Here is a 72089-nt window from a genome sequence, read left to right as displayed (position 1 = left end):
TCTCAGGTGGACAGCAAGCAAATCAGTGTGATGAGTTGTGCAAGGCAATGGAGAAATTTGTGTTGCAACTTAACCTCGAAAAGGTAAGAGAAAGTAAAATATGGCTTAAACTGGGATGAAGAGGAGAAGGAAGGCTTACGGGTGTTTACACTGATGAGGTTAGTGGCTCGGACCATGGATAAGATGGGTTCCTCTAATGGCGCTCTCTCTATCTCGTGTAGGAATGACAATGAGCAATGGGGCTTTAATTGGCAGATGCCTCGTCACCTGTACTGTATAATAGCTCTCGCTTGTGTCTGCTGGAGTTATGGATCCCCAAAAGGGGAAAGACAAGCTGGAATTAACAAAAAAAAAAGACAGAGTAAGTGAAAAATGCATTTTTACTGCTGGTATGGATCAGGAGTAATGCCAACAATCAATGGAGTGACACCTCTGATCAGAACAAGATCCCTTCTCATTATGTGAATGAGTTCCTTCTGAATCAGAACAGAAACAGAATATTGCCTTAAAGTAAGCTGCTTGAGAAATAAGTTTTGCAGTCCAGTTTGCACAGGATTGGTTTTGCTCACAGAATAATTTTTCATTATTTCTGTTGCAGTAATGACTGTGAGTTCAGCGTTGTATTGGGTTGTGCACGCTCCTGAAATAACATTCAAAAAGATAGAAATCATAGAAAGAATGGTACAAGCAATGACAACATAATGGGGAATTTTGGCAATCAGGCCGTACACTTCATAGACTAACGCTCTTCTTGCATTTTGGTTTTTTATAAGATGAAGTTGTTTCATCCTTCCATTCTGTACCATTATAATGGTTGGTTTGGAACATTTTCTCTACTGGAGGGGAGCTCAGGGGACAGAAGGGGAAGGGCTCTTTCAAAGAGGTTAAAAATGAAGAGGAGTGTGGAAAGAGTAAAACAGGAGCAGCGCAAGAGTGGATGACAAGTGAGTGCCGGCCAGGACACAGCCTGAGGTCTGTCCTCAGGATGCCCATGGCACAGGTCCAGGGCTCACCAGTCGGTGAGACAGATCCATTGGAGATGGAGCAGAGCGCAACCACACCGGTGCCATATCCCAAACATGGCCTGGGTGCCTAGGGCTGAGCTTAAACACAGCTCTTGGGTCCTTAGGAAGAAGGTGTGTGAGTGGAGGTCCTGGTGGGCCCGCTCAGGGCAATTAGAAATCTATTAGTACCCTTGGGAGACAGGGTGAAAGAGGATGCACAGCGAAAGGATAACAGATGAAAATTAACTGACTGATAGAGCCAAAAGGCATTAGTCTCTTGTGTGATGGTGTGGATCTGCATCACGGAGCTGAGTTTCTCATTTCAATTCAGACGATGACAGAATTTGGGTTTCCCTGATGGGAGCTGGGGGGGTTGGTTTTTGTCTTCGAGTCCTTCAGAGGAGATGGGGAAGAAGAAAAGTCTCGGGGGCAAACTGTGGGTTTCAGGAGGCCTGATGGACCTCCAGAGACCACACTGACCAGCCTTGCATGAAGATAGACTACTTCTCAGGTTTTTTTTTTTCTTCTGTTGTTATGGAAACAGCCTGTTGAAGGGCTGCTGAGTTTCTGAATCCTGGATACGCTATGAGGGCACGTAGATAGGGGATCACTATGTGTAGTTTCAAAGCTGAATAGAGATATGCGTATTATTTTACATATATATTAGATAAACACAGATCGTCAAAGCCCTAACACAGAGGCATTTCTAGGATGGCAATGTTCACAAGAAAGCAGGTTAATGTGAATTTCTGTAACCACCTGTAGGCATGCACAGCATCACTGTGCTGAATGCCAAAGATTTTGTCTAAGGAAACACCTGATTATACCCAGAGTGCAAATTTAATGAAGAGATACCTCAAGTTTCTGCAATTAATTTCAAATCTGTAACCAACCTGAAGATGCAGGAGCAAAGATCTGAAGATATAAAATCGTGCCAGGATAACAGTGGTGGTTTGGAGATAGAAGGAGGTCTGACACCTGAGATAATTCAGCAACTCTCGATGCTCTAAGGCTGGAGATAATAATTCCAAGTGCATTATTTCATCTGGGACAACATGCATCATCCAAGCCACTGCCTCTAATTCCTTGCTTGGCAAACCAGACTGGTTTTTTGGACCTACAGTCCTTTGTGTAGTCGATCTGATCCTCTCAGTCCATGAGCCAAGACGGTTTTCTCCAAGAGACTCAATTACTTCCATCAAGAATGAACCTGCAAGATGCAGCCCTTAGACGCATGTGCCCATGTGAACATGCCAGGGAAATGTGTCTGATAGGAAGAAGGTCAAAAGAGATGACTAGTCCCTCCGTGGGCTTTCTATCACACTTTCTCCACAGGCCATCAGCGAAAGAAAGCTCCTTTCTGCTTCTCTCCCAAGCACGCTTGGTTCACTCGCTGCTCCTTCTCTATTTATTCAGCTGTGCAATCTGCTGAGGACTGTTCAAAGTCTGTAAACCAGACAGCAATATTTAAGCACGGAACAAAACCATCACAAGCCAATTCACACAGTCTCCACAGGATGGATGCGGAAAGACAAATTCTCCAACACTGTTTCACTAATGAACCTCACACCTTTGTAGTAAAAGTGAGACTGTCTGCGGTTCACTCTCCCAATTACATCCTCGGCTTTTTGCTAAAGCTGCTAATCAATGTACCAGTTAATGCCAGCTCTGAATGTCATTCTCTATATGAATATTTGCCCATTCAGTGTTGCCTGTAGAAAAATTTCACTCATATGGAGCGCTGCAAGCTCTCGTAGGTAAAAAACCCAAATCTTTCCAAGTCAGACCGTGAGGTATGTCTGAACCTGAGAACAAGGGAATATGTCCAGAAGAGTTGCATTGTAGGAAACTTCCTCCCATGCACTTCCAGTCCTGGGGCACACTAGAACAGAGTCAGGGCTTCTGGTGCCCTCTCCTGGTGCCATAGCATCACGATCTCCTCTAGCAGTGGAGCAACCAGTATGGTCTACTAGTGGTAGGAGAACACTAGATACTGGTATTTATTTACTGGTGTTTATGGTAATCTCCAAATTCAAATCAGCAAAACTCAGGCTCTGCGAGAGAAGGAACTTGAGCAAAGACACAAGATGCTTCACCATGCCAAGGCTATTCAGTCAAACTGCAGTGACACAGTTTGCTGTTGGAAGTACCATAACCACGTGTTCAGGCCCATGAAATGACCCCAGGTTTTTAGCTAACACAAACTCTTTTGATCCAAAGCTGGTTTCTTCAATGCCAACCTTGCGCTGCTCTGCGCTGCCTGACGTAGATAAAACCAAAACCCTTTCCTACTCGTAGGTCTTGTGGAATGGACTGCTTGTGTAAGCACTTTCACAAACAGGAGACATAGGCTTGCAGTCTGGGCTACTGGCGTTGAGAGGGCTTCCCAAATAAATACACCCACATGCATTAGACCTTTAGTGTTGACTGGAGTGGCAGAGAGATCTTGTAGGCGCAAGAGAAAACATAGAGAAGACCTTCCCTTCACAAAAAGATGCTGCCAGCTTCTTCTGTCCTTACCTACAGGATAGACAAGCTCTTTCCTCCAGCAGTGTTCTCATTGCTGAGAAGATACAAAGATTTGGTGTGATCAGCTAAGAACATTACTGTAACAAACTGCTGAATTCACAAGAAAAGCATTATGATACTACAATACAAATGACAGAATAAAAGCCTCTGATGAACAGACACCTCTTCATTACCTAATAGTATATCAGACCTTGAATTTCAGTACAGAAAAGGTGAAATATGGTATTTTGCAGTCTCTCCTACCTTATTGCCTCCGTCTGAAAAGGAAATCACACAGTATTTTTCCACCAGTGTTTGCTCCTAAAAGTGACACTGCCTTCAGTTGGTCTGCACTAAACTGAAGGATCAGTTATTTTGAAAGCACACTTTGCAACGACTCGGCAGCTCAGCGTCCCCTCCCCACCGCTCTTGCTTATTCTCTTCCACACGGCCCTACACGGCCATGAGTAGCAGGTAGCATCTTCTAACAAATAGATATTTTTGCCTTTATTAATCAGACTTTAACCGAAACAGATACACAGACTAGAGCAAATTCAGTGTGAGCACCTTCCAGAAAATATTGATAAAATAAAAATATCCTCAGGGAAGCATATACCATTTCTTCAGCTGCTCATTACGTAGCTCTCTCTAACAGTTCATCACACTGAATTTCATATCCCAGGTGCTGATGAGGACAGAAATATTTTACCAAAAAAATAATGACTGTTTTGAAAAAATTTCTGGGCACTGATTTTATCAGTGTGCAACATTTGGGAGATTTAATGAGGTAAAGGCAGAACTAAATCCAAGCAGGTTGAAAGGTATTACATGAAAATATTTGGAGGAAAAAATTATTAATTGAGTAGGGGAGAGGTGCTGTTCTTGGGCATTTTTTGCTTATAATCTTTCATTTACATAGAGGAATCATCTTCAAAATAGGGATTATCATAATGTCTGAATGCCTAATTGACAGAAGGTGCTGCAGTTAACTCGGGAACCGCTTAATTTCAAACCCTTTTATCATCCCTAAATGCGAATCCACATTTAAACATGGAGAAAAAAATACATGGGGTATTCAGGAACAAACAAAGGTATTGTCTGACATAAGGAGCTTATGTAAATGTGGGACAGCAGAGCTCTTTTTACAATAAACCTTTCAAATACCTCTATAAATCATGAAGAAAAAAAAATATATATTTTTTTTTTAAAGGAGGTTGACAGCGGGATTTCACCTGTCCAGGACTGATGAGGGACAGCATTGTGCAGCGAAAAGGTGGAGCTTTGCTAGCATCTTCCTAAGCAGTAAATTGCAAATAAATATCAATTTTTGTGTGCATGTGCTTGTGTGAGGCGGCTTCCATTATGTAGCCACTGACAATTTGCTAATTTTCAAATAGAGGTGACACTGTGCAGGGCTGGATGCACCTGCAGCAGTGTTTTACATCCTTTCAGCCCCTCTTTACAAGCCGGAAGATTTATTTTTGCTTTTAAAGGCATAGTGTATATATTTTAAAAATGAAATTAAATTAAAAGGTGCCTGTACTACAGCAGCTTGAAAAGACATTGGATGTGACACAGTGGATAAAATGCAGGATCATAGACCGTGGATATTTCTGTTCTACCCAGTATTCTACCTACTGTCCTGCCATATAATCTCAGCAAACTACTTCACCTTGTTCTTTCTTGCTATTGTTACCTTTTAATTTTCCATTTAGACTGGAAGTACTTTGGAGAAGAAACTATCTCCTACCACACATCTATAGAGTCCTTCAGTTCACAGTGTTCTGCTCTCAGTTGTTCTTGGAAGACCAACAATTATAATTACACCAAGGCAGGGTACATGTGGATGCAGCATTACTTTGTTCAGGCTAATCAGCTCAATTCTATCAGCAAAATCTCTCTCAATTATAGGGGAATCTATGTGTGCCACCCAGACAGCAGAAATCAATCCTCATTACTCCCTTCTGCCTGCATGATTCCCCTGTGCAAACAGAGGAGAAGGGCCATGAGGTGCTTCCAACGTGGGTCGAGTGGTGGCTGTTGTAAATTCCTTCTTGTAGCAACCTGTTACTGTCCTATTAGGAAATGCTTATGCTGTGCCGAGCAAGAATACTAGAAGTATTTGTCAGCAATATTAACAATATGGCTGCTTCAAGGAGACAAACAGTCATAAAAATCACAGCAGGCCTTCCACCGGGACATTCTAAGCAATTAATTCACTAGCTTGTCTAAGAAAAAAATACAGAGATCCCAGTGTTGTATGCCAGGTGAGAACGTCACAAAATAATTTCCTTGTCCTAACAAAATGCTACATTTTCCCTTCTTGGTGGATCCTCTTTGTCTTGCCTTCAGCTCACAAATCTGCCTTAAAGCAGAGTTCATCCATGGATGGCCATTGGGTTTACCTCCCACTGCTCCCAGGGTGTGCAGCAGGAGAGAGCTGGGGAACCTCTGTGGTTGGAGGTGGCAGGGACAGAAGCAGGCACCAAAATTTGCCCACGCCTCTCAGGATCAACTGCCTGAGGTGCTGGCTCCTTCTGCAGCCACCGTCAGCCTGCTCGGAGAAGAACAGGGAGCTGGTTTGATCCCAGTAGCACCAATGATGCTTAGGCAGTTGTACAGCTGCTCCAAGTACCTCCTGTGAGCATCCCTGACAATCACGCTTCACGTCTATGTGTACTGTCACAAAATGAAACAGTGAGTGGGCTGCAGTGCTTCATTTAATCATCCTTATTTTTATATTAGACTCCTGAATGTGCTCCTTCATACGCACAAGTCAATTTGAGTTACAAAAGACATAGAGCAGTGTCTACCCAAAACAGTTATAAAATGGGAGGGAGTCCCAACGGCCTGCGCTCGCGCCTGCAGTGCCATCTCGTTCAGGTTGCTCACTTCAGCACACAAACCGTCTCTTATTTTTATCCACCGAGATCCGAGTGTCTGTACGTTGAAACGTCTGCTATAAAACTACGCAGCAGCCATACAGGAATTAGAAAGCTGCTGTGTCTCAGAAAATAATTTGTGTCCACAGTGTTTACACAAATCAGGAATGAATGAAATTATTCAGCAGAGTTGAAAAGTCAGGACAAAACTGTGGTGAACCAAAACAGAGCAATATCCAAAACTCTCCTGCAGCACAACATCCTCCCTTTATTGGATGCAAAGACAGAATGTTGCTGCTTCTTGGCATGAATTTCACCTCCAGAGGTTACACCCATACATCAGAGAATACAGAAAGAAATATAAAACAAAATTGGAGGAGACACTCAGCAAGATTTTATTTTAAACTTACGGTCTGCAGATCAGAAGGTCAACTTCAAGTTTCCAGCTCTTCTTGTAATAATGACAGGCTGAATTACGCTGGTCTTCTCCAGGGTTGGATCTGGAAGTTATAGATGTTCTTTGTTATAATTTGACCTTGCAATGATCTGCCACAATGGGGATTATTGTGTTGTCAGAAGATTATTCTGCACCTGTTTCCATGACATTTGTCACGGAAATACTGACGACACCTATCCTCCGCGATGCCTTGTCGCTCCTGTGGAGACATAGGTGGGAAGCAAAGGGAAAAAAGAAGGAAAAAGGTAATGAAGAAATAAAAATAGAAACAGAAATTGGAAAGCAGTCTAACTTTTCCCCATCTTCTACCAACAAAGCAAAACAAAAGAGATGCACAGGTAAAATCAGTACAAGTCAGTAAAGAGGAAAATATGTTGGAAACACACACAGAGAGATGCAGGAACGCCCAGGCATTTATACTAAAGTAATAGTAAAAACTGTATCTCTCTCTAAAATATTGGGAAACTCTGGATTGGACATGTCTGATATAAATGATTGCTCAGATGGAACTGACTGACAATATCCATGGGGAAAAAAGACAGATGAAAATTTCAGCCAGATCCTCCAACTTTGGAAAGAAAATTGAATAAAGTTAGAAAATGTCCTCTACAGAATGAGTAAAGACTGGTATCACAAGCACTGGGAAAAAAAAAAAAAAAAAAAGCTTGAAGCAAGCCTGGAACGCAGTTTTCAAGGGGTACAAATCTGGTCCCTGCTAACTTTCCACTAATCACAAAAGGGATAAAAAAGCCCAGTAAAGTTATTACCTTTTACTATTTTTATAACCCTCATTTTCATACAGACAAGCTATTCCTGGCTCACAGTCCCATGATAGTAGGATAGAGTGCACCCTCAGCAAGTTCGACAACAACACCAAGCTGTGTGGTGCCGTCGACATGCTGGAAGGGAGGGATGCCATCCAGAGGGACCTTGACAGGCTGGAGAGGTGGGCCCGTGCCAACCTCATGAAGTTCAACCAGACCAAGTGCAAGGTCCTGCACCTGGGTCATGGCAATCCCAGGCACAAATACAGGCTGCGCGGGGAGTGGATTGAGAGCAGCCCTGAGGAGAAGGACTTGGGAGTGCTGGTGGATGAGAAGCTCAACATGAGCCGGCAATGCGCCCTTGCGGCCCAGAAGGCCAACCGCATCCTGGGCTGCATCAAGAGAAGGGTGGCCAGCAGGTAGAGGGAGGTGATTCTCCCCCTCTACTCTGCCCTGGTGAGACCCCACCTAGAGTACTGTGTCCAGTTCTGGAGCCCCCAACACAAGAAGGACATGGACCAGTTGGAGAAGGTCCAGAGGAGAGCCACAAAGATGATAAAAGGGCTGGAGAACCTCTCTTACGAGGACAGGCTGAGAGAGTTGGGGCTGTTCAGCCTGGAGAAGAGAGGCTCCGGGGAGACCTGATAGCGGTCTTCCAGTACCTCAAGGGGGCCTACAAGAAAGATGGGGAAAGGCTGTTTAGTAGGGCCTGTTGCAATAGGACGAGGGGTAATGGTTTTAAAATAGACGGGGGTAGATTTGGATTAGAAATTAGGAAAAAATTTTTTACGATGCGAGTTATAGAACACTGGCCCAGGTTGCCCAGAAAGGTGGTGGAGGCCCCATCCCTGGAAACGTTCAAGGCCAGGCTGGATGAGGCTCTGAGCAACCTGATCTAGTCGGGGATGTCCCTGCTCCTTGCAGGGGGGTTGGACTAGATGACCTTTGAAGGTCCCTTCCAACCCTAACCATTCTATGATTCTATGATTCTATATTAAGTTCTTTCACCCCTTGCCTGTTGATGGGAAATGGGAAACTAACTTTGCAAGGTTGATGTAAAAATTTCATTCTGTCTCATGTCGCTGACAGGTACTGCCCTTTAGTATGGATCACATCTGGAACTCTCAGAAAAGGAGCTTTCCTATGTAAAAAAAAAAGTTATTTTATTGACTGAACAACATAGTCTGCCACAGACAAATCCCTAGCTTAAAAATCTAAGATGGACAGCTTTCTTTTAAACAACCTTGAATGTTTTAATTTCATCTTAACAGTAATACGAAAATAAATAAATCTGAGGTTTGTAGTTATGTGGCACCAAAATCTCACTGATTTCAGCTAGACCACAAACACATCAGTGCCCCAAACTCCTGTTTCTATAAAGACAGGTTGAGATTTAATTTACAAAAACACATGCTATTTTTAAAATATTCACCAGTTTTTCAACTCCATTCATTCTGATGCATGTATTTAAACAGTTTCCAGTATTTCAGTTTTCTTGGCCAAGCAGAAATATTTATTATACTTGTTAAAGTTCATATTACCCTGTAGCAATGCAATTTATCATTACTATACATGGGTGACTTTCCTGATTATTAAAATACTGTTAAAGTGAAAACTGCTCAGCTCAAGCCACGCTTCTCTCTAATTTATTCTTGTTGTTTGGCTTCAAGTGGAATATAACTGCAAAATAATGTGTCTGATCTACAAACTGAAACACAGGATGGATGGCCAGAAAGGTGAGAAATATCCTGTTGACAAGGCTGAGTGTATCCTTATATTTTGTACAGAAACGGTCTGTGGTTACAAGTTGGTTGCATCCTTGGGAAGCTACACTGGTCTGATAGAGAAAATACACGCATAACTATTTAAGTGCTAAAATTATTGCAGGAAGAACTTGCTACCCTTGACTGAAGCCATTGTTCTGTGAATCCTTACGAACAAGTGTACATATTCCCATCTATACTGGCGTTCACCCTATTCCTGTGTCTGTATCTTAGGAAGGGCATAAATATATTGAGCAACAGGGTTTAGCGCTGTTTGTAGCAAGTCACGGTGCTAAGAGGACTACCTTGATTAAGCAGCAGCACCTGAAACACTCTGGACGCCCATCAGGGATGCAGAAATATAAGCTTTTAAAAGTAGTTCCAACAAAGTAAGGACTAGGTAAGACACACAATAGAAAGGCCAGACAGCAAGCAAAGGGATGAGTCTGGAAGACCTCACTGGAGCCATGGGAGTTCAACTGGCGTTGGACTACCCGAGGATCTGCTGCACTGCACCAGGCTCAAGGGACAGAAACTATCTCACAAGATTAGATCTTGACTATCAGTTTGTATCACCTCCTCGCAGACATCACAGAGAAGATAAACATCACCCATCTTGAGCTGGGTGCAGCTAATGGAAAAAGATAAGAAAGCATCTTTCTTAACTACCATCACCTCACTTGATCTGACAGGTAGTCACAGCCTCAAAATATTAGTTCTGAGTTCTTTCAGACCAGAATGGAATGAGAACTGGGAGCTGAGTGGACTTCTTCCCGTGGTCCCGAGGACAAGAATGATGGACTTTCTGTCCCAGTCGAACCAGCTAGTATTTCATACTGTCCACTCCTGAGCTATAGAAAACCTTCCATAACAAGTGTGCATATATGGTTTGCAATTAGAACCACGGGCAGCTTTTGTTTTGAGAGCTGGTTCCTATCCACATGCCTAATATCTACAAACCCTGGCTTTTGTACATTGTTCCTCATCTGAGGCACTAGAGCACTTTCTAAAGTGAAATAAATATTAATCAACTTTTCACAAATGTTTACTTTGCGGTACAGGGGGTAACAATTTGCTCAGCTACACTGCTTACGATGCAGGTGGGAGAACTAGTATTAGTGAAACAGAAAAATAGTGACAGAGCTGGGACAAAGACCAAATTACCCCAGATCCCGCCTCCCATCCAGTTGCATGAGACCTTCACTGAAATAACGCTGACATAAGGTACAGCCACAGCACATGACTAAGACGCATGAACTGACTAAGACTATCTGCGTAGCCAGGTTTATGTCCAGGAGCATCATAGTCCAAAAAGCCCTGACCCCTCTTCATGAGTACGTTGAGAATTTATGGTGACAGTAAGTTGTTCTAACAGCATTTGGGGCATAGGAAACATTAACTACGGAGCAGGGAGCAAGCCAGGGCTGCCGCACTTCTTGCGGCTCCACTGCCAACACATCGCAATCATGAAGGGTGCTCAGGGACGTTGTACCTGACGTGCCTTGATGTTTTCCCCACTGAATCTGGAGAAGGCTTTGGAGGAAGCAGAGTAATTTTTAACAATCCCGTGGGAGAGACTTTAAGTTCCAACTGTAAAAAGAGGAAAAGTAGTTAAATGTTCTACATCTTTTTTTTTCAAATTCAATAAAAAATGTTTTGTTAGGTTCAGATATTCCCACTGAATGTAATAAAAGCGACAAACTTTCGTTGTCATTTAAAATACCTCCTTCACATATCTATTTACAGACTCTGTGATTGTATTCTAGCTAGAATTTTGCATACCAGATTTCCAACTAGCAGTAATTATTTACAGCTAAATCGTCAACTTCTGTACGCAAGGAACAGCAATGGCAATGCTGACAGAGAACAGCCCATAAAAGCTGCAATGGGTTCTGCTGTAAGTATTTTTTAAATTTTTTTTTTAAGCATAATGCCTCCTTCAGTCTTTCTGAAAATCTTGTAAAATTAAAACATAACAAAATTCAAATGCTTGTAAGCAGATAAGAGCCCTGAGCTCGTTATGTCTGTGCCTTTCATTCACTAACAGTTACATTTTTCTCTATCGCTTGGCGTCTTTGTAGTAATAACTCACATCATTTTAGAGCTGTCATGAAATGAGATTTTTCAACAAAACATTTATTTTTCAATCTGAATTCATCATGGTTTAGGTAATATTTCTGCATCCTTTCTTTCTGAAACCAAAACTCAGGTCAAGATATAGACCGTTCTTCATTGGCAACCAAAAACTGCACCAATGAGAGTATATGCTTTAGTTCTTAGGGAACTGATTTTTTTTCTATTTCTTCTTCTGCATTATCTTAAAATGCAGAAGATGGTAATTCAGTTTGCTATAGAGAAAATCCCCTCCAGTAAAAAAATACATTCTTCTGAAGCTGTAGTGACCAATAGCAAATAAAGTTCAGTTTTTTGGGAAACGTCAAAACAATGCCCGACAGTAACAAAGCCAGCTGCTTTGATTTATATTGCCTTCCTCTAGCAATACAAGCCAGCGTTCTCCTTGCCCTTTTCACTGCAGTTGCACATTAAGCTGAATGCTTTAGAGATTTCCTACAACAACTCCCAGATCTCTTTCCTAATCAGTATTCGACACATCTTTCCTTTTAGCAGATGCGCTATTTTTTCCCTTTGTTCCAAGATTCATTGTTCTCCATTAACTGCACTTGCCATTTATTAGTCCAGATGCAGAAATGATCCAACGACCCCTTATAAGTCGGTGTGTTCGCACCCACCCACACGTCTGTGCGCCAGCACGCAATGGGCCCTTGGATCATCATATATTTAAATATATGCATGGAAACTATAGGCTGTTTACGTGAGATTTATGATGTTCCTCAAACACATGTATGATAATGAACTGCCATTTTGAGCTGTTAAAAGTCAGCCAGCTTCAAAGGTGGTTTCTGAAGATGTGCTCTTCTGGGCTTTGAGAATAACGTAAAAACACAGATCCTCAGCTGGTGAAAAATCTTGTGAGAATTAATGTTGCTCTGTTGATTTACACCAGGTAAGAGTGTGATCAATTAAATCTGTGCTGTGAACTATATAATTTTTTAATGAAAATTTAAATGTAATCACGCAAAGCCACAATATTCATTTTGGAGAGAAAAAAAAATAAGTACGGAAAAACTGTGAGAAACCATTCTTGAATACAGACGAATTGGTAGGAAATGGAGTGTGTAATGCTTGAATATTCAAACTACTGATAATATAAACAGGTGGCAACCATGTAATATAAAGTACATTAACTTGGAATTCTGTAGACACTTGGAAGATAGGAAAATAGGATTTCACATCGTATTAGTTCACTGGTCCGTGAAATCCTATATCCTTCTTTCAACATTGGCTAGTAGGTAATTCTTCAGTGGAAGACAATCCTGCCCCTCATAATGCGTCTCGGATACACAAAATGCTGTAAGGCAGAAGAAGCAGGAAAATAAAGGGCAAGGCAGTCATCGAAAAGTTTGCGAAAAGACAGAAATAAGAGCCTGTAGCTTTAATAAAGAGAAAAGATTCATTGCCTTAAACCGAGCTCCATCGGGTATTGGATAGCTAGAAGTACGCAATGTTTCCTACCCCCCGGTTACTAACTCAGCTCATCTACCCCATCAACACCGCATAAAATTTACGATCACTGTGCCCTTTGTGAATAAAGATGTTTCCACTTCATAAAATTGGCGGTATTATTAGCACTCACCCTTCCCCTTCTCATACTGGGGGCAGCAAGGACAGCAACTGGGTGAACCTCCCTTTGTGACAGTCCCTCCAACACAGCGCTGAGCATCGTGATTAGGGAAAGGTTGGGACACTAATATCAAACCCAGTGAAATATTGTCTTAGCTACCGTGTAAATAAGCCTGGGTTTAATTTAAATTAAGTGTCGTGGCATGTTCTGAAGGCTAAGACTTGCAGTTGCCAGTGGGTTGTGAAAAAAAATTAATTCTGCAGCCTTGTTTTCACACCAGAAACTCTACTGTTCAAAGCAAGCTGTTAGGATAGCCACAGCCATCCACTGCGGCATCATCTTTATTCTGGTGACAGCAATATCCAGCTCAGAAGCCCTGCCCTCGGGTGTCAGTGATGTCCAAGCACAGACTGGATATTGTACGGTGAATGACTCGCAGCAACGTGTCTCAGCTAAGTGTTACCAGAGGTGATTCTGGAATTGAGCAGGAGCTAATGCAACCTGGCCTCAAATCAGCCCATAAATTAAATGACACCCAGTGCAGTAATATTCCCTCTCCATATCTGGTCCCAGACTGTTTTATACTTCACTTTAAAAAAAAAAAAAACAAAAAACAAACAAACAAAAAAAAACCAAACAAAAAAACAACTAAGGTGTCCTTGAAGTTTAATACAGACACTTCATTTTCCCTGATCCTGGCTTGAGCTGTGCAGAGGAAGAAAATGAAGAACTCCATTTTGTGTGCTTTGAAAAGGTCTGGAGCAACCTGCTTGCTCTGTTTCAGCCCAGGAAGGAAAAAATATGGATAAACACCTTCATATGTTCCAAAGGCTTAAAGTTACCTTTTACTGCCATGGGACGATGTGGAAGGAGAACGTATCGCCGTGCAGATCACATTAATCTCCACAGAGCTGCTATGAGGGACACAATCAGAAACATTCAAATAATGCCATTTGTTCTCCTCAGTCTGGGACAACCCACATCTACCACCCTGAGCAGCAGGGGTATGGATGGGACTGTGTTAGGCTGTCCCAAGGAACTGAGTATAAGGAGAGTATCATGCCCCTGTCTTCATCGCTTTTTAAAATGCATTTATGCTGAGAAGTGAGCATGGAGCATTGTCAAAGGACAAGAACAAGGTCTGCCTGTCCTCCAGCTGTGGCAGCTCCTGGCACGGGGCAGACACCACAGTGCAGTGCTGGCATGCCGTGTGCCACCGCCCTGCCCCACACAAAGAGGGGAGGAAACCAAAACGGCAAGAGGTGACAGAGAGAAAACCCTGACAAAAGTCGGGGGAAATATCTCGATAACCAACGCATAATTCTATCTTTGTATGTAAACTGAAAGGACACAATTTTCCTGCTAGATTTGGGTACAGATCCTATTAAACAGGATGGTCACTTATTTCCTTTGTTCTCAAATAATTATTTCACTAGTACCAATAAAACGACAATTTACAATGAAATTATTTCAGAACTATAAACCATTCTAAAACCTGAATTCGGGCAGAAGATAACGATGCAGTAGATTTACTGAGCCAGGTCTAAGCTTACGAGGCTGATTGGAAAAAATATACTGTCTGATACTTTTTTTTTTAATATGCTTCAGACAACAACAGTACACAGAACAGCATCACGTAATATATTAAATTATCTATCTTGTCATCTTATGGCTTCATCTGATATGATCTATTACTTTACAGCACACTATTATGCATATATAAAAAATAGCTCGTAATAAATTATCACAGCATCTATTTACTTTGCAGTATCAATTTACTTTCACATTTAACCCATGCCAATGTATGTCCATTTACAAAAACATGGGTCCATTTCCTAATCTTTGTGACCTCTCTATAAGCATGGACCACAAGATCTTGTGATATCTCTCCTGGATAGCAAATGGTCGGTATATGACCACTAGACCTGAAGTCTTAATGATGCACACTGGCATTAATAAGAATCTTCATCCACCTTTGAAGATGATGAGCAGGTCAAATGCTACAGCTACCAGGAAGGGAACAAAATCCCTGGGAGATGCAGTCCTAATTCCCTCTTGTGTTTTGGAAAGTTTCTTCCATAAGACTTGCTCTGCCCTTGAAACATCTACTTGATAAAGAGCTCAAACCTAAATCCTACCTGTGGTCTTTGTGCCACTCCTATAGCGCAGTGTTGCCGACAGCAGGTGGGTCTTCCAAGGTATTACTCTTTGAAGTTGTGTAGCAAAGGGATTGATGCTGGGAATCACAGCTGAGCAGGCATAGTTTAAAGAAGGTCTGGAGATGTTCGAAAAATGATAGATCCCACAGAAATGAAATAATAAGGCAGACACCAAACACTTCTTAATTTATGTAGCAACAAGCTGTTCTCCAATTCAGGTGCAGATACGAGCATAGCTTCAGATCAAGACTAAAATCTCCCGCATTTATCAGACTAAAATCCTGAAGCAGCTCTCCCCCTCCCATTGTAAATTCTATCTTTTGATATGTGTTATCTCATTTTTTCATACAAATTCCATTGAAACAGGAGAACAGCATAGCAGTACGCCAAATTATTCCTGCTAGATGCAGCAACTAAAATTAAAGAGTTTTTTTTCTACTTGATCATAATTGTAATATTTCAGATTCCTTCTACAAAGAGCGGAATTTAATGGCTGTTATGGATTTTTTACCCTCTTAGAGAATTTCTGCAAAATTCAATTATTTTTGGAGACTGCTTGAGTTTGTATCTCCCAGTGATGATGAATTACCTATTGTACTGGCTGACTTAAAAAGAATACACAAAAATCAATTTTTTTGACAAAAGGAAAGACACAGAGAATCCAGGATTGGCACGCGCTGCCTTTGCCCTGAGTACAAAAATGAGCTAATTTCAACCACTTTGCCTTTTCAAACCACTTTTTGTAGCAGCATCTGATTACAGTTCAGCTGTTTGGGTTTCCTATAGAGACTGACTTTGCCAACAAGACGATTTGCCATCAAGAAATTGTAATTAACTTAATGAACTCTGTCTTTTAAACAGTTGGAGATTTTAGAGCCAACAGTAATGATTATCACAAGTATCAGAGAGTTTTGTCTTAAACATACATATTCAGTGCCAGATATAAGCAATGTGCGTGTTAACATTTTTGTGCTCAGACATGACTGTGGTATTTAGGATTGCTGACTGTCTAAAGTAAGAATGATGCCATACATCAAATAATAGCATTAGAAACAACAATAAGTAACACTGAAAATGGAATTTAAGTATTGCCTTTTGTAACTAAGGGTTTTACAGCTCAAATCTACTAATAAAAGAAAAACATTGCACCAGACCAGAGTGAGCATCCTTCTGTGAAGCCCTGAGATACAGTTCAAAGCTGACTTTTCATTCTGTCCATGAATCTAGAAACAGATTATTATATGCGTTGGGTTGAGTAGCATATAAATTGTCAAGAAAAATTATAGGTAGCCTGAAGCTACCAATAAAAATTGTTGTACTGCCAAATGCTCGGGCTTTGTGAACCAGCTGATCTTCTCCCTCTAAGAGTATTTTCGTATTAATCTCATGCTAAAAAATTTTAAAATATTGCACTGGTAAAATCTAACTTTGTGTAGTGCTGTCGGTTTACATAGCAACCACTCAACCTATTCTCATCCCTGGACGATTAGATGTTATGGTTTGGGTTTTTTTTTGCCACAAACTTCTCATCATCCTTGGACAAAAATTGGACAACCATGGAAATACTGCTGTAAGAAAGATGCATGGTGTGCTCTCCATCCAGGAAAGGCTGATAATATTCTCCACAAGAGACCCAGATCTTTGTCTCTAAACTTCATTACGAGGGACACTGGCTCTGAACACAATTTCTTACGCTATATCACCAGTGCAAAAGGAACAGCATAAATATTTAACATCCATCTTCTTGAGAAAGTGGCCACTGTACCTTTTCCCCATCAGTGAGTAGATGGAACCCTATCAACTAGATATGTAATTATCCTGCCTTAGAAAAGTAGCGTACAACACCATCCCAGCAGCATAGCCCACGTACCTCCACAGCACCTGCCAGGGGGTCACCTATCTACTGAGAAAAAAAAAAATACTGAGGAAGAGTAAATGGTACATCTCTGAGAAGTAAGGTGTGCATGGCTTGCATTGAAATTACGGTGCCAGCTTGCCAATTTGAATGGGTGACCTCATCTCATGCACTCTGAAAAGACTGTTTTCAAAAGGCAATCAACGCTTTCTGAGAAAAAAAAAATCAGTTTCCTGACAAGGGGTTCATGCTGAGTATCTCTCAAGAAAGATCGACCTTGCATGGCTTAGGTGAAGAGATTTGTCAAAAAAAAAATGTTTTTTTTTTTTAACCTGAGGATGTCATTTATTACTTTTCAGATTTTATTTTTTAATTATTATTATTGTCAAGATACAGATATTTTCAGCCTAGGAAAAACATTCCTGTTTTGAATGTCACTCTATGGATCTCCTGTCAGAACACACACGCATACTCACATTGTCACTGAAAAGCAAGAAAGTTAAATCCTGAAGCTCTTACTCACTTGAGTAACCTCACTGAATCAAAGCAGTGGGATCAAGCTCCTAACTAGGCAATCCTGAAAGGCATTTTGTTATAACGCTCCTGAATATCTCCACTGAGGACCCTCCACGACTCTCTCATGTTACAAGAGCTTTGCAATAACTCCTGCAAACACTGCAGCTCTGCAGACGAGCTGTACGGAGCGTGAGGTCTCGGTTTTCTCCCTTCCTGCAGAGGTGAAGGAAGAGGCACCGCTGAGCGTCACCATGCAGCCCCCACGTTGCTCCCCAGCTATTTACAGACGGAACCTTCCCCAAGGCTTTTCACACTGGTGAGTCACAAAAGGGAAGCACTGAGCAATTCCTAAACTCACCAAAGGTAGAAAGAAAAGTTTTCTCACTGGCTGTCGCTGCTGCAAGATTTGGATCAGAGGATAAATTGTAGATTAAGTCATGTGCATGAACGCATGAAATTCTGGTGATTGTGTTAACTCATAATTTCTACGTAAGGGCTATCTTAACTACAAAACCATCTGAAAACATCTACCTAGCTCATGGCTCATCACAGCAAATAACTTCTGTTCGGGTAGCTTTAGCTGCCCAAATTAAGTTCTCCTAAAGAATAACTACATCCACGTGAAAGCTTTTGCCAGTACAAACACCCAGATTTGCAAGTGTCTGCCTGTGCGTATGACATACCCAATCTCAAAGTCCCTTAGGACTTCAGTGCTACGAAAAATTAAAGCTTATGTAAACTCCTGTAAGACTATGACTGCAATAAGTCTGTTCCCCACCTTTGGAACGGTTTGGACTGTCCATAAAACCACAAATTCTCCACACACAAAAATACACAGCCTAACGATAAGGGAAGCCTGAATCAATCCCTGCGTAATCAGCTGTGGCAGCCAAACCCACCTCCGTAACGCAACAGGGGAAGCCACTACCACGGGTAGGAAAGGCAAAGAAAAAGAAATAGGATTAACGAGTCATCTGGCAGAGACCAGAGAAAGAGAAAAGGAGGTAGAAAACAGCAAATATTCTCAACAAAAAGCCACCTGTGAATAAAAGCATCACCGCACATGAACAAGTTTGCCTCAGTGGTGGAGCCGGATGAATAGCTGATGGTACCGCAGGACATCAAGAGACCACCCGGTGTCAGCAGGTTCATTCAAACCTCAACTCGACTGCCACATGGTCACGGCTCAGGTCTGAAACACTCGACATCTGGAGGCTTAGCCTGAGCTTAGGCAAGATCGTTTTTGTTGCAATCTTCTTCCAAAAAAAAAATAAAGCAGTGAACCAAACTGTCGTTTGTGGGACAAAATAAAATAGTCTCCCATCCTGTTTGAAGACACATGTGCATATGCCCACACACAGGCACGTTATTTGGGAGAATGAAGACAAATCCTGTCATTGCAAAGTGCAACCAGCTGCCGATATTCTCTGACAAGTACCTTGAGGGCAGAAATCAGTTAACAGCAGCTGGGCAAGCTTCCCCTGTGATCATTCACCTATGCTGATCAGCTGTCCTGCCAGGAGCACTACACAGCTAGTCCTGGACATATTCATACCACAGATTTCAGCTGCTTTCATTTCTGTGAAATTCTAACTGCAAATTCCACAGCTCAGTTACATTATGTAAGGCTTTCTGAAAATCAGGACACCTTTGACCATCATCGTGCTTCTGGTCTAGAGCCATTATTAAGCGCATGTACTTCTTCATCTTTTCCAAAAATACAATTACGGAGAAAATGATTGGTACAGATCTAATTCATGTGGGCAAGCAAATGCATTGTGATGTAGCTCCATTACGAGACATGCTCAGCACCTCTGTGTGCTGAAACAGGAAAGATCAAGAGTTATTATGCTCAAGGGGAGAAGGACCACATTGTCTCCATTCAGCATCATTCCTCTACATTGCCAGGGGCAGACACATTTCCATACAGCTGGTAACATTAATTAAGGTTGCCTTTTAGGGAATTCCTTCAGGGATCCGTACTATCCCCCAAGTTGAGCACTGCATAAGCAGAAATACGCAAACACAGCAGTTTTTAAACCAGTGAGGCAAAACACCATCCCACCTACGCCACAATGAGAGATAATTGGGATGAAAGAGAAAAAAAAACAAAGCCACAGACAGAAGAAATATTAAAATCTTGGTTTAGTACCATATTTACAGTGCATACCACATTTATAGTGCATAGAAATGCTCCAGCATCTACTACCTACCTGTTTCAGTCCAATCCTTCATTTCCCTGTTAAGTAAGCCAGAGCATAATTCTGAAAATAACAGTAAGACAGACATCAGTGAGGTCAGGGATTGCCCTACAAACAGCATCCGCCCAAGACAGATGATGGCGCGGGACACTGCCACATTTCAGCCTGCAGTCCTCCACATTTCTTGCTTCTTTCCGTTTCTCATGGAGGTTTTGATGCTTCCTTATTTTTCAGTTTCTCATCGTTCTCATCAAACTCATTTTTGGCAAAAATTGCAGTCCAAACCTGTAGCTAAGGAACCGCTCTCCTGAGCTATCATTTTCTACTTCCATAATAATAGGCGGGAGGAAAGGATACATGGAAGAGCAGGACTGATAAAATCAAATGCCTCTGTTAGGAGTGTTCCTCTAGTTTCCTAAAGCCTTCACCAAGTTTTAGTAAAAAAAAAGTACTGCAGATGGGTCATGGGGAGGTGACGGAGCTGGTGGGGTGCAAACATCTGTATCACCTCAGGGCTACCTTGTGTGCACCAGGGCGGAAGAGCATGCTCCGAACTTTAAGACAGAGCCATGGTCTACTGGGCTTTGCTCTAGTACATCCCAATTTCTTCCCATTGTTAGGAGCTTGACTTTTCCACCAGTTTTGTACACACAAGTAAACTAGCTCACCAACTTCAGGAAGTGCCTGCAGAGACTCATAAACAGTTAGCTGCAGCTGTCATTTTACACAAATGTTTCTCGCTGTGATGAACTGGAAACGCAACGTGTTCCTCATCAAAATCATACTTAATTGCAGCTAATTCCAGTGCTATCAGAGGAAGTGTTTGCACATTTGCTTATCGCAGCCCCACTGGCAGGCACTTACACTGGTTTCCCATTTATTTTATACCCAGTTCAAAGCTGCCTGCCTTAAAATTCTCCACGGACCATTTCCAGTCATCTTCACAGATCCTGTGCCCATGCTAGGTTTCATTGAAGTCACTGGGAAAATTTCCATTGATTTTAATTGAACGGGCTGTTTAGCTTTTCCGCCCCCCCCTCCTCTGGCAAGTAAACATTCCAACCAAAAAATTCAAGACCATGTGACTGTGGGTCTCTTATTCTACAGCAAAACTGAAAATCAGCCCACATCCACTGCAGATTTTACTAAGATTTACAAATAGGAACCATTTTGCGTGTTTTCCTCTTGAAATGCACACCAGTTCTGTCATTGGTCTGAATGTGACATTGTTCTGAATTATGCATTGTGATTTGCTTGAACAGGACTTTTGAAAACAAAAAAAAATATTTTGCATTATATGTTATACTGTTAGTTTTCTTAATTAGTTTGTGTGTTGTTTTCTTTTTCCCCAGGAAAAATGTCAGAATTTCCACATAATTACACCATGGTAGCCCATATCATGTTTTGAAATAAGATTTCAGGCAGGGCAAATTTATTCCTATCTATTGCATTACTGTTTTCCAAAGTACCAGAATATCTGAGCCCCTAGATTTCCTTCCCCTGCAAAGGAGAACTACAGGAAGATGAGAGGATGACATTTTCTATGGTTGTCATCCTTTTCCAACTGATTGGAAAAAAAAAAAAAAAAAAAAACCAGGATAGGGAAATAGCTGGAGAAGACCTGTTGGGTGGCAGTGGAGAAGGAGGCGTGCTAACTCCCTAAATAAATTGAGCCTGAATGCTAAGCATCTCCCAGGGCTGGCACTCTCCTCCTGCGTTTTCTCACTCTTGGGATGGAAGATTCTTTATCCTTGTCAAATTCTATGAATATTTTCCTTCCAGTGTTAACAAAGGTCTGATTCCACTCAAGTGCTGTGACGGAGCCTATTCAGGGTGGTTATTATGACTGCATGAGCATATGCCAACGGTAAGATGCCTTCCGTGGTAATGAAAAGAAATCCACAACAAAGGAAGTCCAGAAAGTTCAAGTCTACCTCAGGTTCACTGGTTTCTGTGCTATTCTTTCATGCTATTCATTTACTCACAATGAAGTACCACAGAATTCAAACACATTTTCTCTATGCTTTTTTTTCACTATACAAAACAAGGATGATTCAATGAAAAAAAAAAAAAAAAGCCAAAAAACCAAAACCAAACCCAAACCAAAAAAAAAACCCCAAAAACCAACCAACCAAGAACCAAAAACACCCACGAAACAACAACAACAAAAAAAACTTCATGAGAACAAAACCCAACATCTCCCCCTCAAAAAAAAGCCTAATCCAGGCTATCTCTTTTGGACTCAAGCATCCTAATACAGAGACTACCCACACCAACAACTAAGTGAAGTTAATTAACTACCTGGATTGCTCACAAAATTAATTCCTAACAACGTCAACTTCCAAAATTTTTTGTCTCTGACAGAGAAAAAAGCAACCCCACTCCGTGTTTGGCCAGGGCAAATAGGCACTACTTAGTAATTGATATTCCCTTCTACCCAACATCATGTTTATTGCATGGATTCCACTGTGACATGAAGAGGAAGGACTAGATTAAAAAAACAAGTGATCTGTAAACTAAACCAATAATTTTAATGAGAAGAAAATAAAGGCTAGCAACTGCATGGTGAAGTGCATCAAAATGTATATTGATTATAATCACATCCTTTTGAACTAGTGGAGAGGATGATGAAGATAAGGTCTAATAAAACATCTTTTCAGGCAGCAGAAGTTCCAGTCCTTGGTTATTCTGCAATGGAAATAAATAAGCAAAATGAAACTGCATGGACTTAGTGTTTAGGATGAGTTCCAAAATAGCGAGTTTGTTTTGCCTTTCGTTTTTGTCATCATTCACATCTATGTAAAGTGAGGGCAGAGCAGATATAAACATTTCTATTCCAACTTGGAAGCTGTTATTTAGGCAAGATACTTCAGTTCAGCCAAGCATGGCCAACATAACTGTCAAAGTCAGCCTGACACCACCTTACTGTTCTCATAACTGGTTTCTGCATAAAACAGTTTCTAGCCGTCTCAGGTATAGTATACCCCTCAAAATAGGTGAACAGCAGAATGACAGTGTAATTCTCCTCCTTGTATGCTGCATTTCATGACACGCTCAGGATTCCTCAGAAAACCAGTTATGCAAATTTATGACCTCTACCTTAGCGTGAGGCCAAGGAACCAACACATAGCCAAGGTCCTTGCCTACCTACCAGCTGTAGAATGTGGGAGGTTGATATTAACGATCCAAAAGGATTATTTTTTTGCATCCGACTAAAGACATTTCAAGAGGTAATTTTGAAGGAATTAATTTTTAGAAAGGCTCTGTCCACATCAAACTTTTACAAAACTCATGCTTTCTGTGATACATAGGGAAAAGCACAGTAGCCAACAGTCACCTTAAGGCAGAAGAAACCGTGGAAAAATCTGGTCTCAAATACAAGTCCCAAGTTCTTATGAAAACTCTCACCCCATGGCCTCTAGACAACGCTCTCTGGGTGTTTTATAACCATCTGACATAGCTATGGTCTGATCCTGACTTGTCTTCAACTCCAGACCTCATCTGTCACCTAGTCAAAGGCATGAAGGTGTGCCCACTTTGACTCCTCAGCTCCCTGATGCCCTCTCCAGAAGAGCGGGATGTACTTTTTTTCTCTTTTGTGTGTCGATGGTAGGACTGGCAATTAAATTCCAATGGTAAAATATTGACCGCAAGGGATGATATCCAAACCTAAAAGAACCTTGTTTGTCTCTCTGGATTTAGGAGTTGGCTGCAGAAGAATTGTCCTTTTCACTGGTGACATGAATCAGGACATAGAAAGAGAACTATTAAAGAAAATGCTATCGCATTCCTGATGGAATAACAGTTCATATAGGCTCTCTTAATATTAAGGGAAGAAGCATTAATTTTAATGTGATGAATCCTGAAATTACATGAGGTTCTCAAAGTCACACAGAGCAGCCCTGGTGAGATCCTCCTAGCTTTCATTTCTTACTCGTAACTGCCAAATGTCCTCACAAGTGCTGTAATGGGAAGGTGGAGGAATGAGAGCCTGGGGAATTTTAAAATGTAAGAAACATTCAAATATTGTGGATTAGTATTCCACACAGAGCCATAATTTTCAGTGTTTGCACTCGTTTTAGCATTCCTTTTAAATTAAAGGCACAATAGGTAAGCTGGCAGCTCGCAGATGGTTTAAAGAGTTTAAAACATCCTTATTCACAGTTCTATTTTTTTAATAACAAGTTATTTAGAACCCAATTTTTGTGCTCTTTGAAAGGCAACAGGATTTGTTCTGAAAACTAAATTCAGCAGGAAACCAGCAGGTAATTTGGATTCATGGGTTTGCATATTTTAAACACAAATAATATGAGTTAATAATATCCCTTCAGATATTTAGACGTACCCTGAGATACAGACATCTAGCTGCGCAGGAAGGATTACAGTGGAACAAAACTGTAATCACTGGAGAAGAGGTACAGGAGAAATGTGCCACTTAGGAGAGCCCTGAAGTAGATCTGGAGAGCACTGCTACACTCAAATAAATGCAGCTGGGGGTAGATGAAGGATGGAGACTCTCTCACTGCGGTGCCAGCCACTAGAAGTAGTCTCTGGAAGTTAAAATGCATCAGGGTAATCAAGCATTTGGCAAAATACATGAACACCCACAGGCTCATCAAGGGATGGGTTTAGAGTCAGCCATCAGCAAACACTAAGCAAAGACTGAACTCATGCTACTCAGTGATTAAGAAACGTGTCCCTTTCCTTTGTAATTCTGGGTCCAATTTAATCTTCAGAGGTTGACAGAAATTCAGATAAATCGGTATGGGTCCGGTCATTAACATCAATGTCTTGCTCAGGACAAGCTGTGAACAGACCACTGCTGTAGGAAAAAAAGATGACAGATGCTCCTCTTCATCCACGAGCTCTCAGGCTATGAAGCCTATGCTTCTCAGAGCAAGGCAGTGGTCAGGGAATCTCACCTAGTCTCACTGTTGTGTCATTGAATGAAATACAACTACTGCTGTTGTCACCTTGAAAGAGACCACCACAGCTGTGGCTTGTTGAGCTGGCCTCTGAGAAGACCTGTTGTCCGTCCCAGCCCATCCGGCTCAGGTGGAGGACTTGTGGCTGCCTGCCCCTTTGGGGACAGTTCCATGTGCAGCTCTATAGCAGCAAGCGGTTTGGGAATTTTAACATCAAAAATAAGATGAAAGACATTTATTTCTTCTGCTGTCCTGGCTCCTTAAAAACGCTTGTCCCTTTCAGGTTGCTTGAAGTACTGTCCTTAGATGCCCAGGAACACATTCCTGATGGTGCCTCACTGGTTAATAGACCTCTCCTTGCTAAGCAGGGGAAAACACACAAAAACAAGCCAAATAAACAAAAGCTTATCCTATTAACAAATTGTCAATTATCCTTGAGGGGCAATTGTACCCGTGGCCAGAGGGAGATGCTGACAGGTGTAATTACTGGCTTCTTTTTCCAGGGTTAAGACCTCTGACTTGCAAGGCCTGTCTTCAGGTACAAAAAAAAATAAATAGCTGAATAAATTATGATAAGCTTCTGCCCTGCATAAATAAGGCAGATTTCAACTGAAACGGGATCATTTTAATTGCTAAAGCATTTTATGTCCAGCGCTCCTCTGCTCGTGATGGGTGATGTGAGCAAATATCCTCACAAAAAGCCGTCTCTTGTTAAAAAACTTACAGGTACCAGTATAGAATATGGTAAGGAAAAACATTTATGTGGAAAAATACTGCGTGCTGATTTGACAAGAATCTACCTGTGCCTATTACAAAAAAAAAAATACAGTGTAGTTTAAAACCGACAATCCATTACTAGAAATCCATCTTTTGCTTAGGATGATAAACCAAGATTGAATTATAGATTTCACAGCAGCAATTCCATATTCTGCATTTAAATCCACACCTTCTGCTTTCGTAAAGCTTTTTTTAATCCATTCATTTGAAATAAACAGTCATGCTCAAAAATTGCCTCAGCTCATGAATATTTTCATCGCAGGGAACGCAGCAACACAATCCCCTAAATTGTTCACAGGCCTTGTTAAAAGGAACTCTCTCATCAAAACCGAATATTTAACACTTATTTATTTATTTTTGTTCAGTTTGATTTGTAAACAAGTACATGCCCCAGGTGCACAGCTGCATTTCCTACTTAATTCAGATTTGCAGAGCGTGCTCGGATGCAGTTACATTCTGGGCAGGATTCCCATTTCAGCCCGTTGCCATCCTTACATGAATATTTGGTCACACACGAAGCCCATCTAATCCACAGACTGCAGCGCAAGTGAATAGGGCAAGTTCCTTATCCACGTTCTGCCACTAAATTAAACCTTTCTGTCTGGTGTGAACTCATTTAAAATTGAGATTTCCCTTCACTGTATTATATTAAACGCTGTGCTCCACAGCTGTAAACATGAGCCCGTTCCTTCAAACTGGTTTTACCCCAGAAAGGGACGCCAGCAAGTGCCCAGATCCAGCTTACTGCTGCTTTCTGCTCCTTTCACTTTGATATTTCGGTTACAAATAAAAGCAGTTAAAACAAGTCGAAAGCTTACTGGACTAAGCGGTCAGGGCCAAACCTCGTGTCACTCTTCCTAAATAGCCACCCCCAACTTGTAAACAGATGTGTGTGGGGGAGAGAGAAAGACTTCCCAACTCGCCCCCATCAATCTGAAAAAAAAGTTCAACAAACTCCACCAAATGTTAATCAGTCCACCGCCTTTTGTTATTCTTATGAATGACCGTAGTCAGGCTATTTAAAGCAACTGATGCATTCAGTTGTTAATTGTAAGTGCCCATTGAGGGCACCTCAAATGAACCACAGTCTCCCTCAGTTCTCATCCCCCCCCTTCCCAGCAAAGGGCTGGAAAGGCTTTAAGAGAGTACAAGAAGTTCATCTACCAAGCCAACAGAGTCCTTCAGAAATTATTACGGAAAGGGAAGGGCAGTCTGGAGGAAACACAAGTCTTTTAGAAGCTTTTTGTCTATCACCCAAACCTGCGGTAGCTCTGCACTTACTTGTTCTCAGACATCCTGAAGAGAAAACTCCTGTCCCCAAGGAGTCACAGTTGCCACTGTCCAGGCCAGTGAAGAAAGGTCCTGTGTAAGAAGATGCAATGACACTATTATTGCCACCATCAGCATCATTTTTACAAAGTCAGAGGAATTATTCTGTCTCTCAGAGTTTTGCCTACCTCTTCAACTTGTCAGCTTAAGCAGGGGCAGAGGTTTCACGCCATCATTCCAGAAGTGTTATTTTATGTGCTGGGAAACCTGTTTTAGCCCACTACGTAAATATTTATGTGCCAGTCTTGCAAGGTTTCTTGAATGATTTTGACTTAAAAACCAGTTTCAATAATTTCAATGGTCTTATCTGCAGAGCGTAAAAAGACGTACAGCCACATACATTTGCTGTGCTGGGCAGTAACTGGTTCAGGACATATGCTCTGCACGGATGTAAGGAAACACATGTACTGTCCTACTGAAAGGCCATACGAACATCTGCAGGATATGATAAAAAAATTAAAAAGAAAACTACCTTCAGGGAGAAGACGTATGCCACTAGAAAGAGTCGTAGGACTGTTTAACTTGAGCAGCGTGTCCGCCCTAGGCCCAGCCAAGTCCACTGAACAAAGGGGAGCAACTTCTAGCAGTTTCCTACAGAAGCTGCCACCTTAGGCCTCCCCTCACTAAACAAAATCAGAACAATAACAACGAAAAATCATAACAATCTTACTACTGTTTCAACTGAAGTGCTATTAATTCCACTGGGGAGAAAAATCCTAGGAAAAAAGATAATTTATCTCCATGTTCAGTAGTCTTCCCAAGCTTTTTAAAAATTCCATTGAACTTAAATATATTTTGCCCCAAAATGGAACTTATCATAAAGTACACAAACACTGACTTATAATTTACTTTTGTAAAAAGCCCACAAAAGATCAGTCAAAAAAGGTTACGTTTGTATTAGTAGAGCAGATTTTTAATAGGTAATCAAAATGAAAGAAAGAGCAGTCGCAAATTTTCCTCCTGATTATTCATGTGTGAGTGAAAGATCGTACCCTGCTGCCTATAGATGTAGTTGGTTTAAGTACTAAGTAACCAGATTTTATTTCTCAGGTATTTTTCCTCCACTAGCAGCTCTGTCCTCCACCTTTGTAGCCTGAGAGCCACTTCCAGGCAGCAGCACTACCCTTAACACGAGTTTTGAAGCTTCTCATTGAAATGTCACAATTACAAGACCTAAAACCTGGCTTTTCATGCAGTCTGATTTAGCATCCCCTGTACTTCATAAAATCCCAATTCTATTACCAAAGAAACCCTGCCAATGACATGATATTACACAGCATGAAATCACTCTGACATCTAATCTTCTAAGGGACTTACATGACAAAAAGAATCAAGAAATCTACACAGTCATCGTTTCTCAGAATTTTTCCAGTTTCCAAGCTTAAACCAGATACAAGCCTGTTCTCTGAACCTTGCATGTATTTCGGCACCGTTCAGCATAAGGAGCAATTTTCTTTTTGAAAAGAAACCACAGTGGGATGACAAATTAATATTAAAACCAATCCCCACACTTTCATTGTGTCCCCAAAGAAACAGAGATCTGAGACTGAACATGAAAGGAGGTGGGTTACAGCAGACACAGACATTTCCTGGCATATTGTTTTTAGAAAAATGGAATAACAATAAAGCCCAGAGGCATTATCCACTTTCTACCTGAAAGTGGTTCAATCTACATTCTTTTCATACCATTTTCTTACCATTTGCAGTGACACAAGGCCATCACATCTCGTATTCACATGCTGCTGAGGCTGGGCTACCAAGGACAAACGTGTGACCCCGGCACCGATCTGCAGTCCCAGCTCTGCAGGTACCCCAGTGAGGGTAATAAATTATTACTGTAATAAGTTAGTTATCAAATAAATAATAATTTAACACATTAACAGTAAACCTTTATCAGTAAATAAATTAACAAATAATAATTAAATAGAGTAGTTATTAGTATTAAAAGAAGGAAATTTAGTCATGGAAAAGTGAACCAGAGAGAAAGGCGAAGTAAGATTTCACCCTCTCTCAACCTACCACACTACAGTGTACGGACCTGGGATGCTAAACACAACACCTGCATCTCAGACCAACCAGAGCAGTAGTTTCAGGGGGAAAAAAAAAGGACTAAAAAGTGACCACCCGTTCCAGGGTGACATGACCGTGATCATATAGAAGAAATAGCCTGAAATGGTCCAGTCCTTTGTCTCCTGGGTCACATCACTCCTTGCAGCAGCTCAGCCAACTTGGTGGCAACTCAGAAACATTTAGCAAAACATTCAGCAACCTCTTACATCAAAAAAAATAAAAACATATACGTATTTTGAAACACAAAATGCAAAACAAACCACAATACAAAAGCAAATGTTGTCAATTCCCAGAGACATTCTTCAGAGCTAAACAATGCCAAGATTTTAAGGAAGGAAAAGGCAAATCTTCAAGTGAAAATAAGCCAATTGAAGGAAAACTGAGGCAAATGGATCAAAAGGTAGGTTAAACTCACTCATTATCTCCTACATTCCTTTAGGATTTTAAATCTGAACCAAGGACCCAAAACATAATGTAACAAGAAGTATTTAGTATTGATTCCCAGGCAAGAAAGCTGATATTTGCAGAAATTATACTGGGAAATGTTTTTTAATATTACTTTTTAAATGTTATTTGTATATTGCAATCTATGGCAAGTAGACAAATAAACAAATAGTCTAACTCAAAAAATAAATGATTGGCTGCATGTGCTAAGGTCACGTTGTTGCTGGGTTACACTTTATGCTACACAGGGGTGAGCAGGGTTATCATCTGACTCTGTTCTGGAGAGAATTTCTAGGTCCCAGTAATTTCTAAATTACGCCAGCCTACACCATCTTGCAATCAAGTGCACTCAAAATAGTATTAGACATATAATGTATGCCAAACTGGAGCCTTGAATCTGAAAGTAAATACGGCATCATATTGATCTGTTAATAAATAAGCTCCATCCTGCTTAGTCCGGAGCGTGTTCCGTTGGGGAGACGACGGCAGAGCCATGCAGGCGAAGGCCAGGGCAAGGACAGCATCTGAGGGTCACAGGCATGGTCAAGGCCCTCCTTTTGCCCAGACATGTGTGATTTAAAATACCAGTGCAGACACTTCAGGGCTTCCCTGAAGCCTTTTTACAGAAACACAAACACAAAGGAATAACCAGTGCTTAATGAACAATAATATGAGACAGGGGAAATTGCACTGGCAGATTGCAACTATTACCTTTAATCTTCATTACAGATTCAAACACGAGCATCTAAAGTAAGATTCAAGTGGGATGATGAAATCCTTTTTGTTTAATGGATAACAATCAAGTAACACATAGTCCCTTATAGCAATGATTCTGGAACTACTCCATCCCTTTTATGTGTGTAATATATCTTAATGGGTTCTACAGCAATTTAGGCCATAAGACAAAGCATCTGGCAACAACTAATTTACAAGAATATCACTCGTGAGTAACATATACCATCCACAGAACAGAAATATTTGATGGTACAGGCACTTAATCTTACTGCTATCCAGAAGTCCTGTAAATACTCTTCAAAAAGATGAGAATTTCTAGACAACAAGAAAACCTCCCCAATGCTGCTACACTTCTTTATGGCATTACTTGTCTTTTAAGTGTTACCTTTTGAATAACATACTTTCTTTTTCACTCATTAATAAGATTATCTCACATTAATAGAGATAAGACCTGCGTCTTTCCTTGCAGGATATCAACGCCACACAGCTCATGGGAAAATAAAGCAGTCACCACATAAACAGAATTATTAGAATTTTGAATTAAAAGTTATTTCAAAGGTAAATATAATATACAATGTGGACTAAAACAGCAATTGAGAAGGTAAATACAAACAGTCTACAGATTTCAGTCATTTCAGAGAGGAAATGTTGAGGAAAATAATTATCTTAGTGGATGTGTGCAAGCAAGGCAAGCTAGGAAATTATGAATGTACGGAAAAATGGGATTAGCATTCCTTTTTCATTTTAAGTAAGATGTGAGACTGAGATACATTTGTTTTAGAAGATCCTTACTGATTATGGCTATATTCAGTGAAAGAAAAAACATGAGCAATGCCTCTTTACCACTATTTTCTTCACATACTACTGAATTTAAAGGATGTCTTTCCCTGAGCTATATTCATGAGCATGCTTAAATTCTATGGAACTACAACTAGTTTAGAAACCTTGATGGTATCTACACTAGTCATTTATTTTACCTCACAGGCTAATATTGGCCCTGGAAGCCATTTGAATTAATCCTTGCTTGAGCAAAAGCAGATTTTGCAGGAGGTGGAATAATTTTCTTTAAAAAAAAATTACTGTTGAGAGAAAATCCACAAAAAAAAAAAAATTCAGCTGTTGAAAGAATTTGTTGCGATGCCTGTTAAAACTATGACCTCCCCCGCCTCTTGACAAGCATCTTACAGTAATTTTGAAAATAGCTGATTATCCAGATTTGGGTACTCACAGGGAAAAAGCAGAGACTGATTTGGTGAATTGTTAATATTCACTTTGCACCTGCAGTCTCCCACTGACAGACAAAGTTTTAACCACTTTACTGATCTCTGAGTCTTCTCTGTACTCTCTGAAATTTCTAAATTGCATAAATTGAGTGAATACTACCCTGCTCGTAACTCCTGGGATGCCCATGACCTTTTGGTCACTTACTTTAGTGGGAGCTATTTTTCCACTGATTATTAAACAGTAGTTTTCAGCTAATTTTGTGACTATTTTACAGGTATTAACCAATTGCATATTCTTCACATTGATCTACAAAGACCTGATAGAGAAAAAAAAAAAAGAAAATTCAAGACATTGTTTAAATGATATTAAATTTCCCAAGCAGATTAAGGTGTTGACCTTGTCTCTTGATTGAGAACCATCTTAATGTGAAGAAGCTAATCCAAAACTCGGATGCTATGTGAAAAAACAAGCTTAAGTTTTCCTGCTCACGGTCCAGGGATACACACTGAAAGAGGTACCCTCAGTTTCAATAATTTTACCTAAACATTTCACAGTTGCTTTACTAGAACTGTGTCTGTAATTAGCACGTGTACCAGAACTTCTCTTTCTAATGTCTATTCTGCCTTCAAAGGATTTAGAAAGGTGAAGGCTGAACAAAATTATAATTCTTTCCTGTATTCCGGTCAGGAGAGCCGAGAAATGAAATGAGAATTGCAAGGTTTGCCATCCTGTCAGCAGGGAGCAGACACCAAGATCTCATTCCCTTTGATCCTTCTGGATCCAAGCTGTGGCAGCGCCCTGAACACGACTCTTCTGGGCCAGAGTCTATCACTTTGTGTTGTTTGCAATGTGATCTTGCTAGCAGGATTTCATGGTTAATTTAGGTTTGAGGCTTGTTTTTATTACTTTTTTTAATGATGGTGTGATCAAGCCATCTCCCTCTTCATCTGCTCAATAGATTTATTTTGTATTGGGCTACATCTGTTTCAGTACCTTAACTCTTCCAATCGGAGGACTATTGACATTTTCATTATGTGCGAGTTGACAGTACATGGTGATATTAAGGGATTTCCAATGATAGGGGGGAGGGAGGGGCCGTGATCTCTCTTTGCAGAGATTTCTTGTAGATAATGCTTTTCAGTACAGCAAAATGATTGTGCAAAAAGAATTAGGACATTTTAGTCCATGTAAGAGGACAAAATCACAGCATCCTTGTGAAAGAAGTGCTGGCTGGAGAGCAAGGTACGTGTTATTAATATCTATCAGTATCTATATTCCAGAAGGAGATAACCAAAGACTATAATTAGCTCTGAAGCTAAAGTATGAGCAGCATAATAATAACTATTAGACTAAAAAGGAATGCAATGAATAAAAGCTCAGTTCACAAAGGAATACAATGTTAATATTGAGATTTGGACATGTTAAAATGGAGAGTTGTAAAAGAGGAGCATTTAATGACACTTTGTATCTGTGCACTTTATTCAGGATAGATTTAAAAAGGAAATAGTTATAGTTTACAAGAGCAAGCAGCGTTTTATATGTGGTGTTTTGAGATAGTCTATCAAATCGATCACTGCCTTTAATGCCATCTACAGTGTACACACACACAAGCTCTGTGCTCCACAAATACACACACACACACATATATATATACACACACACATATAAAATTAGGTCTGCTGTTTTCCTACACCAGTAGAAAAATGAGTAGAGACAGCAATGTTGGAACAAATAGATAACAGACTTCACAGGAGATCTCTTTGGGTGTTCTCCAGATCTGACCTTGAAAGACTGCTTACGCACAATTGTCAGTAAGCACCTCCTCCCTTTCATTGACCAATTATTTACACATTTCTATTCAAACCCAAGGCTTGAGAAAATGGGGAAAGGGAGAAGAGCTAATGCTGTGGCTTTCTCTGCCCTTTTTAAAAGCTAGCTGTTTTTCTGTATCAAGACAAAGGTAAGTTGTTTAAACACAACACAAACTAAAAAAAAGACAAAGATCATATTCCCCATATTCAGTGATCCCAGGTTTATTATAATAAGGCAAGATCAAAGTATAGGCGTTTCACAATCAAAGCTACCATCTCAAAGGGTATCGAGATACTATTGCAATACGTCAAGTTAAAACAGAAAATAACAGAAATCTCCACAAGATTTGTAGTATAATCAGCTGGTCCATCCTTTTTAATATAACAAAATACTTCTCTCACTTCAGAATTCAGTTCCTTACAGATGAGTTTGCAACTGGTGTGAAAGGGGAGAGATTTAGGTAGAAAGAAAAGAATTAATCAAAAACCAAGAGCTGACAAACTAGTCACATTCTTCTCCTATGCTTTTATCTCCTTTTCTTTGATTTCACCAGTCACTTACTATTCAACAAATTAAAGAAATTTCTGCCACTACACGTAGAAGTTGCCATGCTCTTGACCTGGCCCACATAGCTATTCTTCTTCCTCCAGACTCTCTGTTCAACTTTTCCTATTCCTTTCCCTGCATCTGCATTAATATTTACACAACTTTCTCAATACCATCTGTCATCCTGTCACCTGTACCTAAGATAATCTGTGATTTTCCTCTACCAAATATTCTACTTCACCATGTACAAATCTCTCCTTATAAAACAAAAATTAAATAAAATAATCTCTTTCATAAATTAATGCTCCTCACCAGTAATAACAGTGAACATCTATTATTTACATGGCAGCTTGCTAGAAACTTTATGAACAATTTTCCTCCCATACTTTTCCTGAACCATATTTAATATATACTTTTAAAAATTACTTAAATATAATTAATGCAGGAAGGTTCTAATATTTTAGTTTAATTCAGGTTGAAAATAGATGTATGTTTCTCCCTAGTTATTAAAATAAGTCACTCTTAAACCCAGAGTAAGACAATTTATATAGCCATCAATAATGATTTAACTACATCGGCCCTACAAAAACAATTTTGTGAAACCAGTATAAACAAAGCGGGCAGAACTATGGAGCACAAGATGGATCACCTATTTTTCTACACAGCGTTCCGCCAACACTTCGGTACCACAGAATACAAGACAGCAGCAGATCAAGTCTATATCAGAAAAGAGCCCAGAAACTTCAGATTTTTTTTCCAAAGCTCTAGAGATTGTCTCAGTTGAAGCTAAATCTTACATGTATGATACAACGGAACAACACGAGTTAAAATATGCAGCATATTTTGAGAGTCTATTAAAAGTTCATGCTACAGTGGTGTGCAAGATTGGCAAGGAGGACTAAAAGTTAACATAGCTGTAGACAAAGCAATTAGCATCTCTATTATGTGGATATTGATCCAGCTGATCTCTCTGTCAACAAACTTTCCAAAACAAGATAAGAAGGCACTTGCTAATCATGCTAGATGAAACAGATAACAGCATAATAATCAATTAAATGGAGTCATGTGATTCCTACTTTGAGGATCAAGGAGTGGAGAGATCAAATGAAAAAAAGAATTATAATTTACAGTGGGGAAAACTCTGTAAGATATTTATTTGAAGTCAAAACTGATAACATAATCCCATGAAAGAGGAACTATCAGCATCCTGGAGGGATGAGAATGATCCTCTCCTACTTGAGAAAAGCCTTCCAGTGCCTCACTTAAGGTGCAGGACTGGACGCAACCCTCGGTCACAGCCATTTCCGTAAGAGCAGGAACTCACTGTCCAATGCCTGCGATGAGCATGAGGCTGGGTAAAGAACCAGAATGAAGACATTCAAATCTTGTTGTTGTCCTTTCTTTTTCTGCTTTGTTCCCAAAACAACTTAAACCTTATTTTTTTTCATTTAGCTAGGACTTGCAATAATTGTTATCCAATAGGAAGTAATTCACTACATAAGAACAACAAATAGACCCATCTAACGGCTGCCCACGGGGGGTTTTTGGTCAATAATCTTTAAAAATTCCGAAACACTGAATCCAGGGACCTCGGGTACTTCAGGTGGGCAGTATGAGAACTACCTTTCTTCACAGATATGCTTTACAAAGTCAGTTATGTGTGACTTACAGCGTTAAACTGACACACTCAGTATCACACATGCGATTATTTCATATAAACAGACTGGGAAAAAGAAAAGTTTATTTTGAGAGGTTAAAATATCCTGCTTGAAGATATGATGCAGCATAGTTCTTCTTTAAAAAATATTTAAATAGTAGCAATGACTTGAATTTCTGCCACAAACTCTAGAATGGTAAACAGCTAAGGTAGATCTATTTACTTAAATACAGGATCAGCAACTCAAAACAGACTGAAAATCAACTTTAAAGAGTAAAACACAAACCAGAATTTACCCAGAATAATTTACTGATTTTTTTTTCCCCCACTCTCACTGGTAAACACTCATTCGTTACAACCAGAATGCCTTGGGCAAATGTAGCACCACCAAAACACTTGTCCTGGCAGGATTTCAGCCACCTCCCTGGCAGGCTCCTTGGAGAAACATCTGCTGTCTTGCAGCAAGACTGGAAGGTTTGTACAAGGCAAGGAACTGAAGATGGTGACGTATGCTGGTGAGATGTCAAGTGGAGCACAGACAAAGCTGGTGTTCACGAAGACTGATATCCTTCAGGAAGAGGTGCAAAAGAAGGCTACTGTGATGAACAAGGGACGGGAATGCTGTAACGAGACAATATTCATCAAGTTTTGCCAACTCTGCCTTACAGAGCAAAAACTAAGAGTAGGTGCCCCTGTCTGTAAATATATGATGTGAACCACAGGGAGGAATAAAAAGATTTGTAAGCTAAAGGAGAAGGAAAAAAATAATTAATATAAATTAACTAGGAATAAATTTAGCCTGAAATTAGATGAAGGTGTCTACCCACTATTGCAGAAAGGTTATAGAGCAGAGTCCCAAGAGGAGAAAAATTCTAATTAGTTTTTAAATGGTGCTTGATCACTTTGTGGAAGGTCTTACACAGCATGGATATCTCCTACAGCAGAGAACTGAACTCATGACCCAGCAGTTCCCTTTCACTCCTAGGAGTTTCTTCACATTAATGCACGTGTACAACCAAATCCTGACCCTTTCCCATGCTTTTAATACTTTAGGTCCATTTTAATGCCAAATTTCATGCTTTTAGGAGTTTAATATATTTTTTTTTATATTTTATATGCTTTTATGTTAAATTGTTTGAAAGAACCAGACCAAACAAAATCTGACACGGCTGCAGCCATTGATTCTACGCGTGCTGTTATAGCCCCTTTATCTGAACGTTATTTAATGAGTGTCCCTGAAGGGATTAGCATGTCAATGTGTGTATATTGATTTCCTAATCCAGTCCATCAAAGCTGTTATGATCTGGTGACAGCGCAAGAAACAGGAGTTCAGAGTTCTTCACAGAGCTCCGACAGTATGTTCTCAAGCCTCTTGATGTGAGAATTAGCTCAGAACTGAAGTCCAATTAATCTGATGAGACTGTCAACAAAGATGTCATTTCTAGTCACATTTTTGGGGGATGTGGACACCTGTCTAAAACTCGGAATGAGATCACCAGCTCATTAACATTTTCCAACAGATGGTAAAAAGCTGCATTTTATATCATTTTGGACTGCTTCATATTTCATAGCCAGACCTCTAAGCTACCCATGCTGCAGGACTGCACACCAAAGTTAGGTTTATAAATCAAAATATCAGGTAGACAAGTAGACACTAGCATCAGGATGTTACAGCAGAAATAGAAAGAGCTTGCAATCCCTTCCCAGATGTCAAAATAAAATATTAATTAAAAAAATTAAAACAGAACAACCAGGGGAGGGTTAAACAAAGCCTTTTTCTGAATAATTTAAGGTTTTATCCAGTGTTCCCCCCCAAGTATTCCAACGTGGAATATTTCAGTTGCCTATCATGCTATGACTCCATCCTTTCCTTAGGTCTACGACCAAGACCTCCGCCTGGTCCTACACCCGACACACAGTCCTCCAGCTACTCCCTCTTGCCGAAAAGCCTGTAGGAACGGGAGCCCCAACGTTAAACTGTGTGCAATAAAGCAGAGTGAGAACCAGTTTGACAGCTCGAGCACAGACAAGGCACGAGCTGCTTTTCCTCAATAGCAGCACCAGGGTCTCAATCCTGTTACTACTGCGTTCAACAGGAAAACTATCTAACATAACTGGAGGAAAGTCAGATTCTAGCAAGTTCCCAGCTGAGCTAAGTATCGCAAAAAAGAGAACGTGTAAACACATATCCTAACTTGTATTACTGCAATGATACTCAATGGTGGAGTTTTATCAGGTAACATCTAGAGAAATTGCTGTCAAATGAACAGAACGGTTTTGAATGCTTTATAAAGAATTATCTTTTTATTCTTAACCACTATATATTCAAATAAACTCTCCTTATACCATCCTCATATTGCTTTTGCAGCTCAGACGTGTCACGGCACAAATTGGCACGCTTCCTATTTTTGATATCGCCTAATTCCCTGGGTCATTAGTTATGTAATCATAATCATTTTTCTGCTGGGCAGATTGGTGTTATCTATCTCATCTCCTTTTCTCATCTCACCTCTTTAGTAGTGTTCGAGCATAGATGGGAACATCCAAGTCCCTCAGGGCACCATCTGGTACTACCCTGTACAGAGAGGGCTAAATGAATGACATACTGTGTGGTACTTCCTACTCATTAGTTACTGATTCCTTATGTTGCTGCCTTAGTTTTTTCTTTTTTAATTCATTCCATTACATACTCTTTAGTTATTTTGTTCATCTTTTTATTTCCTTTCCTTTATACTCGTATCTAAAGGCTTCACAGAGTGGGGAAAACAGCCAATGGGTAAGAAAGCCATGTGCTGCAGGGTGTAGCATATCAGGAGTAACACTGTGAACACAGGAACAAAGGAGATTGTGCAGGATCAGTGGTTAAACTATATGCAGGAAACAACACAGAAAATACTGAAAGACATCACAAAACAAGAGGGTAAGAATATCCCTGTATACGCAAACACAGCCCACATGAGTCACCTGCCTACGCATAAGCTATTACGCTACGCCACCCGTCAACGCCAACAGATGAATCTTTTATATGCAAATAACACCAAGTCTAAAAGCTATTGCCTCCCCTCCCAAAAGGATTAAAATCCAGTCTGTCTTGATGCAGAAACAATTAGAAGATGCCTTCTGAAGTTCTGATTAACGCGTGCGCGCCGGCCGTCGTGTACCTGCGCTGCTCAGTGAGAAAGCGCTGCCTGCGGAGAAAAGGATCCCAGCATTTGCACTTGTTACTGCTTTATGTTCATCTCAGTAAAACAGATTGTTATTTTTATTGTACTACGCAGCATCATAAATATAGATGGCCTTTTAAAGCCAAATATCACTCTTGCTAAGTAATTGTCAATTAAATTTAGTATTAATTATTCTTAATAGCCTGTACTGTTCTCCATGTGTCCCATTTTTGCATGGATCTGATGTTAGAGCAGATGAATTTCCGTTTGGAGGTTTAAGTAAACCCTGTATTTAATGAAATCACTGTATTGTTGGGTGAATGTGTAAATCTCTGAACTGAAACTGCAAGAACTGGTTATAAAAACCCTGACCAGTGCAGACCAGTGGCATGTTCAGCTCTTGTAAGCAAACAGCAAAGTACAATCCAACAAAAATGCAATAACTTAATAGTCAACTCCAGCTATAATTAAAAGCAAAGGCTTTGACTGTCAGTATAATGTTCAGTGTTAGAATACAGTCCTCATTAAGATGGAAAGAAAATCCAAGGACTCTATTTCTATCCAAATTTCCAGCCCTCTCTGCAGGACAACCTGCCTGGAAGGATGGAGAAGCGACACGGGTCACCCGGAATGCCCTGAAGCTGCAGGCTGTGACCCACCAGCACAGCAGGACCAAAGAGTTGGGTTACCCATGGATGGCTGGAGCAGCAAATCTCACAGAGGCTCACGCCATCATTTCATGGACGGTTAAACGATTCCTCTACGCCGTACCCGCGGGGCAAGCGCCTCATCTGGCAGAGCTCCGCTGACGGGAACAGAGGCTGCAAATCCCCTCTGAGAGCAAAGATAAATGAAGCCTCAGGTGTTTCCCCCATTGATGTGGAAGCTAGTAAAGCTTCGGGGTTATTTCTAATGGGTTAGTTTTACCCTGGCCTCCAGGATGGATGTGCTGGCTAGCTTTTTCCACGCCTTACCGGCGATCGCTAGGTACAAGAGCCAGTTCTGCAGTAGACTTCAACCTCTGCCTGCACAGTTCAGTGCTCACAAATTGCCGGTGCCTCGTTAGGCAAGAGGTGGCAAGAGTTGGAAAGGAAAAAAAAAAAAAAAGGTCACAGCCCACCTCTGCTCCCAGTCCTGTCTTCAGTGGGATGGGACTGGCTGCTGCGCTGCGTTCATGGTAGCTGCTCGTCTTGATCATGAAAGCCTGTATTTTTTAAAACTTTGCTTATACATTTTACAGTTTTGCCCTTGTTATAGCACAGCTAGACCTTGTGCACAAACAGAGGGTCAAAGATGCCTGCAATCAATCTGTCACCTTCTCAGCGAAATGGAAGCAAAGGTTGAGCAATGTTACAGATCCATGAAATTCAAGGGAATAATGTCAGGTCCCTGAAATGGGGGCTGTATTTTCCACATAACAGTCTTACACCAAATGGCAAAACAGAATGTCGGATAAAAATCATAACAAACAAATTTTAGAAGATCCTCTGTTTGGAGTCTGTAACACGCATTCTTGAGATGCCTTACAGCTATTCATTCTTCCTTATATCCATTTGAATGTTCCCCCTTGGCCTTTTGTTTTCATTTTAGCTTTCTAAGCCTCTGTGCCATTCCAGAAGCCTTTCCCCCTCTCTGCTGTCCCTTCCCTCCCAGCCCTGCACTCTCCCTCTGCAAGACCCCTTCTCCTGCCTCGGTTACTCTTGCTTTTTGGCATGTGTGCTCTTTCTAAATTCTGTTTTGCTTCTTAAACTTTATTTTTTTTCCCCCTGGACTGATTCCCCCTTTTCATTAAGCCAGACTCTTTCTTTTTTTTTTTTTTTTTTTCTCCCCACTCTTAAAAAGAGCATTTTATTCTGGCCAAACTATGGGGCTTGCCATGTTCTCATTTACAAATGTCACTGCAGCATGGCTAAAATTCTGCTTCGGCTCTGAAAGCTGCACTGGCACAGAACAAAAGCATTGCAGTGCCTTGCACACCACTGCGTTGTTTCCCCTCATTCCTCCTCCAGGCTCGCTTAATAGCAACAGCTTGCAATGACATTTTAGCAAAAGCCATGCTCTCTACAGCTCCTCCCCCTTGCTTACAGCAGAAATTAATAACAAGAGTCTATTTAACAGAAGCCATGAAAAACTGGCCCTAAACAAGAGAGAAGGAGATAGACAGCCCCTCATTCCTATCTGGCCTTCTTTCTTTTAGTCCATCCCAATACCTAAGATTTTTTTTTTTTTCCCCCCTCATCAATTTGCAATTTGTCCAGCACATTAACTTCAGCAGGGTTCAGCATGCACATGGAGGTAACTCTGTGGGCCTGAGAAGGACCAAAGGTAACGTTTATATCACCTGGACTGAAGCGCTAAGCGCAGATTTCTAGTATAAGTGGTATAAAACCATATTCACACAAAGCAACCCACGATTTACCATGTAAGACATCACCAGCTTAACCCAGCTCGAGGCCTCATCACCAGACCCCTCCTCTCCCAGCATCCTCCCTCCCCGGCCGCTGAGATTGCGGAGGCGCCTTCCAAACCTCATGGCCAACTCCTGGGTGCAGCTGGAAGGACACTCAGTAAGCCTAAAGAGTTCTTGGCAGCATCTCCCGTTTTGCTTATTTGTATATACATTTATCCACCTAGAAAATAACACGAGAATAGGAAAATTAGTGTTACATAATTAGTAGATGCTTTGAAGGCTCACTGCAGAAGTTCAGTATTTTCTTTCCCTCAGTCGCCTGCGGAGCAGAGTTCAATAAGCAGATGCCCTGCCAACGGACAAACACACAGGGGGAAGGTGGAGGAAAAGCCCATCTCCCGCTTGCGCACGAAGGCGAAGGACAGCACTGCGACACCGCTGCGGTTCACCCGAGTCCACCGCACAAAAACAAAAGGGAGCTGGGGCTGCTGGAGGCGGCTGGCACTGGCTGTATGGAGATACCAGGAGCCATCAGGAAGTCCTTGACTAACTGGGGAGAGTCTCCTAGGCCTGCTGCAACAGTGAATTAAGTCAGTGGAAAGCCTCCCACTGGCTGTACTGGCATTGGGGTTAGCCCCATAAAAACAAACAAGCCTCCCCCAAAATGCCAGGAGAATTATGTAACATTTGCTTGTTTCAAAGTGAATTTCAGCAGCGCCGGTGCAGTTTTTGAGTGGAATAGTCTCACTTCACCTCAGCAATTATTTTCCTTCTAAAAAACCAAAAAGGGGACAGAATAATTAAATGTCCAGTTCACTGGTTGGTCAAGCAAGGTTAGCAAAACACCGAAAGGGTGTTCAGCATCCCAAGCTGCCTCCGACTTCTCGGCACCCGACCTTCTAGCACAACCACCAGCCACATTTAATCTCATTTACCGTTTAGACAATACAAAAAAAGGAAACCATTTGGTTTACACTTTTGGTGTAAACCTCTGTCAGTCCTCTGAATTTCTTCAGAAGTTGGATGTTATCAGAAAGAAAGCAGTGAAATTAAACAGGCAGGCAATTTTCCCAAACACGAATGCAGAAATTGGGAAGGAAGGAGGATTTTCCTATCTCCAGCACAGGCAGGTCCTTCCCGGGGAAGAGCCGAACCTGCTGCCGACTCTGCACTGCACTGAAGATAAAAGTGATTTTCAGAGGGAAGAAAAAAAAAAAATAATTATTTGTTGGGGGGCTTTGAGTTCCTCATTTGGGTATTTATGCATAATCTTGTAACGGGAAGATCACTCTGTGTGCAGAGAAATAGGAAGGAAGCTTAGGATCCCGCCAAAACAAAACAGCCAATCAAAATTGTAAGTCCTATGCAAAATCTGAAACTTCCATCCTCCAAAGGCCAAATCTGCTCCAATTTAAGTTACAACATTGCTCATACAGGAACTATAAGGCTGTGGATACAATATGTTCTGTTTTGTATTTGAGCTCATGTTTTGATCACTTTATTTATAGAATGGCACAGCAGTAAGCAGTGGTTTAAATGACCATAATTAAATGCCATATGTATGAAAGAGCTGAAATGATTTATCAGCCAAAAGCCACTTAGTGCTTGATCACTTCATCAGATCATCAATCTGTCTTCCAGAAACACACTTTGTGCTTATGTAGTCAATTATATGGATTTTAAGTAACTGGACACCAGTATATATTCACAAGAGTAGACCAATACTGGGCATAATTCAGTTCATATATTCCATCAGATATTTAGTGAGGTTTTAAGATAACAGTTTTCTTTTGTTAAGGCAAATTAATAAATACTTTAGTGCACATATGGTTAAGAGAATGACCGGTGCGAAATAGAAAACACTTTCTATGGACAGCTGACCAGTTCTCTCAACCCTTAGTACTTTAAAACGTTAAGACAAACCTAGCTTGTCTCTTAGATTTCTTCTTTGAGTAACAAAGGTGCTCCCTGAACACACTGGGTTGGATTGCTACTGCCTTGCTGCTTTGTAGTGTCTGCTTTGCTTTCCTTCTGGACTGGAGTTTTTGCCAGGGTGCCTACAGATGACTAGTACAGCCAAAGTATTTTTGATAAAAACACGCTACTAAAAATACACACGTATACTTCAGAGAACGCAAAATAATCTTGAGTGTTAAGTGCAAAGAAACACATCCTCAAGAAACAGCAGCTTGTAACATAAATTAAAAAGCAAAATAAGTATGACTTCTCCATTTTGACTTTTTTTTTTTTCCTGTAAAAACTGCCATGTTGTACTCTTGATCTCTTGGATCATTTGTGTTTCCAAGAGGCTTTGTCTTGTCAGGTCCTCTTTCTCAGCTAAGGCAAATACTTCAGGAAGTTGGGCACATCACAGATCTAGGAGTTCCAGTTCTCTTTTATCCTTTTAAATCCCATACGCCTGGTGCCTGTATAAGTACTCAGATAGCGAGAAGCCAGGAGATGTTTGGGGTACGTTATCAGAAAAAAACAGTTCAGGCAGGAATCAAACCAAGTGTCCGAGTTCCTTTCCATGAGATCACCTAATTATCTTTTCAATGTTCTGTCTTGAACAAGAAGTCCTCCTTCACCCTGGGGTCTTTAATTTACCATTTCAGAGCGCCAGAGTTCTTAATTTACAAACTCTGGCCATGTGACAAGGTCATTTATCTTTATTAGCACCTCATCAAGTGTCCAGTTCACTCTTTTGCTTGGAATAGCAAATAAAGTGCTTCAGCCTGGGATTTCCCCTCATCACATAGCTCAAGCATGCCTTGTCTGCTCCCAAGGGCTTCGCCCACTGGCCAGTGTGCCAGGATCTCCTTCAGATGTCCCTCTTTTTGACTGGCAGTGCTTCACCTTTTTTCATAACATTCTGAGCAGCCCCACAGCAAACGGGAGCAGTTCTCCAAACAGCTGCCTGGTCAGAAACCCTTTCCTCTGTTCTCCTTCAACAGATTTACAACAGAAAAATACAAGCAAGGCCAAAGAGTCAAAATTAGATTGAGAAGGTATTTTTGGGCAAGCTGGAATGACTTGGTTCATCTTCCTGTTATTGCTAGTAAGAAGACACACAGGTCATTCATTACATGTCTGAAAGCAGTGTCTTCTCCCAATGCTGCTTGCCCCACTCTTTCACTTGCAAGAAAGAAACTGTTCTAGTACAAGCAAACCAGACAACCTAACCTCATTTGAGTGCCTAGTAGCCCGTTAACAAGTGCAGCTGCATCCACAAAGAAAATTTTAAGTAAGCAAATAGAAAAATACAGGCACTATAAAATAAAATGTGAATGTCATAGTAATATTTGCCTATGTCTTTTCCACAAAAATTCTAGTAATTAGTTTGAAATTTTGAAATCTTCAGTTTCATGAAAATCGTTGCTGGTCTTCAATGCCGAGTGAACACTATCTTTTGACTCTTGGCAAAGAAGGTAAATTAATTACCTGCTTAGTATTCTGGGTTTGCTTTGGTAAAATGAGCAGCCAACTTTGCAGTGGGCCAAAATTCAAACAGAAACTCAATTCATGCAAAAGAGATCAGCCTTACTTTCCAGCCCTAAAACTTGGATAGGCACCACACTGTCACAACGGCGTCTGTCAGCCAAGGGGGTGATCGCTGTACAATGCAAAGCAAACATCCTTGTCGGCAGAAAAGGAGAGCATGTTTGCCGTGATACACTGCGCGGTGAAGTACGTTGAAACCTGTCTTACAACATCTACAAAGATTTCTTTAAAGAAAGCATCCAGCTTCCCATGTTCTTCCTGAAATACATTATAAAGGCCATGTGCCAAAGACCAGTTTACTGGCAGTTGTATAACGGCCAGGATGGAAACGGAACAGTTTTTTGATAGAGCAGGAAAATCCCAGGAGAAAACTCCAGGAGATACTTATGTTATAGCACCAGATCCAGGGAATGTTCCTTGTTCACTGTGACACTTGCCACCATCCCAGCCTATCTTTGAGAGGTTTTTTTAAATTCTATCTATGCTTAAATTTATCTGTCCTGCATACAAGACATAACACAAGGAATGCTTGCAATATTTTATTGTTCAGATTTTGTATTGTTTCTAGAAAACAACTTGAGCCTCTGGTAGCCATAGAGACCCTGGATCTGGCTGGAGTTACTAAACTTTTGGCTCTTGCTAACAACTAGTTAAGAGAAGCCAGAGGCAGGAGCCTGCCTGAAACTTTGCTCTTCAGGCTGGTCTCCTTGCTCAAACAGCTGAGGAAGAGAAAAGACTATTTTTTTAATGTCTTTTCTCAGACATTTTCCCTTTACTTATCTGTGTTAACTAATGTTGAGTAAACAATATCACACTTGTAGAGAGAAATTCCTTTAAGCTTTGACTAAGGAATGGCTTTAGACTTGGGCTAGACATGGACCTCTCCTTTCTCAGAGAGGACAGCTGTAAAACTCTTAACGGTTTATCTACAAGAAAATCAGGTAATTGCTCTGTTCTGAAAGTAGAGATTGAAGTTAAAAAAAAAAAACAAAAACAAAACATCACCAACCACAAACAAAAAAAAACCCACAAAATCCCCAAACAGAAAACAGTAGCATATAAAAAGATGATTATGGGAGCAATTAGAAAATACAGGTAAGTTTTTACTTACTCAAGATCCCTAAAAATTTTTCCATACAGCATTCTCCCAAATCGAGTTATTTGCCTTTGTTTATTGATTATTAGCTGTAACAGGCTTGAAAACCAGCTTTTGACAAGGTATAACTGGAGAGAGTTGAGTGTCTGATATATTGCTGCAAAAGAAATCTCCTTCTTGAGATTACAGAGCATGGGTGAAATACAACAATCCAAATTTTAAGGAGTTTGCACGCTGAACATATACGATCTCCCTGATATTGAGACATGCCAAGGGATGCAAGTTGCGGATAATTTGCTTACAGTACATGAAGCAACTGAAGAAGGTGGAACTAAAATACTGGATTAAAACATCATTACTGAAATAAGTAACTGGAAATTTGTGAACTCACATTGGTTTCCACAAACGCTAGTTCTGATTCTTGTGTCAAAGTTGGAAATACTGGGGGGTGGGGAGCAGGGCAATACAGAAAAAGAGTTAGAAAAGCAGATTTGGAATGTCAACTAATTAATTTATGCTGCACTTAAAAATAACTTTTAATGGAAATAAAGTGTATAATACATAATACATTAGTTGTAGCAATTCATTACCCATCTTAATTAATTTGAATAATGAAATAATCCAGTTCCTATTTAAATACTGCAAAAAAAAAATTAGTCCTGAAACTTGCTTCTGTAGGTGCTGGGATCACGATTTAAATGTATTGATGAGATTTGATTGCTACGCAGGGAAATTACTATGAATTTTCACATCATGCCAGGATGCAGGGGAAAAAAAAAAAAAAAAAAAAAAAGAGAAGTAATTGTCTTCTTCATTTCCCTGATCTTTGTTAGGAGATATTATTCCGAGCTAGTTCATTGCTATTATCACAGCAGTCACACTGGAATTTGTTGCTGTGGCAATGCAAAACACAATATAATGAGAGGATTACAGCAATTACAAACATTCCTTTAAATTATCCACCATTACTCATCTGAAACTGCCAAAGTCTTGAAGCTTGCATACATACCTAAAGTCTACATACAGGTAGAGTCAAAACTCGCTGATTAGTGAGGGCATTAAACACTTACAGCTTGTAGTAAAAGCAGCAGGATGGCTGGGTTTTCCACAGCAGTTATTAAATCAATGTAACACTGTTTATCTGTCAACATTTGGACAGGGAAGTCTACCTTTTGGGTATCTACGTCGTACAGGCAGAGATGGGCTGGCACGGACCATCTCCATTAGCTCCCATGGCTGTGTCTGAAGTTGTTGGCACCCCAATCATACCTAATGTAACAAGTGTCACGATCAAAGCTGTTAAGAGACATCAACCTGTAATTATGTCAGTGGAAGTCAAACGTGAAAATATATCGCTCCCCAGGATACCTAGGAAAGCTAAAGAAAACTTCGTTAGTGTGTTATGGCATTAGTTTTCTATTTCGTTATTTTTAGCAGCTACAGCCCACGTAGAAGAGACAGACGCAAGATCCCTGAATAAGATTTTTCCATAAGGCATTTTCCCAAATCAAATTATTTGTCTTCCTTTATTGATTATCAGCTGTAGCAGGCTTGAAAACCAGCTTTTGATGAGGTGTAACTGGAGAGGGTCGAGTGTCTGATATATTGCTGCAAGCCCCGTGAGAGAAATCTCCTTGAGATTTACAGAGCATGGGTGAAATGCAACAATCCGAATTTTAAGGACTTTGCATGCTGAACACATACGATCTCTCTAATATTGAGAGACATCAAAGGATGCAAGTTTGGTGACAAACCTTCAAATTATTTTTTTTCTTCCTCCTTACTTTCCCACCTTCAGCTTCTTGTTGAACCCTTTCTCAGGAAAACCACAGTTTTCTGAATTAGCTTCCCCACCCATCAATTTATGCACCTCCAGTGCTTCTCACTGTTACAAAAAGAAATCTGTTTCAAAACAAAACTACAAGAGGCCCTCATCCAAGCCCTGTTGTGCTATGCCTCATGGGTCAATTCAAAGGCTTGGCTTGTGTTTCTCATTACATTCAGTTAAAAGTCATAGCACAACTCGGTCATAGCAATGTGGTTTTCAAAGGAGGAGATTTCCCCTGGCAGCTCACCACCTGATTTCTCAACCTTTGTGTTTTCATCAGTTCTGTCCTTTGCTTCACGTGTTTGATGTTCTGCTATACAATACCTAGAAAACCAGGAAAGAACAGCTCTGCGCTCAGAAATAATACAGAATGAGAAAGCACTTTGGGTCTCTTTTTTTCCTAAACCTTTGCTTTTGTCCAGAAACCCATGACTCATCCTCCACTAGTATAAGGTGACCCTATTTGAATAAACTTATCACAGTACCAGCAATTCCTCACTGTATCCACAGTGGGTTTTGATCTGAAGAGGAACCATTGTCATATGTACAGTTGTTGAGGAAGTTTTTTGGTTTGTGAACTTATACTTCCAACATCTCTTGTATATTCACCCATCTGTGATGGGTGTAGCTGTAGAGAACATCCAAGTTCAAAGTTTTGTGGTTTTTAGGGTGGCACAAGATCAAGCAGCAGCATTTTCATAGAAGTTTGAGACCTCAAACAATACTGCAGCCCTTTGCTGAGACTGAGTACACTTCACAGCATTTAAGGACAGAAAATATTCTGTCATTAACACAATGCAACATAAATGAGCTTCTAGCTCCCCTTTCTTTCCACTTTTCACTACAACTGTTTTGACAGGAAAAGGCATCAATCAACCAGCCGTCACCACAAGCATCCTAAGCCAAGTTCAGAGGTAGATGTAGAGATCCGCTGTATCTGGCTTTTGGTCTTTGCCGCGGGCTTGAACAGCTGAGACGTTTTCACAACCCCATGCCTGCCAAGCACATTGTGTTTTCTGATAATAGCAGGAGGGGGAAGGACCACTCAGATCACACGTAATCGCTCAGGACTTCCCTTCCAAGGAGGATAGCAGAGGATGCCAGGACAGTTGTCTCGCCCCAGGAAAGCCTCTGGTGAAAAGAGAGGGGCTCAATTTAAACAACAGAGCTCGCCAGTAAGCTTATGGCATATGGAAACAGAGATAAGAGAAGCTCCAAACAGTTCAGTCCCAGTTTCTTAGCCAGAAAATAGATGTGGTGTTATGAAAACCGGAAAATGGACTTGCTCCGTAGTCCAGCTCAGGGCTGAGAGCTCAGAGGCCAGCTGGGCTTAGGACAAGGCTATCACTCAGCTTGCATTTGCACCAAGTAATTTCTCCGTACATCAAAAAAACCCACACCTGATAAGGCAACCTCAACGAGATTAATCTGTTCATCCAAACAATTCATTGAAAGTACTGCCACAATATTTCTACGTTGGCGGTTGCTTCTGCAGCACAATGGCTTGATGCTACACAGGTCTATGGGTGCCTCCGTACTGCTCCTGCTCCATCTCTCGTGCAGTTCCCGAGAGCAGCTGCCAGACCTCGAGCTGCCCCGCAACGGAGCTCCCCACACATCAGCAAACACTACTGCAAGTTACACACAACTTCAGCCGCACAATGAAAAATCAAGCCTTTGTCCAGATAACTTTGGTCCCTATCTTCCTTGGGTTCAGGGGAAAACGAGAATGGCATAGCACTGGTGCTTGCAAGTTAATTTTGCACTTATTACCCAGAGTGGTTTATACTTAACTGGTTTGTATTTAGAGGTGAAGGAGCAGTTCATGAGCTGTCCTCCCACTGCAGCTGTGCCACCCTCCTGCCTGCTGCTCCTCTCACCTTCTCTTCCCATCACACATTCCCCATGCCGAAAAAAAACCCCCTCTTTTCCACCAGCACTTTTCTGTTTGGACAATATTCTGCTTGGAGTTTCTTCCTGCCCTGCTCAGCTGTAAGCATGCTGGGAAGGAGTCATCATGCAAAGACGACTCCAGAGCATCCTGTCTGTCATCAGACGTAAATAAATACCTGTTATTCAGAATTAAAACTTCCTTCACTCCCCAAAGTGCTATATTACAGCACTGTTTATACACCGCATTTATTTTACATTTCTATTGAGAATTATTTATCAGCAATAAATCCTGTTGTGATGCCTGAGCAGCCTTTGTATTTAATAAGTGTCTCGTCTTTTATTTTAAAGAAGAGAAACACTTCACGTCTCTGAAATGGCTGCGGAACAGCGAAATGCAGTTGCTGAGTGCCCTCTAGTGATGCCCGGAGAGGATGGCTCCGGCTGCCTTCCTGGTAACCACACATTTTGGATAAAAAGATCCCCATTTTTTTCCATAGATCTAATCTTCTGTGCGCATTTCATTCCGGTATTTATTGAAAAATTCAATTTATAGCATTTAGAACAAGGCCACTAGAGCTGCTCCAGCAGGACAAACCAGGAGGAAGACCGAGATTTCCTCTAATCAGACTTGGGAAGTCAAATCTGTTACATTACATTTTACCTTTATCCTCCATTGTTTTACCAGTCCTGTCCTTCCCGAGCTATGCAAACACATACTAAATTTTTCCTACTACTATTTCCTACTCTTTACATACACCACAGCAGCATCTAGAGGTCCCATTGCACTAGATAGTAAAAAATTGAAGGAAAACAGGTAAATAAAAAAAAAAAATAGGATGAGGACTTGAAATATGAGTATGCTTTAAGAAACAACAAAGTACTAGATGTTGTCAGGAGTGGGAAGTCCTGGTCTGGATTAATCGTACCCCTTTATGCACTGCACCTCATTAGGGTTACGATCTGGGTTAGGATTAGGGGAACTACACATTCTTCAGAACTTCTGGATATTTGCAACTGCACAATTGCTCGACGTATTTCAAATTATTCTCTCTTCCTAACAACACTGCTGTCCTTTGTTGAGGAATTTTTCTCAATAGCAAGGAATATCCCTAAGTTTTTGCTCTATTTTTTTTTGTAGTCACGTATTTTTATACTAGCCCAGGTTTCAGAGTGAGGCTGGGGCTTGGGATAATTCAGGGGTTGTGAAAGCCAGAGACTGCAGATGCAGAAAGATATTTACACATCCTAGGGAAGAGCTGCAAGGGCTGAAATCAGTAGCTTTGGAGAAATCATTCTTTCTGGTTACAGATGTACTCCCAGAAGGATGGGATGTTCAGGTCTGGGTTAGGGACTTCATTGCATTTCGAAAAGCACTACAGTGCTTGGCATTTCAGTTTCCAGTAGCCAAAACTGTTTGTGCCTCTGTCTGCGTACCCTGTCATGGGCATGTTCCATGCTCTCACCCTTTCTCTTCCAGCATCACTGAGCCCAGCTTCTGTGATAAAATCTGAGTTAGGTTAAAGTCAAGGTTGGGGCCTGAGGGGAGGCTAAGCTAATGCTCTGCTCCGGGCAGTCCAGAGATGTACAGGGAACCATCAGAAGAGCCCAGAGGAGGACTTGGGAGTGCTGGTGGACGGGAAGCTCAACATGAGCCAGCAATGTGCACCTGCAGCCCAGAAAGCCAACCGCATCCTGGGCTGCATCACCAGCAGCGTGGCCAGCAGGTCAAGGGAGGGGATTCTGCCCCTCTGCTCTGGTGAGACCCCACCTGCAGCACTGCATCCAGTTCTGGAGCCTCCAACATCAGAAGGATGTGGACCTGTTGGAGCAAGTCCACAGGAGGACATGAAGATGATCAGAGGGCTGGAGCATTTCTCTACTAGAGAGGTGGTGGATGCCCCATCCCTGGAAACATTCAAGACCAGGTTGGATGCGGCTCTGAGCAACCTGATCTGGTTGGAGATGTTCCTCCTTGCAGGAGGATTGAGCTGGATGGCCTGTGAAGGCCCCTTTCCAAGACTCCTGTTGAACAGTCCTGTGTTGCACAGGTTTCAGACGTACGCATTCCCACCAGGTCTGTCCGCATACTGGCAGGAGATTCCTCCTTTCTGGCCATTAGTTCATTCCTATTAGGGAACGATCAGGCTAAAACCAAAGAGACAGATAGGAAGGAAAAGCTGCCATGTCTGAAGAGAGACGAGTGCTCACTCACGGGAATGCCTGCCAGGTACGAACACCGGCAGGCAAGACCGAGGACCGGCCACCACAGAGCCCTGGGGCCAATGAGGAGCGGAGCCATGGTTGGTGTCTGGGAACCTCTCCATCAACAGCCTTCCCCAGCCAAAATGGCTGAAGGTATTTTTCAATTCCAAACTATTTCAACAGCAATAAAATGGAAGTGCTATTAAAAAAAAAAAAAAAAAAACCACAAACACCCACAACAAAAAACACCAAAAAAACCCCCAAAAACAAAACACCACAAAAAAACCCCCACCAAACAAACACCAAAAAAAAAAATCCCACCAAAACCTTTTTTCATTTTAGTCCAACCCCAGCCATATATTTTCCTGAAACACTCTGCCCTACAACGTACGGATACATCTATTATAATCTCTCTTCGATCTTTCTCTCTTTTAGTTCAGGGCTTTTGAAACATGGTAGGATTGACGCAAAAATTACATTGCAAACCATCAGTTACGGTCAGGATAAATTACAAGCATAAATTATCACTTTTGTGCTGTAAAAGCATAATGCCGGCTTATAAACGTTTAGAAGAAAGTTCTTGTTCTATTCCCTTTATTCTGCTTCCTGCACAAAATGTCCATGATCTTACCCAGGCTTTTTATCAGGCCCAGTAACGCAGGCTCTCGTCCGAGTTTGAGCTTGCTTTTGACATACCAAGAAATCTCTGGATTTCAAGACAGTTTATGAATCTGTGAACGGCATTAAAAAACAAACAATTCACAGAACACATGGCTGGAGGTATGAATAATTCACTTATCTTGCACTGCTTCAGAACTGATTTTTTTTTTTCCCTCTGAGGTTCCAGCCAGTTTGTGTTGGCATCACAAAACACAGTTTGTGAGAAAGGTGCTGACCTTGTGAGCATGATGTAAAATGATTAAGAAGGGGTTGATATGGATTCATTGATTCACCTGCATTCTATTATGTTAACTTTCCTGATATTTCTGGGAGGTGAAGGAGGGGACATTTTGTTCTGATGGTGGAGCATCACGTGAGCATCATATTCCATAATTATGGCTGCCATATGTGACTGATCTCAGTACCATTGACTTCAAGACCATAATTACCAAGTTTCTTTATGGATGAGTGTCGTAGTTCAGCCCCAACGGGGACCAGACTACGCAGTCTCTCTCTCACTCCCCCCACTCTCCGAGAGAATAGGAGGAGATTTGACAAACAAAAGAAAACCAGGAAAAAAAAAAAAAAAACAAACACGCGGGTTGAGATTGAACAAAAAGTAAATTTAACAGTAGTGACAGAAGAAAACAATAGAGTGATGGAACACAAATACAGTATAATAGCTCACAACAGATCTCTACATCCAGTCTCTTCCAACTAGGAGGGCCTCCCTTCAGCACCCTCCTCACTTATATACTGAGCATGATGTCAGATGGGATGGAATAGCCCTTTGGCTAATTTGGGTAAATTAACCCCAGCTGTTAGCTAATTAGTTAACTATCCCAGCCATAGGGGCTACCAGCTTCAGTTCTCCACCCAGCTCAGGTAAATATTAACTCTATCCTGGCCAGAACCAGGACAATGAGTCAGTTATCTAACTGTGTGATTTAATTTGATCAATCACCATGCTATAACATTTGCAAATCCAACACTGTAGAATGGACCTTTTCTGGTTATACACCCACACATCTGAGTTGTTTCTAGAACATACATTGTTTAAAATCACTCCAACAACATTACTACAATATTAATATATATGCTTCTGAAGCTCCTACAGAGGCTGCCAGTGAAGTTGCTGGGGGAAATAAAAAAAAAAAAAATAAAAAAAAAAAGAAAAAGTAGTAGGAATGTACCGGTATTCTTTATTTTATTTCAGTTCACTTTTTTAGATTAATGATCATTTCCATTTTCCTGAATCCATATAAACTTCAATACTGTATTAAAGGTGCAGAAAAAAAAATACTTTTCTCCTCAAAGTTGTTATTCTACCTTTACTCACCAGTAAAGGGTTTACTACAGAGCAGTGCCAAACTGTTTGCCACCCCCAGGATTGATGGGAGGCTCCATGGGATGCTCAAGGCTTGCCTGGCATCTAATCCACAGCAAAGTAAAGACAACGCTTAATTTCCAGTCCCAGAGAGTCTCTGCTGCCCAGTATGGAGGAATATTCATTGCAAATATTCCTTCTCCCCGGGATGACACCAGGCTGTCCTCCCACGCACCCAGCCCAGATGTCTTTAACCGTCTCTGCGGCAGCAGCGCTGCACGCATCTGAGTCAGCACAAAGTGACGGGCGTGAAAAATCGCTAGCAAAAACCGACGGCAGGCCCAAACCGTCATTTTACAGGAGGAATTGCTTCTGTAAATTTAAGGAGCTTGCTTTTCTTATGACGAAGAAATGCTTGAATGACTAATTTTTTTAAAAAATTTAACAGCATGCATTCAGAACCTCTTGTACTTCACCACTAACCTTCCTACGGATGAGATAGTCATAATGATCTTTGTCACAGTGTACGTTTGCTTTCCAAAGACACTTATTTTCCTTTTGCTGCAATGCTGACAAAAAAAAAAAAAAAGGTATTTTAATAATAAATAGTATTTCCTAGAGTGAAAGGCATAAAAAATTGTGTCAGTCTTTGAACAACACTTTTCATCCTTGCTCAGCAAAAGTAGAACTTGGATAGGAATTTGTATATCGAAGAGTAATTTAGAGATTTTCTTCTGAGGTGTTTGTTTGTTTTCTTTAAACATGAAGCAGAACTGTTGACAAGTCAAAAGTGTCTCTCATTTATTCCCCTGTAATAAATTACTATTACTATTTATTTAGGTTACTAAATATTTAGGTTAATTGCAGGTACGCATTTTTCTGCACTATCATTGATCACTGGTTACCCTTCAACCTAACATTCACTGTATTAAATGGAAAAGCAATAAAGACTTGAAATATCCTTTTTTTTTTTTTTTTTTCCTGGTTATCACACTGCTTTGCTATCTCTAGTGCTGGCCAAAGCTTTCCAAAATACCAACACTAGGATTCTGACCACAATAAAGAGTTACACAATCACGTAGAAAGTTAACAAAGAATGAGATACTGTTACTACGAAAAATATATGAAAACTTGTTATATTCATTTTCTGAAGAGATGCTGGCCTGATGTAGGTGTATTCGTGTAGGTAAAGCTCCCATAGAACACTATAAGGGCTCATTAAACTTTACACAGTCATCACCTTGCCAAACATAAGCTGCAGCTAAATAATTCACCAGGTGTGAGGACTGATTGGAAATTCAATCTGATAAAAAAAAAAAAAAAAAGAACCTAACAAAAGAAATGATGAGGTGGTAAATTATTTTTGAGAACTGCAGCACACTGAACATCACCTGTACTTTGGACACTTTTTCTCGGTTATTCCGTCAATAACGTGTGGCTGTTATGAGGGGTGCTTCCACAATCAAAGCCATCTCAGTGAGGGAAAATGCTGTTTGTGTTTTCCAGCACTAACTGTAATTCCAGATAGAAGACAGACAGCAGTAGAATTGGTCTTTAAGAAGCAACAGCCACAGATAGGCTAAGAACAAGAGATTTGCCAGTGAGTATCTCTTTTACAACCCATTACAGTTAATGCAATGCCCTCCATATTAATAAAAAACAAAAAAAAAAAACCAAAAAAAAAACCAACAAAAAAAAACCCACAAACACAACAACAACTTTGGATTTAAGTCTTAATATGATGTACATACACAAGAACAGCTGACAGTTTGAGGATGTACTTGTAACTTACCAAAGTATTTAGAAAACAAATCCTTAGAAATTTCTATAAAAAGATGATTGCGTTCTATGTCACGCTGATTTTCAACATCTGTACAGCGCCACAAAGCAATCTGTCTTAAAGTGCATTTACTTATCAAATAAATAAGGAAAAACACTTAACATTAAAGAAAAACTTCCAGTATCAAGAACCTTTTTCTTCCATGAAAAATTAAGCAAAATATTAATTTTGTGGGTTTCTTTAATATAGAAATTTTACTGGAAATAGAGGTTTACAATCACAGAAGGGTTTGGCTTGGAAGAGACCTTTAAAGGCCACCCAGTCCAACCCCCCTGCAAGGAGCACGGACATCTCCAACCAGATCAGGTTGCTCAGAGCCCCGTCCAACCTGGCCTTGAATGTTTCCAGGGATGGGGCATCCACCACCTCTCTGGGCAACCTGTTCCCTGAGTATGAATTCAGTGTGAGATTGTTTTGAGAGGAATCTAGCTAAAGAATTCTCATCATATCCCAACAAAAACCAAACCAACCTCAGAACAATACAGAAATTATTAATGAGCTATTTAAATTATCACTGTTTTCTGGTCTGGTAGGATAGGTATGTTGTCAGAAATGCTTTCAGGAACCATTTCTATGCTCTCAATACAATGCTGAGCATGTGACCAGGAAACCATGCTATCCCTCCTTCATAACGTATTTAGCAGTTGAAGGAGATCTGAAGCATATGTGATGGAGATGAAAGTTAAAATTTAAATAGCTTGTCAGTATTAAAACAAATATAATTACTGTCTATGTCTCACAGTGCCATCAGAGAAAAAAAAAAAGGCATGTTCTAGACAACATATACAAATATAATCTGATTATAAAAGTGCTGCTGTTCTCAAGACCCTTAAAATAACCCTACAGAAAACAAATCCACCTCCCAGTAAAGGCCGCTGCCCAATTATAGAAATATTCTCCCTGCCATAATAAAGATGTCTTCTTCCTTTTCCACCTTTCACAGTGAGAGATAACATTCAAGAATGACTTGCAGGCTAATAAAAATTTTGTGTTTTTCTCTAAGTCAGTCTGGTTTTCACAATTCACCTTAGCTAGACAATGAATAAAGTAAGGTGTCATGAATTTAACACAAAGCAAAACTCAATAAAATTACACTTGCAAAAGCTTTTCATCTAGAATAGGTTGTTAATATACAGTACAAAATACACTCTCAAGGAAGAACAGAAACAATTTGGATTCTACCTTTGCATGTCATAATAAAGACAAAAAGAAGAGTAGTGGATCTAATCAGCAGCTTGTGGTAAGAGCTGGATGAAGGTAAAGTAACAAATCCTTGGTCCTGGGGAAGAATATATCTATATTCAATCAGAGCATAATAAACCTTCCACTCTTAACTACTTTAGAAGCTACGTATCAAAGGACAATTGTTCATCACACAAACACACAAGGGATCCATACCTCCCAAATTCCAGCCACGATGATGTACAGGAGACAAGGCACTCAGTTTTCCCTGAGCTCACAGAAAAAGGGAGGGAAACTACCCCAAGAACAACTCAAAATGCAAATCCAAGACAGGTGCTCTGAGCTCCTCCTGGAAAAAAAAAATCCCTCTCATCCCAGCAATTACAAAGGGTTACTTTCCATAATGACTCTCTGTGAGCCTTAGGTATGGCTGTGAGACCAGCCTACAAACATAAAACAAAGCTAATCCCCCATTATTTATGCCTGTTGCCCTGGCATTTCCAGGTGTTGCAGATTAGTGGAGACAGAACTGCCAAACCAGTTTAACAGCCAGCTGAAAACAATGATGGAAAGGCAAAGTAACAAGGAATAGAGACATTAAAGTCATGGGGGATGGATCAAGGCAAGCAAAAGGGCTGCTACATCCGCACCCAATGCAATCTGATTGGAACAAATCACTAAATGGTAGAAATCAGGCTTTTTCTGTTTCTTCACTAGACACTGAGCTTACCCAACAGACAAGCACTGGTATGATATAGACCCGAATGACAGGAACCCAGTGCAGGAAATACTGATCCCGCTTGGTCACCACAGGAAAGGAAGTGACTGGGACCCAAATCTCAGCTGTTCCACATCCCTGTTCTGGATGTTCTAAACCTGCACTGATACTGGATTCTGCTTTTCTGGCTTCCCTTCCCCAGGCACAACGGAGGTCATCAAGAGCCCTTCCCAAATGCCCGTTACGTAATTAAGCACTGCCAGCTGAACCAAGGACCATGTAATCTGGATTTTAAGGACATTGCAAGAACTTCTAAAGAGAAATTATGCCCTTTTTAAAATAAATATCAAATTCAATTCTCATAGCAAAAGTTTCCTAAAAAATCCTCAGTATTAAGGGAATATGTTTGTCCTACTTTTACGTACCCCTTTGGACTACAGGCAGGTCAAAACAATAATTTCTTCTTTAAAATACTATAGGAAGTGAAATGTTTGCCTCCAAGTTGCATAAACGTGAGCCATAAAAAAACCACAAAGCTTTGACAGCTTTACTACAAAGAAAAATTTACATTACACAGTCACAGAGTCACGCACTGCCCAATGTCTATTAAGAGAACTCATCAAAAATCTAGATATAAAACATACACCTTACTTTTGTCTCAGTACGTTGCATGATTTTTATCTCCTGTCCATAAATAATGGAAGCATCAGCAGATTTGTCTGTGCACAATAACAAATCCCATCCTCTTGGTAATTGTAAACACACTGAAGCTTGTTATTGACCTTGTATAAAATACTGACACAGGAAAATGGGGAAAAAAGAGAAACAAAGTTTACCCCCCCACCCCCACCATTACATCCGAAGCCTACCATGAACTGAAATACAGCTGAATTTATAATCTGTGATGTGGAAGGAACGAACATACATAAAAAATGAGCTGCAAAATAAAGTGTGGAGCAAATATAAAATCCAAATTTAATATAGTAAGGTGTATCCATCCACACAATGGCAGTTTACACGCATATTTTACTTGATTTAATCAGTCTTAGTTTTAAATCTTAAAATACCAGTCACTATAATGAAACAGAATTCACTATCAATCTGTACGACTAGTACTGCTGATTTTCAGAAGTAATCCGTTTATATACTTTTGGATATTTGAATGGCTAAATTCATTAGGCACCCGGCTCTCACTGACTGCCTGCCTACCTCCCGCATGCCCCTTTGAAATTCCCTGTGTTAACGCAACACCGCCAGTACAAAATAAATTATTCATCTGATCGAGCAAGTACATTTCCTGAAACGTTCCTCGTCTTGAATGAATGTTGGAAAATATATTTTTCTATAACGATAATACAGCCATAACATTTTGACATAAAGTATCCTTTCCCACATTATCGGTTCTCAAGGACCAGAAAGGATTGTACTTATGTACTTGATTCAAAACGCTCTGAATGAAACAATTCTTCCAACGCGGCTTGAAGAGGTAACAAAGTGCTCTATCAGATCCAAGGACGTATCGGTTTAAAAGGACCACAAAACTTTGTGTACAGAAATATTGTGTTTGATGGGCCATAAGGGATAAATTGAAGGGTCTGAAGCATCATAGATCATCATAGGAGATATACAGCTCTCACCGGCAGCCAGCACAGTTTAGTGTCTATTACAACACATTTTTTCCATGCTCATGACTTACTAGAGGAATTTTCCATGCCTGGTGTTACTGCAAAGGCAAATCCATTGATGAAACATTTCTATCAGAATAAGAATTTTTCCAACACAAAAGCATATTGTTTTATCAGAAACTAGACATTTGGCCTTTAAAAAGGGCAATTCTTATCAATTCAGAAAATATTTCTTTAAAAAAGTTAAGTTTTGTGTGCAAAAACCACGTTACAGAATTGTCATTGAGAAGCTGGAACCTGGCAATGCAAAATAAAACCAGAATATCCCCAAATAACAAAAACCACTACTGAAGGAGCTAGCCTGCAAAAATGCTCATTCAAATGGTTTAAAAAAAAAAAAGTTTTAAATGCTTTTAAAAATATCACACCTCATCTATATACAGCTTATGTCTGTACAACCGCTTCTGTCTGAGCACACAGTCCACATTCCAGTGGCAGAGGCTGAGAGAGCATCCAGGCAACGTGGAGCAACAGCCTTCAGCTCCCGGCTTTGAGTCAGGTGAGGATGCAGAACAACTTAAATGGGAGAATTTTTAGTTATACCAGGTGACGCCTCTCGCTCTCTTTCTGTCCTGAACATACTCATGCCGTTAATCTCGTTCCATATCACCATAGAACCGTATGTGAAATGTTCAAATATTTCTGTAAAAATCTTGTTTTCCAGCCAGAAAATGATTAGTAGTGATCGTGTTATCTTTAATGCTATTCTTTTTTATAGGCTGTTAAAACTTAGAAAGTGTACTTATGTGCTCAGCATCTTGTAAAATTGCTAATAAGTGGCAATTACAGTTATTAATACTGTCCCTGTAACTGAGAAAGCATATCCTTTTCATTAGACAAAGCAGTTTGTCAGAGAAAATTAGTTGAATAACAAGTCAATTTCCTATTATAATAAGGCAATTTCAAAGCATTTGTGTTCAGATAATTCAGGGCTCGATTTGACAAACCCACCGCCCAGACCATCCCAGACTCAGGGTCCAGGTGAGTTGGCTCCAGGTTTCCTATCACCTCACCCCAGTGTCTCTGTGTGCCTCTTCAATAGCAAGAAGAATATTTGGGTTGAGACTTTCTTTTTTTTTTGACAAATCCCTACATCTTGCACTGATTATTGCATTTTGTATTTCACTGTCGGGTGGATAAATCCTAATTTCCCCGGCATCAGAGGTCTTCAAGGGAGATTAAATGAAAACACGCACATTTCTTCTAATCACTGCTTGAGACACTTGAGTATTGGTTTTGAGTGATCGTTAATGAGCGCTCTGAGCCAGAATGATGAATTTTTAATGTAAAGGTAGACTACCCAGCACTACAAAGAAAAGCCCTTCTGGGGCACGAAGATAGGTGTGCGTGTCCCCGAGGCAGCAAGGCTGCTAACTCCAGAGCTAGAGTTAAAGCAAGCGGAGAGAAACAATAAACATCTACCACAGGTTTTAACCAGCGTGTTCCAAGGGTCCTTACACCAAACTTCCATAACAGTCACTTCCCCCTGTAGATGGATGTCCCTGAATCTCGGCACCATGTTTTCTAACTCTGAGAAACAGCAAAAGCCAATATTAGGATGCTATAACTGAAAAACTAAACCTTAGAAATTTACTTTCATATAGGGGTTTGCACTGAAATAAATGTCAAATCTGTGAGTACTACAAATGCAACTATCAGTCAACAATTTCCATTTTAAAATAACAGCTTGGCTTTAACAGAGCCTAAAGCACACTTCAAATGGGTTGACTCATAGGACAGAGAGAGAGAAGTCTTTGTAGGAAGCCACGAAAAGTGAGACAACCACAAGTTTGGCAGCTCTAGCTGCTACCTTGAAATATTCTAGGGTTTTACTGAGTCTTTTCATGCTGAAGTGACTGAAGAATCAACTTTGGACTGTGGAGTTCATCTTTTCTTCAAAACGTACACCTCGCCTTAAAATTATTCCCCATCTGCGATGCCATCATGGAAACTAAGTGTGACAAATGGGAATCAGGCTTTCAGGCAGAAAATTGAACCACATAATAAAACCAAAGACAATCTGTATTTCTCCACACGTCATGAAACTGATAGCATACAAGAAGAGAATAAATTTTACAAAGATATTCACGGATATGTTTTTAAATATAAGTTTTTGAAATTTTCTAGGAGAAAGCATCTCCTGTTTAGATAACCAGTTTAAAATAAATGGTCTAGCTTTACTTTTATTCATCCATAAAGTTCCTTCCACTAAATGTTCAGTGAAGTATCAGACAGTAAACTGTGAAAAACAGAACCGTAAAGCTAAAAGGTAAACGTGGGAATATACAAGCTTTTTGAAGAGACACATTAAAATGAAATTCCCTCTCTATTTTTATCTAACAAAAGTATTTGTTTTTGGAGAATACCAGATGTAAAAAGCATCCAAGATACTCATACCAAATTTGGGAACACTAGAAAAACAGGCAGTGAGTCCAATCTCCAGTATTGTTTGGGGAATGCTGATAAGTAACAAATTGACCAGCCCATTAAACTGAAAAGAGGTTGGTTTAGTTGGCAACAAGTTTACCTAATTTACTCATTCAACTTGTGTGTTTTTTTTTTTCTTCTGTATACTCATTATATAACTCCAAACTTATTAGAAAAGTTGGTTAGAGTCAAATCAGGTTAAGAAAAATGTCAAGCCTGAAATGATAAAAACAAGTAAGTATTTCATTATTACTAACCAGAAGAAAAAAGGGAAGAACAATACGTCTGGAAAAAAAAAATATATATATTTGCTGTCTTTTACTTGCTTGTTTGTATCCTCAATTTGAATGTGTCAGTACTAAGAAGAGAAAATCACCTACTGCATTTCAGTGTGTTATCCAGAAGCTTTAGATTTTCCCATGGCAGGGTCATTTTGGGAAGCTGGGAGGCTGCCGCTCTTCCCAGGCCTGTGCGGCAGACCGAATCACGCAAAATCTGTTTGAAGTTGTTTGCATGAACCACAGAATTTGGAGCCACGGTTCTGAACGACCACGGAAATAATAGGAAATCCTCCACCCGTCCACAGCAAATCCATTTTGACAGGCTTGCCATGGTCTTGTCCATCAGCATCAGCCATGCCCTGGCAGCAAAGGGCCAGGTCTTCTTCCTAGCGGGGAGTGGGAGACTGAGATTGAGCGGTCTGGCAACGGTTCTTGGATAGTCCTGCCTTATCACGTTCTTGCACAGCAATCTGACCTACACAGAGCAGCCTGGAGCCTGACTCCTCAAAGACAGCAGAGGAAGTGGCTCTTAACCTTGGAAAATCCTCAGACTTGTACAGGATTGTGGAAAAATGCCACAACTGTAACAACATGAAACTACACAGCATATATACAAAAGGCATAAACGCGATCTACGTGCAGTGTAAGCGCCATCCTCATGAAAGGCATCACATAGTACGAACTGCAGAAACATAGCAGAATCCATGGGCAACTATAGAGTTCCATTTAGTTTAACTTTGGGACTCCTTCCCACTAATTGCCCAGCAGGAGGAACAGTAATCATGTGAGTGCAATATACAGGGTAGAGAAAAAGCAATGCAAATTTATCACACCAATGAAAAGGCTGAGAAAGAAACATTTTGTAAAAAACTAATTGGACACAAGCACTAAACAATATAGTAATCACTCTCTGGCATAACTTTCCAACAACTACGGGAATGAAGTAAAGGTTTCCAATAAGTATATAAGAAATAGATTTTTTTTACAGTTTTAGTTTCATTAGTTTAAATTTCTAGACAATCACAAATCCAACATTCCTTTTTTAAAAAAAAAAAACAAAGAGGGTAGAATATTCCTAGCCCTCTTGCATGAAAAGCTGCTTCCAAGTATATTACAGGATTATTTTCTTCTTTCCTTTTTCATGACATTCCCATAGTAAATTGCTTGAACACTTCTTAATAGTAAAATACAACATTAGCAAATATCACTCATACTTAAATCCAGTGAGACATAAATCCAAACAATACTTTAGACTCTCCCAGTGTTATCAATGTGTAGTACTGAATAACCATTATGCACATATGAGGCATGGATAAATTGGTCTAATATGCTTATTTCATTTTTTGGTGACTGATCAAAAGCAGCATAGAAATTAAGGATGCAAGAAGAAGATGGCAAGATCACGGCCTCATCATGTAAGAGAGATAAAACCAAGTGCTTAAAAGGAAAGATTAATTTCAGATAGGTAGCCTCAAGTGCAGACCTTCATCAGAGCCTCTGAACTATTTTCTACCTGCGGTCTCCACGTCTCAGACGAGCAACACCAAAATTTCTTCCAGAGAGAGAGCTTATCACCCTTTCCTGTGGGCTCAAGTCTTCATTCCTCTGAAAATCACGTGAGGATGGAACAGATCTGGCAGTTCTCAGTTTAAGCTGTCTGGATGTTACCAGATACTCAGGCTGAGGCGGACGTGTCCATAAAAATGGATTTAGGCGTTAGTACTGAATCTAAATTATCAAAACAAGATGATATAAAGTGCTAATCTTTGTGTTCGATCCTGTTTCAAAAAAAAATTAACTTTTTAAAGGTAGGTTTAGACTAGACCAGTCATTCACAGCCATACTGCAGCCAGCTCATTTTTGTATGTTCACACAGGTGTCGAGGCTGTGTTGTGTCCTGTGCCAGCCTGGAAGGAACACAGCTGCACACTCATGCCTGATCCAGATCAGACCTGTATTTCTTGGTCGCTCAGAGGAGCACATATCCAGAAACGACTGTAAAACAGCCCACAGGACTGCGGCTGATGTTCCTTAAGGACAGTGCAATGATGCCCAGGGAATTTCAGTGAGGGTAGCTGGCATGTTTGTGGAAAAAGTAAAACCTAGAACTGGAACTGAAATATTTTTATCAGTAAAGAGTTTTCCGAAGAGAAACATCCACTTGAAAATGTCAATGGAAACATTTTTATTTTTTTCCAAACAATTTTTCACTCTAGCTGTTTAAGTTACTTCCATATTTTTTAAGCTAATATTTTCCCTTTGGGAAGCAATAAGTCTCAAATTACTTTTTTTTTTTTTTCTCTCCATTCTTTAGTGTTTTCTCAGCTAGAAAATGTTAGGAAATGCTTAGGCAAACCACTGCCACCAAGGCTATAATCTTACCTCTATATATTTCTGATTGAATGAGAAGGTGAAAACACACTGAAACAAAAAAGACAAATACATCTTTATAGAAAAGGCACTAGAGTATTTAAGAAATGTCACCTTGGTCAAGCCAATTTAAGTCTTCTTTTCCCCTGTGTAAATGGAATCAAAAATATTATAGGGTTGCTGTATTGGTTGATATTTTTAAGTGCTTTTAGGATTGAGAAAATCCAGGTACTATTCAGGGCTATGGTGCTGCAAAAACCAGTCACCCGGTTTCAAATCCCAAGCATTCACATTATCGACGTTCACGCTTGCCATTAACACCCATAAGACGTTAGGCAAGTGGTTGTCGTTCACGGGAACACATGGGAAATGGCTCTTCTTTCCAAAAGACACAGCTTAATGTAGAAATTGAAATTCATTTTCAAACACTTTCACTATTTTTAAGAGCTGCATACTATTATTCCTCAGTTCAATGCTTTAAAGACAGACAGACCAAAGATTTCCATGCTGTGTCATTTTTCTGTAATACAAGTAAGCTTACCTTTCCCTCACCAAGTAAGCAAACTGCATGACTTTTGGTGCTCATTTCTAGAATAAAGCTGAAATTTCTTTCAAGCTTGCACATCAAGTTGCTCTATTCACAGTAAGACAATTTATTACCCAGTTTTGCCTAGCAGATTCAAGCCACTGTGCAAAGGCTTCACGCTGGCGTACTGCGACGTGCTTGGTCTCACGCATCTCACTCCCTCACAATAAACATTTCATATTTGCTATTCTGCCACCGTTCGCTAGTTTTCTGCTTTCAGCTTAATATAAATTCCTTTGTGTATTTAGACTTCTAATCAACATGGTGAAAACGTTATACAATTACCCAATTTATGGGGCTTTCTGTAATTTGAAAAGAAAATTACACAATTTAATTAAATTTTAGTGCTGTCAGACCTGACCTATAGCACTGATTTATTTCTAGGTACTCTAAGCCAAAGCCAAACATCCAGCATTAGCACCACTTTTCCCTTGCAAAACCTCATTACAGCTTTGAGTTCTGCCATAAAGTTCAAAATTACTAGTCTTGTACTTAAAGAAATAATTGATCCAAGTATGGATCATCTTCAAATGTTTCTGTTTAAGATAATATTTTAATGACATTATCAATAAGTAACTTTAAAATGAAAATGTTACTGAAAATTTATTTGAGATTAAACATCTTCGTCAGAAAAGGCACCCAAGTATCAAAGATGTTCATGGAGTAGAAAATTCTGAGTGCTGAATGCCTTTCCAATGGAGTCCAATCAATCAACCTTTTGCAAATAACTGATTTTAGTCTTCCAACTTACTAAGACTGAAATTCTACTTCTCCTGATTTTTCTAACTGTTTCAGAATTAAGTGTTAACTTCAGAGCTTTGGGAGTTGACTTTTGACTCCAACTTGAAATGCAAATTTAACAACCCATACTAGCATGAATCTAAATAGAAATGCATAAAAGGCGGCTGAGAGGAGGAGTAGGTGTTGATCACAAGCCTAGCATTTTTAATGTCGCACAGCTCCTTTTTCAGCAGAATCTTTATTTTCTAAAAATTTAGTGCTATATCACAAAGCATTTTTTTTTTTAATAGCTGATACATAATGTATGGCTAGGCATAAATCTAGTCCGAGTCTAGCTTTGGACATTCACAGCCACCACTGTCGAATAAATTTATAACATAGACTGACTTTAACAGCCGCCTTTCAGCAAAGTTCAAAGCATTCTGTATCTGTCTGCATACTTCCTAAAATTTGCCGAATGCTGGAAGATTTTTAACCTTTCTTTTCTTAAAAATAAAAAACAGAAAAAAAAAAGATAAAGCAAAGAGGAACTGTCATGCTAATTCCTTGTAGCTCTTAGTAGTCATGCCATTCTGCGTTAACGGCTCTTGCAGGAGCAATGGTAATGCAATATTATATAAGGATATTTTAAAGGACCAGGCTTCCAGAAATCACAATGAGCAGTAATCATTTTCTTTGGATGAAAAGAAAAGTGTGTGAGCCTCTTTTTGGTCCTTTTTGGAGATCTTATGTTGGGTACCTTGGAAAAAACCTGTATGGCAGCTTGCCTTGCGGGTCAGCTCTACGAACAATTCTACAAATACCAGCATGGGCTCTTCCAAGGTGATGAAGCCAGCAGCTCTACCTTCCCATCCTCTGTGAATCAGTCTTGGGAATGCGTTTCCACAAGTGATCAAATTTTCTTACTCTTTACTGGGTTAAGACATGACACAAAAAATGCAATAGCACAAGCATGTGGAACGATACCCATAATATCTGCTTAGCAATAGCACTAGCACCATGAATGCAGTAACAGGATTAGTAGAGGCAGGTTTTGGCTTGTTGACGCTGCATCACTTACAAGGAATAACCGAATTTGCAGAGCGTAATGCTCAGCTCACTTGACATTCGTTCTGCCAAGGTCTCTATTTGCTCTCAGTGACATGGCCACAGGTCCCATTAAGTGGCAGCAGTAGTTATTTAACAGAGGGCAGGACCTTTTTAGAGTCAATCCATTAATAGACTCCACGCTGTCAGCTTTGCAGCCACCCTGTCAATCAATTCTTTTAATGAACCAGGAACTGGAAAGGCAGCAGGCAATTATCTCTACTTTTAAATAATTTTAAAGACTTTTTTTTTTGACACAGCAGATGAGTCAGAATCAGTTTTCAAGTTAACTTTTTTCATTATATCACTTAAATACACCAAAATTAAAAACTCTTCCCGCAAGACCTGGATCAGGGCTAGAAACAGCAGCTAACTCATCCTCCTGAGCAAATGGAAGCACTTTTTTCTCAGAAATGGAGGTAGATCTCAAGATTTTGGTAAAAAAAAATAAACATCTTGGCTGTGGGAAAACATTTTGGATTAAATTCTGACCAAAAGAAATCAAGGAGAACTTCTCAAGATATTTATTGGAACCCAAGTTTCGCACTTGAACCCTTTCTTAGCTGAGTGTAAAATGAAAAGGACAGATTAAATGTCTCGATTCTTCGTTATGTTAAGGACATCTTTTGCCATTGCCATAGCAGTGGTGGAAAATTCCCTTCCAACTTCATCTTGCAGAAAAGACATCTCTGGCTCATGCAAACACTGGCCTGTCTAGGCCTTAATTTTCTAGTTTTCAGATACTATAAGAAAACAGCTAAAGAAAAAAAAATATTCTGAAGAATTCTTTCAAATAGTAAATATTTTAGAAAGCACCTGGAGAGCCCTTCACTGCAATGATACACAGTGTACTCTAGAAACTGAGAATTTGCTGATGGAGGGGACAGCATCTCGTACCTGGTGAGGGCTTTTCTTCTTCTGAGGAGCGCTGCAGGAGGAACCTGCTGGGGTGCAGAGCGCTTGCTAAGTCCCAACGTTTGGCAGCAGCAGGTCACAGAGAGGTTGGAAGAAAGGAACATAAACAGGGAATTTTAAACCCAGAAGGGAAGGGTGTGCTTATCCACTCCCATCCCATACATGACACAAGCCACTAAATTACTGAATTCAAATGCAACCTCAGACGTTATCTGTCTGAAACACACCAAACCTTGCTCTACAGTTCACTCATATTCCTACAGACTAGTTTGAATTTTGCTTCTCACTACATTTTTGTCAGTAATCAAAATCATATTTGATTTCTTGGCCATACATGGAAAGCAATCTTTTAAAATACTAATATGAACAAAGGAAATTAACTCATATATTAAAATGAAATACTAACTCAGTTTTTCTGTTATATTTGCCAACGAGACGAACTACAAAACTGCAGGAGTTCAATCACTCTCAGAGAAGTTTTCCTTAAGACTTTTATATACACACACATTCACACAAACATACGTATATACGAGAGGATATATTTTATATATATATATATATATCTCCCCACCTACCATAGCTCAGAAATGGAAGGAGAGCTTTCCATAAAACACCATGGTGGAGATGGTTTACCCTGTTTTAAGATGAATTGGTATGGGCAACATTCAGGGATGTGTTGTTCTATAGGGAAAATATTCAGGTATTTCATCTTCCTGGATGGGTAGGATAACTCTACAGTATCTTTCAGACACCAGCTGGCAAAAGCCCAAGGTTTTGAGGCACATTTATCTTGGCCATACAGTTTAATTTTAAAGCTTGTCTCACCATTTTTCCATTAGTATTACCCTATTGATTCCAACAGGTTCGCAATTGATTTATACCAGCAGATAAGATGACTAGGGGCATTTTTCTATAGCGATGACTGATTCCATAGGTTATGCTCCACAGGGACCCCGTGCACGGAGTACCACTGCAGACCTGCGGCGGGAGCCACTTCCCTGCACGCAGGGAGAGGTCCTGGTATGCTTCCAACGACACCAGTAATGACAGCTTCAATGATTTCAGCGGTGTGAGGACAGATCTATGTTGTGGCTGTCCAGCAGCCAGAGAAGTAGATATTTGATAGCAATGGTGGTCAAGTACATTTTTTTTTTTCAAAAAGAAAATTTATGAAGCCTATACATTCTGGAAAGGATACTATTTGTTCTAAATAGATGTGCAGCTATGATATAGAGTCTTTACAGGGTGCAGCCGGTGTTTCTCGGCAATACCTTTTATTTGAAATATTCTGAGATTGTTAATGTATTTCCTACCAAATTTAAACAACACCAGTACTTTGGTTTGGTCATATTTATTTCTCTGTTTTAAATTAGGCTTCTTAATTTAGATAATGTGTCTGTCCTCCTCTTTGTCAATTTTGTTCCAAATTAACAGGGCACTTCAGACTTTCAGAATGCAATCATATGCTAATAAACCTGGATCTTTCTGTAGCAGCACCAATTAGAAAAAAAAATATTTCTCTTTCAAATATAAATCTGTATGTTCTTCAGTTCATTCTGCAAAGCAATCTGATGAGAGCCACTAGGAGTTTGAAAAGTACATTGAATGTTCAAGAACAAAGAAAAAAAGATAACTATATCGAAATTGAAGAAAAAATTGTAAAGAGACTGCCTTGTTTTGAAGCTGGACTCTGCTAAAATATTTGCCTTAAAGACAGTATCTGAGATCCTTCAACAAAACTTTGTAGTGTGTCACTTCATCGGGAAGACAGAAGTCTCAGTCTGGAAATGAACTTTTAAAAAAATCCCCTTTTTGCTTGAAAAAAAAAAAAATACTAATCCCTCAAAAACAAAACTGCCTGCCGAAAGAGATCAGTTTCAACAAGTTCTACAACTCTGATTTTTTTCTTAAGGTGGCAAAATTATCAAAATGTCTTATTTCGACATTTTCAAAATTAAAATATTATTTCCCTTTTCAAAGCAAGCTTTCTCTTAAAAATTTGAGCTAAATAGGAAAATGACAAATCAGAGACAACCGCAAAAGCAAATGAAATGCTTCATCATTATAAAAACTATTTTTTTTTTAAATTAAAGCAAAGAGTTCTTCAGGGTGCAAAAAAACCCAAACCAAAATGTAATAGGCTTTATTCCAACGTGGGCTTTAAATTAGGGGGAAATATCAGAAAAAGAATTTCCCTATTTGCATGGTGTCTGCACGTTCTGGTGATCCGGTGCTTGAAGGCTGCACTAAATTGCACCTCTTAGCTCGTACAATGAGCCGACGCAACTGTCAGGAATCAATGGATTTTAAAAATGCCCACCCATGGCTTCTTTTTCAATATACTAGGAGCAAAGAGGCGGCGTAGAGCCTTGATCACAGCAGCTGGAATCAAGAGAAACACAGGAACTGCCTTTTTCATTGGCATCCATGACGCACATGGCCCAGCCTCTGACAGCAACCTCTGACAACGTCGGGGGAAGAAAACACAGCAAATCCGGAGATAATTTACCTATACCCACATGAAAATAAAGGTTGGGTGGGTATTTACAGCTACAACCTCTCCCCTCCCAGGGTACCAACACTTCCTTTGTTATCACGCCAGTTACTGAGAAGGAACCACAGATCTGTCCATCAGGTGCTGAACATGGCTGTATCTATGCGCATCTAAACACAAGTGCGTGCACACACACATGAACGGCCACCATCATCCCGCAATCCTTCCCTTGTATAACTATATACAGGCACATACATACGGGGCAGGGAAGGGTATATGTGCACAAAGACCAGGATAATTCTGACCCGCTCCTTGTCAGCAGCAATCCTAACATATTTTATTCTTTTAGACTAAGCGTTTTTTAACTTAAAGATACATAAAGTACAGAACTGACTAAGAATGTGTTGTCTAAGAATAATATTCTTGTGAGCTCTGGGAATGGTATGGAATTGTTATCAGTAATAATGGGGATTTCTTTCTTTACAGTCTCCTGCAAATATAACCTTACGAAAATCTACAACTCTCCTTACTGAAATTTTCATTTGATTAGAAGACATAAGCAAAAAAAAAAAAATGCATATGAGAGTGGGAGAAGAGAGTATAAGAAGAAAAGGAGCAACAGTAGATAATAAGAATATTTAAATGTAATATATTTGCTTGAGCTTGAGAGCTTTGTACAATACACAGATTCCAAAATACTACCGATGATTTCAATACACTTTGCATGCAGCTCTTAGGGCTGGATCTCCGCTCACTGAAATTAAAATTCCCATTGATGTGAACGATCAAGCTACTCGTTGTAATCTTAGTGTCTCCATCCTCCCTCACTCTGCTGTAAGATCAGTGACTAGAGAAATGCACATTTGCCTTATACCTGCAGATGTAAACCAGTGTGAGTTCCTCAAGCTGTAGTGGTGATTCATCAGGAAAAGCTCATCCTCTACCAAACCAGGCAGAACAGGCAAGGCCAGTCCTAACCACCTAGCTTCTAAAGAAGGAAACCAGTAAAAATGCATAGTCATTAATTATCTACATATGCAATGTGCAAAAGTAAGAATAATCTCGTAAATGCAGACTATCCTACGCTTATCAAATATCTCTTTATTTCAGAAGGACAAATCTTTCCTGAAAAAATGTAATTAATAAAAACTTGATGAATTGGCTGGTTTTATAAATATTCCTCTTTGCCCTCCTGTGACTTTCACTGCTGGATTCTACCATCGTCTCAGTACAATTTACTGTGGACCAGATTTTCAAAACATTTAAGTGCAGAGGGAATGCAGATAAGCATCAGATGGGACTTTCCACAGCTGCCTAGAAGTTCGACTCTGCATCGTTAACGCCCAATTATCTTTTGAAAATATGGCTGCTTCTGGTTTAGGTATCTACATCATAAAATACAGCACTGAGAGGCACAAGACTGTAGATACAAGAATAAACACAGATACTACTGAAAAAGGCATACACCATGTTAGTTACAGGGTAAAACTGTCTCTCTCTTACAACAGGATCAGCACTATTAAAAAAAAAAAAAGGGTTTATCTGTCAAGATTTGTAAAAGCAAAACACACATGACTTTGTATCTACAGAAATTATGTACTGGCATAAAGAAAGAGCAGGGCAACGAGCTGATTTACACTCTTAACAGTATTTTATATGCTGAAGTCAGTAGGCTGTTTGTAGAACAAGATGCTGTTCTGTTCCAGCTACATTTCACCTCTGCAATCAGTTCCCTCCAGGGCCACATTCAGAAATCTTAACCTTCTCATAATCTTTGGGTCTTTTTCCATTTTTCTCCACCTACCTCCAACCTTTTCTGACAGAAGTCATTTCAAAGAAAACCTACAAGCACCGAGCAGCCACCTTTCTGGGGTATACAAAGCAAAGACATACAGATGTCTGTGAAGTGGGACTGGCACACTAGGAACCAGCAGTCATTTATCCAAAACTACTTCTTTTAAACTGTTAACCAAGATGATTCCTGATGTTCCTGAGATGGATTCTGTTCTTCAAGCCCATTTATGTTGGGACTTCCTACACTATTCAGACAGTAACACTGATCTTACGACTTGTATGCAAATATATCTAGGCTAAGGTCTAAAGCAATTAAATAAAAATAAAAACTTTGCATTCACTTTAGGCCTGTGCTGCTACACGTAGGACACAGTGTGTCCAGATGAGAATTTTTCTTGAAACTTTATCCAAATTCATGGCTTGGTAATAAAATATGTCATGTAGCTGAACGAGGATGCATCCTGTCACAGTCAATCATTGGGGGATACCCTGCTTCAAATGGAATGAAATAATAGCCAGGGAGAAACATAATTGCTGGGGGTTCTAGTTTTGTCATAC

Source organism: Chlamydotis macqueenii, chromosome 10, assembly GCF_036417535.1.
Source record: "Chlamydotis macqueenii isolate bChlMac1 chromosome 10, bChlMac1.mat, whole genome shotgun sequence".
Taxonomy (NCBI): Eukaryota; Metazoa; Chordata; class Aves; order Otidiformes; family Otididae; genus Chlamydotis; species Chlamydotis macqueenii.
This window is presented reverse-complemented; position numbering follows the sequence as displayed.